General features: G+C 37.6%; 2 protein-coding genes across 6 annotated transcripts in view; both read left to right on the top strand.

The window, feature by feature from the left end:
* Positions 1-18,490: 18,490 nt before the first annotated feature.
* Positions 18,491-29,904, top strand: LOC133824288 (uncharacterized). 5 transcript variants are annotated; one of them, XM_062257164.1, is made up of 16 exons: positions 18,492-18,678; positions 19,165-19,277; positions 22,632-22,702; positions 23,660-23,761; positions 23,854-23,964; positions 24,154-24,386; positions 24,503-24,762; positions 25,196-25,349; positions 25,711-25,820; positions 25,905-25,992; positions 26,529-26,864; positions 26,935-27,009; positions 27,250-27,860; positions 28,078-28,186; positions 28,295-28,474; positions 29,396-29,904. In XM_062257164.1, exons 6-16 carry the CDS (start codon positions 24,219-24,221, stop codon positions 29,570-29,572), a joined length of 2,268 nt encoding a protein of 755 aa, XP_062113148.1. In that variant the 5' UTR covers positions 18,492-18,678; positions 19,165-19,277; positions 22,632-22,702; positions 23,660-23,761; positions 23,854-23,964; positions 24,154-24,218; the 3' UTR covers positions 29,573-29,904. The 5 variants fall into 5 exon arrangements, with proteins under 5 accessions (XP_062113149.1, XP_062113148.1, XP_062113151.1 ...); XM_062257165.1 differs by lacking the exon at positions 23,854-23,964 and having other exon boundaries at positions 18,491-18,678; XM_062257166.1 differs by lacking the exons at positions 18,492-18,678; positions 19,165-19,277 and adding an exon at positions 20,078-20,209.
* Positions 29,905-66,237: 36,333 nt separating this feature from the next.
* LOC133824286 (protein NRT1/ PTR FAMILY 8.3-like) overlaps positions 66,238-67,194 on the top strand; it is a 4,224-nt gene continuing 3,267 nt past the window's right edge. Inside the window, exon 1 of the mRNA XM_062257162.1 lies at positions 66,238-66,482. Coding sequence (XP_062113146.1) covers positions 66,432-66,482 — 51 coding nt within the window. The 5' untranslated portion in view covers positions 66,238-66,431. The remainder of the gene's footprint in view (positions 66,483-67,194) is intronic.

Genomic DNA, 67,194 nt, shown 5'->3' with positions numbered 1-67,194 from the left:
CGCTCTTGTCTCCAATATCCCGGCTTTTGGTAAGAAAAATTAGGTAGTTTAGTTTATGATCTAGTTTGTGTTTTGTATGACCTAACATTTTAGGTACAATAAAGGAGTAAGTGTGTCTGGACCTAAGGTGTCCAATGATGTATGATGGACTTATGTCCGGTAGGCTTGGTTGCCAAAATTTTATGACGGACCTAAGTTGATGTCCGGTGTATGATAGACTATTGTCCGGGGCTTAATTGCCACCCTTGTATAAACACTTATCTTTTTATTATATCTGACTTGTTATTACGACCTATAGTTATGATTATGATCTATGACTTATGACTTGTGATTTATGACTTAGATTATGATTATGACTTAGGCTATGATATGATCTATGGTTATGTGATGTGATATGATTAGTATAAATAAGTTTTTGTTTATGACTCTTGTGTAATTTATGATATGTTGATTAAATGATTATATGACTAACTATTGTTTGTATTTTCCTTACTGGGCTTAGAAGATCACCCCTTATGATGTTGTTGTACAGAAAATTGATGATAGAAAGGCCGGTGGCGAGTGAGACCTAGGAGCTTCGTGATGTACTCGTGGGGACCATATAGTCGAGAAGGATCAAGCGGGCCTATTTATTTATTTTTATTAAAGAATGTTTTCTTTTAAAGTTTTATTTAAATGTTGCTCATTTTAAAGACAATTATTTTATTTTTTGTAAAACCATAGATCCATATATTTATTTTCAAGTTTTTATTCAATAAAAGAGTAATATTTATGATTATGACCCAACGCTATGTTCTCGATAAATTATGAGAAATTAGGGCATTACAATGTTATATTTGATTATATAATTATATGACTAACTCTTGTTTGTATTTTCCTTACTGGGCTTAGAAGCTCACCCTTTATGATGTCGTTATTTCAGGAAATTGATGATAGAAAGGCCGGTGGCGAGTAGGACCTAGGAGCTTCGTGATATACTCGTGGGGACCATATAGTCGAGGAAGATCAAGCGGGCCTATTTATTTATTGTTATTAAAGAATGATTTATTTTAAAGTTTTATTTAAATGTTGCTCATTTTTTTTATGTTAAAGACAGTTATTTTATTTTTGTAAAACCATGGATCCATATATTTATTTTTAAGTTTTCATTCAATAAAAGAGCAATATTTATGATTATGATCCAACGATGTGTTCTCGATAATTTATAAGAAAATAGGGCGTTACAGAGAGACCTTTGTATAATCTTTTGATCAATATTGTGTGTGTGTGTGTATTTTTAAAGGTGTGCGTTCATGTTTCATGAGATTAATGTTGATTATAATTAACTATTTTGCTCTTCCGAAAAAATTCAACGATATTGGTTAGGGATCCAAGCAAGACCATTGAGTGACAATCTTGTAAAGCACATATGTAACGACCGGAATTTGCTAATAGGGCTTAGGGCCTTGATTAGTGTGCCAGGAGGGCAATAAATGATTTAATATGTTAATATGTGGATTTATGTGAATATATGATAATGATGCATGTTTAATTGAGTTAAATGTGCATGTGGGCCTGTCTGGATATTAGGGGTATAAATGTGATAAATGCTCTATATATGTGATATGTATGTGCAACACGATCGAGACAGTCCTGGGGAGCGGTTAGCCAGAAAGTCACAAATGGGTTGAGATTCCGACTCGGGGCGAGTCGAGGGGTAATTTGGGTATTAGATATATTATGGGGTTATCGGGTTATGAAAATAAATATTTGGAGATATATTTGAGGATAGAATGTCTAGGAGGGAATATTGGGGAAATTTACCATTTTGCCCTCGGGGACGTTTTGGTACCCCGAGCCTTGAGGTAACCACATAGACTAAGTTAAATAAAACAAAAAGGAAGAATCATTTAGAAGCTTAAGAAACCGACACTTATTTTTCCTTCCAGCTGATGATAGTTCTTATCTTTCTCTCTCTTTCACTCTCTAAGACAAACTCAAGGAAAATTCTGGTGGAATTAGTCAAGAATTGAGGATTTTGGGCTGTTAGAATTAAGGAGCTAAAGCTGGGCACTTGAGGAAGCAGTTATGAGATTCAAGCCAACAAAGGTAAGTGCCTATCATGTTAAATTGTGTCAATTTATTAGCTGGTTTAAGGTTGAATATCTGAGGTTGCATGTTGGCTGAGGTTGTAGTTTGTTCTTGATGGTTTGGCTAAATTTGGAGCTAGACTCTGTTGGGTTTTGAAGCTGATTCTGTGTTAGAAATTATTATGGTGATAAACTGGGACTGTTAGTTTAGTTTTGGGGAGGATTGGTTTGAAGAAAACACGGGAAAAAGGGTGAAGAAATCAGGGTTTGGAGGTGAGGGCCGCGGCCCTAGGAGGGGCACGCCGCGGCCCGTGTGCGCGCGCGGCCATGGGAGGCCGAGATGCTTGAGGCGTGCGGCGACGCTTGGTGATGCGAGCCACGGTCCGTGTGTGCTCCAGGGAGATGCTAGCCTCTGTTTCGAGGCTAGCCGCGATGCTTGAGGGTAGGGCTGCGGCTCTTAGTGCCAGTCTGAGTTTTTAAGTGTGTTTAGGCTTGGGAACTCAATGGTTAAGGCTCGGGATGGATTTTATCACCCGGATTGATAGAATTCAAGGACACGGAGGTTAGACATATGGCTCAAAGTTATTTAATGGATTGGAACTTGATTGATGGATATTGTTAATGTGTTGTGACTAGGGTTTCGACGAGGCTCAAGTTAGAGGACTGTGCTCGGGATAACGGTGCTCGGAGAGCTCGGGACTCAGGTAAGAAAACCCTTGTTCCCATAGAGCTTGTATGCAGGGCTGAGCCCAACGTGTTTGAATTGCAGGGCGTAGCCCTTTGATTGTATTTGCTAGTATTATGTACTTGTTTATTATGCTATGAGTGCAATTATGTGAATGATCGGCAAGAGCCGAGAACGGTGTAGGCCGAGGTCAGTAGGGGTCGGGAATGGCATCAGGCACGTTGAATGAAAGGCCGAGTATGGCAAGGGGCTGGGAGCAGCGTTGAGCACGTGGAGTGCAAGTTGCCAGGGTGAGTCCCTAAAAGGATACCTGGGATATCCTCACGGTGTGGACCGCAAACCCAGGGCCTGGTAAAGCGCCTGGGACGATTAGGCCGTATGTGTTTAGCCTATTGATGGCCAGTTTATATACTTGGTGTATGTTTTGCATATGTTATCTGTTTTGGGTTTTCTTGTTGGGCTTCGGCTCACAGATGCTCTGTGGTGCAGGTAAGGGCAAGGAGAAAGCCAACCAACCATGAGAGTAGCAGGCATGAGGCGGTGTGTACATGTTTGGCCAGCCTGGCTGCCACAGCCAGTGGATTTTGGGAGATGTGTGTAGATAAACTTAGATTTTGTCGTTTAGTCGACTTGGTTTAATTTATATGTTGTAAATGCTTCTAAATTGTATTTTGGGATCCCAGGTGTTAAACTTTTATGATTTTCAATGAAATTGAATTATTTCTAAAGTTTTTTCCTCTGTTTACGACTTAATTACACTATTTGACCTAAAACCTCGATTAGCGAGTTGAACGCACGTTTTTAAACTCACTTACTAATGGCTCTAAGGAAGTAAGGCGTTACAACTTGGTATCAGAGCGAGCCAAGGTTATTGGTTCTAGAGATTGACCGAACATGTACACTCGCTATCAGTGACAAGCTCGACTCAGGGTTGGTTGGTAAAATTGACTAATATGTTTGAATATGTGTTTGAATGCCCTGTTTGCCTACCTATCTTATATAGAGCATGATGAATGAGTTAACATATGCATGATGCTAGGTCATGGCCCGTTGTGTGTTATATGCTATATGAGTTATTGCTTGTGGATGGCTAATGTGTTTGGGAGGTGGTTTTTGGATGTTGTTATCATGCCTGATGAGCGGCGTCGTTGGTTGCAGGCATATTTGTTGAGATGCCTCGGCAATCAGCTAGTCTCCACAGTAGTAGGGCCGAGGATGAGAACCAGGGTCAGGACCCTCTACCTGCCCCACAGAATTGGCAAGATATGTTTGCCGAGATGGAGGCAAGACTGCAGCGAGCAAAGGAAGAGTTGCGACAGTTGAGGCAACAGGCCCCATCTCAGGTTACTGGGCTGCCAGTGCAGTAGGTTCCAGTGCCAGTGCAGTCTGCTATGGAGAATAAGTGGGACCCTTTGTATGAGAGGTTCAGGAAGCAGCATCCTCCCACCTTCGAGGGTGGATCAGACCCACTGCGGGCAGAGCAGTGGATGAATATGACTTCCTCAATTCTTGATTTTATGAGGGTTCAGGGGAATGAAAGAGTAGCTTGTGCTAGCTACATGTTTAGAGAGGATGCCTGCATTTGGTGGGACGTGGTGGTTCAAAGAAAGGATGTATCAGTTATGACTTGGGAAGAGTTCAGAAACCTATTTAATGAGAAGTATTACAGTGTGGCAGTTCGAGCTGCGAATGTTGATGAGTTTGTCAACCTGACTCAGAATCGATCGACAGTGACAGAGTATGCTATAAAGTTTGACAGATTGGCGAAGTTTGCGCCAGATTTAGTGCCGACTGATGCGGCAAGAAGGGACAGGTTGGTGCAGGGGTTAAATGTTATGATCGCCCGATGTGAATATTACCTTGGATCCAGAGACTACCACTTATGGCCAGGTAGTGGACAAGGCCCTTATTGCTGAGAGGGCCGAAGATCAGATTTGGAAGGAAAGCGCTGTTAGGCGCAATGCCAGGAGGACAGTGCCTTCTTTTGTTGGATTTAGTCGTGGTGGTGGTTCTAGTGAGCAGAAGAGGAAGGCCCCAGATTCCTCTGTTCCTCCCAGTTCAGATAGGAGGGCACGGGGTGCTTCCACTGGCCGTCAGGGTGGCAGTGACAACTGGAGGAGTTTTCTAGTGTGTCTGCGGTGCAGGCGACGACATCAGGGTGAGTGCAGGATCAGGGCCTGCTTTGTTTGTGGGAGTGCCAGTCATCTGAAGATGGATTGCCCTCAAGTCAAGAAGGAGGAGCAGAAGCAGAGTGACAGTCTTGCTCCTGCCAGGGTATTTACTTTGACACAGACCGAGGTGGAGGCTAGCCCCTTAGTTGTGACAGGTCAGATCTCTAGTGCTGGTTTTCTGTATACTGCATTGTTTGATTCAGGGGCTACCCATTCATTTGTATCTGATAGAGTGATAGACCAACTTTGTAGACCTAGTGGTGTGTATGTTAGGGGATTTCAGACTTTGTTGCCAACATGAGAACTGGTAGTCTCTAGGAAGTGGATTAGAGCATTGTCAGTAGAGGTAGATGGTAGGAAACTGTCTGTTGATTTGATTGAGTTAGAGATGGATGATTTTGATATGATTCTAGGGATAGATTGGTTATCAAGGTCTGGGACAACGATTGACTGCAAGCGTAGAATGGTGACTTTTTGTAACGACCCGAATTTGCTAATCGGGCTTAGGGCCTTGATTAGTGTGCCTGGAGGGCAATAAATGATTTCATATGCTAATATGTGGATTTATGTGAATATATGATTATGATGCATGCTTAGTTAAGTTAAATGTGCATGTGGACCCCGTCTGGATATTAGGGGTATAAATGTGATAGATGTGATAAATGTTATATATATGTGATATGTCTGTGCAGCACGATCCGAGACAGTCCTGGGGAGCGGTTAGCCAGAAGGTCACAACAGGGTTGAGATTCCGACTCGGGGCGAGTCAAGGGGTAGTTCGGGTTTTAGATGTGTTATGGGGTTATCGGGTTAAGGAAATAAATATCTGGAGATATATTCGAGGATAGAAAGTCTAGGAGGGGACGTAGTGGAAATTTACCATTTTGCCCTTGGGGACGTTTTGGTACCCCGAGCCTTGAGGTAACCACATAGACTAAGTTAAGTAAAACAAAAGGAGGAATTATTGAGAAGTTTTAGAAACCGACATTTACTTCCTCCCAGCTGAAGATAGTTCTTATCTCCTTCTCTCTTTCACTCCCTAAGACAAACTCAAGGAAATTCTGGTGTAAGCTAGCTAAAGCAAGGAATTGGCTGAGAAATCTTAGGAGCTAAAAGCTTGAGAATTAAGGATCAAACTCAGAGACTAAGCTCTGCAAAGGTAAGCTTTAATTATGAAGATTATGAGTAGAATTGCTGCTGGTTTGTTAGAGTTTTTATGTTAGTTAAGTTTGATATGTTCTTGAGTGTCTTAGTTGAGTTTTGGAGCAGATTCTGATGGGTTTTGATGTTGATACTGAGTTGGATGTTAGTGTTGATTACCAGGGATTGTTAGATAAATTTTAGGGTGAATTGGCTTGAGGAAAGTATAGAAACTTGGTGAAGAATTCTGGGTTTGGAGGAGAGGGTCGCGGCCCTAGGTGGGGTGCACCGCGGCCCGTGTGCGCGCGCGGCCATGGGAGGCCGAGGAGTTCATGCGCGCTGCGGCGCTTGGTGTGCGCGTCGCGGCCCGTGTGGGTGTCAGTGGGAAGCTAGCCTCTGTTTCGAGGCTAGCCGCAACGCTTGTGGGTAGGGTCGCGGCCCTTAGTGCCAGTTTGTGTTTGTAAGGGTGTTTAAGCTTGGGAACTCAATGGTTAAGGCTCGGGATGGATTTTATCACCCGGATTGATAGAATTCAAGGTCCTGGAGGTTAGGGTTATGGCTCAAAGTTATTTATTGGATTAGAACTTGATGGATGGATATTGTTAATGTGTTGTGACTAGGGTTTCGGCGAGGCTCAAGTTAGAGGACTGTGCTCGGGACATCGGTGCTCGGAAAGCTCGGGACTCAGGTAAGAAAACCCTTGTTCCCATAGAGCTTGTATGCAGGGCTGAGCCCAATGTGTTTGAACTGCAGGGCGTAGCCCTTTAACTGAATATGCTAGAATTCTGTACTTGCTTGTTATGATATGTATGCTATTATGTGAATGATCGGCAAGAGCTGGGAACGGTGTAGGCTGAGAACGGCTGGGGCCGGGAATGGTGCAGGGCCGGGAATGGCGTTAGGCACGTTGAGTGCAAGGCCGAGTACGGCAAGGGGCCGGGAGCAGCGTTGAGCACGTGGAGTGCGAGTTGCCAGGGCGAGTCCCTAAAAGGATACCTGGGATATCCTCACGGCGTGGTCCGCGAACCCAGGGCTTGGTAAATGCTTGGGATGGCTAGGCCGTATGTGTTTAGCCTATTGGTGGCCTGTTTATATGCTTGATATATGTGTTGCATATGTTATCTGTTTGTGGGTTTTCTTGCTGGGCTTCGGCTCACAAATGCTCTGTGGTGCAGGTAAGGATAAAGAGAAGGCCAACCAACCATGAGTGTAGCAGGCGTGAGGCGGCGTGTACATGTTGGGCCAGCCTGGCTGCCACAGCCAGAGGATTTTGGGAGATGGTTGTAAATAAACTTAGATTTTGTCGTTTAGTCGACCTGGTTCAATTTATATGTTGTAAATATTTCTAAACTGTATTTTGGGATCCCAGATGTCAAACTTTTAAGATTTTCAATGAAACGGATTTATTTCTAAAGTTTTCCTCTGTTTATGGCTTAATTACACTATTTATTCTAAAACCTCGATTAGCGGGTTGAATGCACGTTTTAAAACTCACTTAGTAACGACTCTAAGGAAGTAGGGAGTTACACTTTTGAACCAGAAGGGGAGGTACCCTTTGTATTTGTAGGGACAGTTAGTGGACCGCGAGTACCCATGATTTCAGCATTGAAGGCTAGAGACCTGATGCAGGAAGGTTGCATAGGATTCCTAGCGAACATTGTGGATATCTCTAGGGTGGTGTTGGTTGGACCGGGTGAGGCTAGATTGGTGTGTGAGTTTCCAGATTTGTTTCCAGCGGATTTGCCAGGGTTGCCGCCGCAGTGGGAGATTGACTTTGTTATAGAATTGGTACCAAGAGCGGAGCCAGTATCTAGGACACCTTATAGAATGGCTCCAACGGAGTTAAAGGAGTTGAAGATTCAGTTGCAGGAGTTACTTGATTTGGGATTCATCAGACCGAGTTTCTCGCCATGGGGTGCTCCAATGTTGTTTGTTAAGAAGAAGGATGGATCCCTTAGGATGTGTATTGATTATAGGGAGCTAAACAAGTTAACCATTAAGAACAAGTACCCGCTGCCTAGGATCGACGATTTATTTGACCAGTTACAGGGAAGAACAGTGTTCTCCAAGATAGATCTTCGATCAGGTTACCATCAGTTAAGGATTAAAGAGGAGGACATACCAAAGACTGCTTTCCGAACGAGGTATGGACATTATGAATTCCTGGTTATGTCCTTTGGATTAACCAATGCCCCAGCAGCCTTCATGGACATGATGAATAGGGTTTTCAAGGATTATCTGGACAAGTTTGCGATTGTATTCATCGACGACATCCTAGTGTACTCTCAGTCAGAGACAGAGCACGAGCAGCATCTACGGTTGGTTCTACAGCGGTTGAGAGAGCATAAGTTATATGCTAAGTTCAGTAAGTGTGAATTCTGGTTGCCACAAGTTACATTTCTGGGCCATATTGTTAGTAAGGAGGGGATTCTGGTTGACCCAAGTAAGATTTAGGCGGTCAGAGATTGGCCTAGACCGAGCAATGTTCCTGAAGTGAGAAGCTTTCTGGGTTTAGCAGGGTATTATCGGCGATTTGTTGAGGGGTTCTCTAGAATAGCTACACCATTGATAGAACTGACAAAGAAGAAGACAAGGTATGTCTGGACAGACAGATGTGAGAACAGTTTTAAGGAGTTGAAGCGGCGACTGATCACTGCGCCAGTGTTAAGCTTGCCGACAGAGAATGAAAAGTTTGTGGTTTACTGTGATGCATCCAGACAGGGTTTGGGGTGCGTGTTGATGCAAGCTGGTAAGATGATAGCCTATGCATCGAGACAGTTAAAGGAATATGAGCAGAGATATCCTACACATGATCTGGAGTTAGCAACGGTGGTGTTTGCACTTAAGATTTGGAGGCATTATCTTTATGGTGAGAAGTGCGAGATATACACCGACCATAAGAGCCTAAAGTATTTCTTTACTTAGAAGGACTTGAATATGCGCCAGAGGCGGTGGCTGGAGTTGGTTAAGGATTATGATTGTGATATCCTATACCATCCTGTGAAGGCTAATGTAGTGGCTGATGCATTGAGTCGAAGAGGCCCGGGATAGTTGTTTAGTTCGAGGCAGATATCCGACAAGTTAGTTGAGGAGATGACCAGAGTAGGTATAGAGTTGGTGGTTGGTCAATTGGCCAACATCACTCTTCAGTCTACACTCCTTGAGAGGATCAAGGAAGCGCAAGGGAAAGATTCCCAGTTGAGAGGTCATAGGGAGAGTGCCTTAGTCGGAGCGACTAAGGACTTTTCCATTTCAGAGATGGGGTTACTAAAGTACAAGGGTCGGATTTGCGTTCTGATGGATTCTGATATCCGGCGAGAGATCTTAGATGAATCGCATACCACTCCCTATTATTTGCACCTGGGTACGACGAAGATGTACCAGGACTTGAGAGCTCTGTATTGGTGGTCGGGCATGAAGAGGGCTGTGGTGGATTATGTGGCCAAGTGCTTAACTTGCTAGCAGGTTAAGGCTGAGCATCAGAGGTCAGCAGGGTTACTGCAGCCTCTGGGGATCCCAGAATGGAAGTGGGAATATATCACTATGGATTTTGTGGTTGGTTTGCCGAGGGCTGTGGGACAGCATGACTCGGTGTGGGTGATTGTGGATAGGTATACCAAGTCCACCCACTTTTTGCCTGTTAGGACAACTTATACTATGGAGTAGTATGTTGAGTTGTATGTGAAGGAGATTGTTCGACTCCATGGGACTTCGAGGTCGATAGTATCCGATAGAGACCCCACCTTCACTTCCAAGTTTTGGGAGAGTCTGCAGAAGGCTATGGGCATGCAGTTACGGCTTAGTACCGCTTATCATCCTTAGACGGATGGACAGTCTGAGAGGACGATTCAGATATTGGAGGACATGTTGCGAGCCTGTGTTCTAGATTTTGGGGGATTGTGGAGTAAGTATCTCCCTTTGATCGAGTTCTCGTACAACAACAGTTATCAGGCGACCATCGGAGTGGCTCTGTACGAGATGCTTTATGGAAGAAAGTGTAGATCACCTATTCATTGGGATGAGACAGGTGAGAGAAGATATTTGGGTCCAGAGATGGTTCAGAGGACCAATGAGGCGATTGAGAAGATTAGAGCGCGTATGCTCGCCTCCCAGAGTCGACAGAAAAGTTATTCAGACCTGAAACGCAGGAGCGTGGAATTTCAGGTTGGCGACCATGTGTTCCTTAGGGTTTCACCCATGAGGGGTGTGAAACGGTTTGGTGTTCGGGGCAAGTTGAGTCCTAGGTTTGTTGGCCCCTTCGAGATTCTGGAACGGGTTGGAGAGGTAGCTTACAGACTAGCGATGCCTCCAGCTTTATCAGGGGTTCATGATGTTTTCCATGTATCCATGCTCCGGAAGTATATGTCAGATTCGACGCATGTTCTAAATTTTGAGAATCTAGAGCTTGATCAGGATTTGTCCTATGAGGAGAAGCCGGTTCAGGTTCTTGATCGAAAAGATAAAGTCTTGCGGAGCAAGACCATCGCCTTGGTGAAAGTGCTGTGGAAAAACATCAAGGTTGAGGAGGCGACGTGGGAACTTGAGTCAGAGATGAGGGAGCGGTATCCCGAGTTGTTCAAGTAATTTCGAGGACGAAATTTCTGTAAGGAGGGGATAGTTGTAACGACCCGAATTTGCTAATAGGGCTTAGGGCCTTGATAAGTGTGCCGGGAGGGCAATACATGATTTAATATGTTAATATGTGGATTTATGTGAATATATGATAATGATACATGTTTAGTTGAGTTAAATGTGCATGTGGGCCCCGTCTGGATATTAGGGGTATAAATGTGATAAATGCTATATATATGTGATATGTCTGTGCAGCACGATCCGAGACAGTCCTGGGGAGCGATTAGCCAGAAAGTCACAACAGGGTTGAGATTCTGACTCGGGGCGAGTTGAGGGGTAATTTGGGTATTAGATATATTATGGGGTTATCGGGTTATGAAAATAAATATTTGGAGATATATTTGAGGATAGAATGTCTAGGAGGGAATATTGGGGAAATTTACCATTTTTCTCTCGGGGACGTTTTGGTACCCCGAGCCTTGAGGTAACCACAAAGACTAAGTTAAATAAAACAAAAAGGAAGAATCATTTAGAAGCTTAAGAAAGCGACACTTATTTTTCCTTCCAGCTGAAGATAGTTCTTATCTTTCTCTCTCTTTCACTCTCTAAGACAAACTCAAGAAAAATTCTGGTGGAATTAGTCAAGAATTGAGGATTTTGGGCTGTTAGAATTAAGGAGCTAAAGCTGGGCACTTGAGGAAGCAGTTCTGAGATTCAATCCAGCAAAGGTAAGTGCCTATCATGTTAAATTGTGTCAATTTATTAGCTGGTTTAAGGTTGAATATCTAAGGTTGCATGTTGGCTGAGGTTGTAGTTTGTTCTTGATGGTTTGGCTGAATTTGGAGCTAGACTCTGTTGGGTTTTGAAGTTGATTCTGTGTTAGAAATTATTATGGTGATAAACTGGGACTGTTAGTTTAGTTTTGGGGAGGATTGGTTTGAAGAAAACACATGAAAAAGGGTGAAGAAATCTGGGTTAGAAGGTGAGGGTCGCGGCCCTAGGAGGGGTACGCCGCGACCCGTGCGCGCGTGACCATGGGAGGCCGAGATGCTTGAGGCGCGCCGCGACGCTTGGTGATGCGCATCGCGGCTTGTGTGTGCTCCAGGGAGATGCTAGCCTCTGTTTCGAGGCTAGCCGCGGCGCTTGAGGGTAGGGCCGCGAGTCTTAGTGCCAGTCTGAGTTTTTAAGTGTGTTTAGGCTTGGGAACTCAATGGTTAAGGCTCGAGATGGATTTTATCACCCGAATTGATAGAATTCAAGGACCCGGAGGTTAGAGATATGGCTCAAATTTATTTAATGGATTAGAACTTGATGGATTGATGGATATTGTTAATGTGTTGTGACTAGGGTTTCGGCGAGGCTCAAGTTAGAGGACTGTGCTCGGGATAGCGGTGCTCGGAGAGCTCGGGACTTAGGTAAGAAAACCCTTGTTCCCATAGAGCTTGTATGCAGGGCTGAGCCCAACGTGTTTGAATTGCAGGGCGTAGCCCTTTGATTGTATTTGCTTGTATTCTGTACTTGTTTATTATGCTATGAGTGCAATTAGGTGAATGATCGGCAAGAGCCGGGAACAGTGTAGGCCGAGGTCGGCAGGGGCCGGGAATGACAAAGGGCCGAGAACGGCAGTAGGCACGTTGATTGCAAGGCCGAGTATGGCAAGGGGCCGGGAGCAGCGTTGAGCACGTGGAGTGCGAGTTGCCAGGGCGAGTCCTTAAAAGGATACCTGGGATATTCTCACAGCGTGGACTGCGAACCCAGGGCCTGGTAAAGCGCCTGAGACATTTAGGTCGTATGTGTTTAGCCTATTGATGGCCAATTTATATACTTGGTGTATGTTTTGCATATGTTATCTGTTTTGGGTTTTCTTGCTGGGCTTCGGCTCACAGATGCTCTATGGTGCAGGTAAGGGCAAGGAGAAAGCCAACCAACCATGAGAGCAACAGGCATGAGGCGGTGTGTACATGTTTGGCCAGTCTGGCTGCCACAGCCAGTGGATTTTGGGAGATGTGTGTAGATAAACTTAGATTTTTTCGTTTAGTCGACTTGGTTTAATTTATATGTTGTAAATGCTTCTAAACTGTATTTTGGGATCCCAGGTGTTAAACTTTTATGATTTTCAATGAAATGGAATTATTTCTAAAGTTTTTTCCTCTGTTTACGGCTTAATTATACTATTTGACTTAAAATCTCGATTAGCAAGTTGAACGCACTTTTTTAAACTCACTTAGTAACGACTCTAAGGAAGTAGGGCGTTACAACATACACCTTTATCTTCATATTATTATAAAGAGCTAAAACTATATCTACACTACTAGAAGTTCCAACTGACCTGTTGATGTACCGAACAACCTCTCCAACACAATTATTTCCAATATCACTCATTAAAAATGTAAAAGATAAAGAAATAAAATAAAAAAGAAAATTAAATGAGAAAAGAAAAGAAAATAATAGAAGATAAAAAGATAAAAAAAAAGCCAGACCGGAAAAGAAAAAGGAAAAAAGTACATTACAAAAAGTAAAACAAAAATCCAAAAAATTTACATAACTAAATTATTTTTTTTTAAAAATAATGGGTATAGTAAAAAAAAAAAGAAGAAAGAAAAGTGAAAAAAGTGATTCTAGATTTTTTAAAGTATGTATAGTAAAAAAATGAATATAAATTGTAAACAAAGTAAGACCAAAATTAAAATTATAAAATTAAAATAAAATAAAACAATTATATTATATAAAAATTATTATATATTGTGTTGACTGTGATTTTAGCCAACGACGTGAGAACGTCAAATACGACAAGCCTTCAAGAGAATATAAACGACAACAGACAGTTTTAATCAACGAAAATAAATAACACGAGATTTTTATAGTGGTTTAGCCCCGATAGTTGGTAATAGCCTAATCCACTTAGAGATTTTATTACTGTATTCACACTCAAGATCAGATGAACCAGTGTCAACTGAGTTTCTTCAATGCAAATATTCCAGAATACAAAAAAGGGTTTCTCTCAGGAAGCACACACTTTCTCTCTCTAGAACACAGATTCACTCTCAATTTGCCAAAAAGTCCCGTTACGATCCTCCCAACCCTCTATTTATAGGCTGGGATCTCAACTGATATCCCTTTTAGATAGGGATATTTTATTATTCATCTTATATTTATATTACAAGAAATATTAAAAATACAACTGATTCCTCAATTTGAGTGAGGAGTGAGAGATTCCCGGGTGTTTAGACCAATTCTTGCCAAAGTCGTTCCGGGGATTTTGACGCAGTCTCACATGCATGTTGATTACTCCTTCAAGCTTTCCGTGGACCAAAGGTGGTATATGCATGGCTCTCCTCGGACCAAAGGTCATGCAAGCTTGGCTCTCCTCGGACCAAGGTGGTCCGAGCCAACTCCCTTGGCACCTCACCTTGGGTAGGTCCGAGGCAATTCTCTTGGCTTCTTTCCTCGGACAACCTTGAGGCAACCTCCTCCATGACATGTCCGATCGGGCACGATGACCTTCTCCTCGGACCAAGGTGGTTCGAGGCATCCTTCTCATGCTTTCTCCTCGGACCAAGGTGGTCTGAGCCAACCTTCCCCCTTGTTTCTCACCTCGGACAAGCCCGAGCATACCTCCTCCATGACATGTCCGATCGGACATGATGTTCTTCTCCTCGGACCAAGGTGGTCCGAGCCACCCTAACTGGCACTTCACCTCGGACAAGTCCGAGGCATCTCTCCCTTTGGCATCTTCAACTATGTCCGATCGGACACTACGTGGCCTTCCCTTGACTGAAATCTAAGTCCCAATCCTTGCATGGGACCTCTTTCCCTTAGCCTTCTTACCTCGGACACATCCGAGCCAAACGCTTAAGAGGCTCCCAAGCTAAGGTTCGATCGGACCTCCTGCCTTTAAGCTCCTTGGACTTGGATTCAAACCAATCACTTGGTCTTCAAACTGGGGTCTGAGTCAAGCCCTCCTTAGACCAAATATTCTCCTTGGTCGGGTGTATTTGACTTGACTATGCATCTCTCAAGCAGTCCAACTTCTTAACTGATGTATTGGGCCACTGCTAAGCCAGATCATCCAACTAACTCATGCCATGTGTTAATTTTATTGCCAAATCATTTTTTTCAAATTTTTGGGATAACATATTGTAAAAAAAGTAATTCTAAAAAAATTAAATAAATAAATAAAAACAAGAAGGAAATTACAAAACTAACCTTATAATTTTTAAAACCTTAATTAAGAATAAATATATAACATAAACACAAATTTATACAAAAACTAGTTGCTGGTTACATGCAATGCACGTTTGTTTAGTTTTATTTAGAAAATTATTAATTATTATTACCATATAATTTTTAAAGAAATAAATGATATTATATATAAATAATGACATAAATATTTTAAAGAAAAATTAAACCAAAACATTGTCTATGTTTTTTTTTTTAAATAATAATAATAATAATAATATGATAAAATTTAAATCACAAACCACCTTATTCAAGTTATAGAATATTAATGATATTATTTAAATCACACTTGAATGATTAGAGAATAAACTTGTTTATTCTTGATAGAAGAGAAATATTATTCTAATTATTTCTTATGTAGTTACACAACCATATCATTTGTATACACACGTTACTAATATAGAATGTATTTATAATATTTGTAGTTATTTAATATATATATATTTATATAATTTAGAATAAGCAATAAAAAAATAATATGTTTTCTTTTTAAATATAAATTATAAAATTTTAATAAAAATTAATATTACGTATTATATATATTATTATAATAATAATATGTTATATCATTTGAATTTATATTAATATAATTATTAAATACGTAGTCTTGCATCAAATGTTATAATAATAATATTTTATAATATTAGAATTTATATTAATATAATTACTAAATATTTATTATACAAAATTATTTTTATAAAACTTAAAATTATGTATTATATATTATTATAAATAATAAGATTTTATAACATTTGAATTTATATTAATATAATTATTAAATATTTAATTTTCTATTATATATTATTATAATAATTATATTTTATAACATTAGAATTTATATTAATATAATTATTAAATATCTAATTATATTAAATATTATTATAATAATGATATTTTATAATATATAAATTTATATTAATATAACTATTAAATATTAAATATGTAGTTTGTATTAAATATTATTATAATAATAAAATTTTATAACATTATAATTTTTAAATATTTATTCTATCAAATTAATTTTATAAAACTTAAAATTATGTATTATATATTATTATAAATAATATTATCTTATAAAATTTGAATTTATATTAATATAATTATTAAATATATAGCATTGTTATATATTTTATTATAATAATGATATTTTATAATATTTGAATTTATATTAATATAATTACTAAATATTTAATCTACTAGATTTTTTAATTAATTTTAAAGGTATATTCCATTAAATGTTTGTAATATTTTCTTAAAGTTAACAAAAAAATAAAACTGTTAAAATTAAGAAAAATCATTAAATACACACTTTTTGTATAGAAAATAGAAGAGAAAAAGTGATATAAAAAAATAAAATCCATACACATAAGATTTTAGAATTTTAGAAAGAAAAAAAAGACAAAAACTCCAATATTTGTTTTTGTAGACATTTGTAAAAAAAAAACTATACATATTATATAATTTAGGGCTGCACATCGTGCAGATTTGTGGGTTTTCGGATTCGAGTTTGACCGGTTTTGGACGTGTAAAACTTGTACCAAACCCGTCTAAAAGTTTTTTTTTCGGATTTTGGTCATTTTTTGCTTTCGTGTTTTGGGTTTTGTCGAATCGGGTTTGTGCGGATTCGAGTGTAATGGCCCTAAATTTTGGGTTTGGGCTAGGTGGGTTTGTGCTAGTTTTTTCTAAAAAAAAAAAAAATCATTTTTTACCACTCGCCATTCATTTGAAGGCTTGAAGCACAGATGGCGCTGCCATGTCTTGACAAGGAAGCGTCACTGCCGTTGTTGGCTCAATGTCTCAGAGAAGAAGCACCATCAAGCATCGTCGTCGGTGGGCTGACAGAGAGTAGATTGGGGAGGTGCTGAGGTGAGGCTGCTGAGTGAAAGGCAAGGAGAGGCCATTGTTGCTGGGCTGGCGGAGAGCAGATCATGGTGGGGTTGGGCTGGTAGGCGGAGAGCAGATCAAGAAGGTGGTGGTGAGGTGAGGTCGCCGAGTGCGAGAGAGAGAGAATGCCTAAATGAAAAAATAAAAACAAAAAAGGTTAATGATGGTTAGGTTTAGGGTTTCAGATTTTGAAACTGAGTGTTTTTTTTTAAGGATTTAGATTCAGATTTAGGATACACCCGAATCGAATCTGAGTATGTATACTTTCAAAACTCGACCCTGACCCGACTATACATGGGTTTGGGTGTAATCCGGTTCGAAAATGCAGATTTTTCAAAGAAAAAAAAATGGATTTTTTTGAGTGCGGGTCGGAGGGATTATGGATTTAGTGGGCCAAATGTTCACCAATGATCTATATTTCTTTAAGAGTTAATTACATCTTCCACCGTAATCTAAAAAAAAATTCGTTTTATACAGTACAGTTAACAAATTACAAAAATACGGCATTCATTACATACCACCCGTATATATATATATTAACCCTTTGTTTTACTTTGTTATTTTAATTTTAAATAAGAATTAGGCATATCAAATAATATAATAATTATTACCTTCAATAAAATAAAATAAAATAGAGTAATTTATTTTATTTAAAATAAATATATTTATTAATATTTATACAATTACTCAAAAAATAAATAAATATTTATACAAATTACAAAATACTGTTAATTAAAATTAAACTATATGTTACAATATATAGTTAAAGATAATCACAATATTATTATTCTTTATAAAAATATTATATATATTTTTTAAATCATAGCTAGTCAAGTCTCAACACTCCATGTTAAACCAAAATCATAATCTAATCCAAGTTTCAAGTTTTGTTACAAAAATATATTTAAAGTTAAAAAATTAGTTTTGTAAATCTTTGTAATAATCATGTTAAATAAATTTATAAATATTTATGTAAATGTGAGTTACAAAAATAAATTCTTTAGTTGTGAAATTAGTTTTGTAAATTGTTGTTACAAAAATGTAAAACTTGTTTAAAGAAAAATATTGTATTTCACCACTATATTCAATAAAGTGTTTTATAAATAATGAATATCTTAAATTTATATTTTTTAAGTTGTATAGCATAAATATGATGGTTCATGTAATTTTTTGGTACAATATTGTAACAATATGAAAAAGTATAATAATTTTATGTATATTTTGTTTATGATTTCTTAACTATAAAATATTTTCGTAAATATTAGTTACAAAAATATCTTTCTTAGTTGTAAAACTAGATTTGTAAATTACTGTTACAAAAATAAAAAATTTAGTTACGAATTTGTTTGTAAGTTTTATCTACAAAAAAAAAATCTACAATTCTATAACTGATTTTGTAAATATTATTTACAAACACGTAACAGATATTTATAAGTTCGTAACATATATTTACTAGTTTGTAAACGTTGATCACAAGAAATTGTATTTTACAGCTTTTATTTATGATTTTGTCACTCTGTATTTACAATTTTGCCATTCCATGTTTTTATCCAAAAATTCCGTATATTTTGTAATATACTGTATTTTTCAGATTTTTTTTAACTTTTAGTGTATTTTTGTAAATTTCCCTTTCTTTAATTATATTTTAAACAGATATTCCCAAGGCAGGAGTAACATGACGTGGCAGTTTACAAAGCTCCACGTGTAAAAATAAGATGTGAGCCGTGACCGAATAATTAAAAAAAAAACGCAGAGAGAGAGAGCAACTGGAAGTCTGGAAGAGACGACTGTTAGGTAGGCACGAAACTAATTTCCCCAATTTCCCTCTGCTATCTCTCTCCTTCGCCGCTCCAACTCTCAGTCTCATTCTTTCACTCATCGTCGGTGGCTTGCATTACTGCATCGATCTCGGTCGCCGGTAAGTGCATTGCTTTTTCTGTTTTAAAAACAAATTCTTAATTTGATGTTTTAGTTTGTTTTATCGTTGAGCATCAATCAAATCTGGAACTTTTATTTCCTTTGATTTTCTGATTTTAGATATTTTTCTTAAGAATATTGATTATCAGACGAGTTTTAATTTTCTAACCTCTGTTACTGATTTGAGATTTTTAATAGCTATAAGATTATTTAGGTCTTTTTACCTTTGTTGGATGTGTTGAAGGGCATGAGATTTTTTAATTTTAGTTGTCATGTTAATGTAAATTTATATGTATATATTTGTGAGTGTATACATTCAGATACGAGAATAAGTTATCTGGAGCTCGGGATAAGGGTTTTAACTTTTCAGCTACCCTTTCCCATCTCCCATCTCCCTATCTCCACCGACCTCTCAAAGTTTAACTCAAATCATAAAAAAATGGGTAAGCCATCGTTTACATTATATTTCCTCTTTTCTCTTTGACAGGCGGTGGTTCTTGGTGATTCACGGAGACCCCCTCGCCGCTCTATATCGTCGGCCACCCATTTCGGTCCTCCTGAGACAGCTAGCTAACCAACCCTTCAACTGTCCCCACTCGTGTAAGTATCTATTTTCTATAACTTATGCCATAAAACTCAAAGAATTATCGATGAAAACAGTGGATATGTTTGAAATTGCAGAATGATTGATTAAGAAATCGATATGTTTGAACTTGATTATTTTATTTATATGCTTTTGCTTCTTAGTTTGTTTGGAATTGCAAAAATATTGATACACATGTTTGGCTATTTGTATATTTATGGTCCAAATTGATTGCATGCTCTCCCATTTAGGATTTTTATTGTCAGATCATGTTAGAGAGCAAAAATCATAAGACATTTTAAGGGAAAAAATAAACTCTACTTAAATAAAAGACACAAATGAGAGTACAAAACAGACAACGAATGAAGTAGAAGCATAAGGATTATGGCATCAAAAGATTTATTTTTCTAAATTTAGAAATTAATCACTCTTTTTTTTTTTGCTATAGTTTTCATTCTTACCCCTCTCTCTTTCAGCTCAACGTCTCTCCGACTGATGACTTCTCTAACACTCTCAGATTGATCTGATCTGAAATATAGAGTGATAGAGTTAGATATATATTTATATATATGCTTAGTGGTGTACTAATATAGTAATATGGACTTTACTATCTAAAATATAGATATATACCATATCTAAATCTAAACTGACATTTTTACCTTTTGTGTTATTTTTAGTTCTGGAATATTATTATGTGATTTATATATACTTACTAATGACACTACCTTTTCAGCTTTTTTTTGGTGTATATTTCCTTTGTTCTGTTAAAAGAGAATATTCACTTATTACATAAGATTAATGAAGATGTATGCTGCAGAAGAAAGGAAAAATTCTGTAAGGAGTCATCACTTGGTCTTTCATGTTGTGCCCAGTCCTCATCTTCTTGTCTCTCTCCAGCTGAGATAGAATTCCAACCAATACTCACCTGAAATGGCAAAATATATGTAATGTGAGTTTGATTCTACAAATATCAAAATAAATAAATGACACCCATCAACATTGCTCTTCCATCATTTAAAAAATAAACTTGGCTCTTCCACCCTCCATCATTCCACTAATTGCTATTGGGTTTTCTTTCAAGCTTTCACTCACGACATCACCAACAATCAACAATGCTCTTTCACCATTTAAAAAATGAACATTGATCTCCAGCCTTCCACCAAGTCCATTTGTTTGTTTTTATTAGATATTTTATTTTGTTTGGTACAATTGTGTTTTCTTTGAAAATTCCACTAATTAAACTTTTAATTTTTTTATTAATTATTTACTGTTATGTGGTCACTTATATTTTAGCAGACCATTATTTTTTGTCTCCCAAGTAATTGATTTTATTAGTTTTTTTATTATTAAAAAAAATAGAACTTGAGAATTAATAAGCAAACAGAACCATATTACACCAACTAAACGGAAATCAATAAAATAACTTTGACATCTGTTAAGTTTGACAGAAAAAAAAATTGGAAGGAGAAATTCTGTTACATAGGCTCATTATAAGTTTGAAAGATATTTTTTGTGAGGGAGAGAGGGAGGGGGCTAGAACATTGGCTTATAAAGTACCAGTACAAAATTGGTTAAGGCCAGCTTGGAAGAAAATTTAAAGACGAAAAGGTAATTATCTTAATGAATTATGAATTGAAAGTACTCGAACTGTTTTTTTAATCTGTGGAACTAGGGAGAAGATTCGTGAGAGTAAATATTAGAATGAAGGGGATTAAATTTAAGCACAATAAGCACATGAAAAATAGGGATTTAAAGTAGTCATTTGATTTGGTGATTTGGTTCTGTCATGTGTTCTATGATGTTAATGTGTGATATTGATATTGTTAACGTGGGATTTAAAGTAGTCATTTGATTTTGTTGTAGTGTGATATTGACTTGGTTTGTGTTTTGTTTTTTACAAGTGGGAAAGGGAAAATGCTTGGTTTGTTTTGGTATTTGTTGCTGTATTATTAGTTAGTTTATTAATGGTTTTAAAGTTTCTATCATTTTTATCCAAATTTAAACTTTAGGAACCAAAAGAAAGTGATAATGCTTTTATTAGAAGTGAAGAAAATGAAATAAAAGGTGAGAAAGAGGTCCACAATTAAAAATTTAACAAATATATATATTTTAGTAATTTTAAGGGTGTGTTTGGAAGTAACTATGTAATAACTGTGAAGAAAATGAAATAAAAGGTGAGAAAGAGGTCCACAATTAAAAATTTAACAAATATATATATTTTAGTAATTTTAAGGGTGTGTTTGGAAGTAATTGTGTAATAACTAGGGTAGTAATTACAATGTGTGTTTGGATGTTAAATGATAATTACTTGTTAATTCCTGTTGTTATGTTTGGCAAACTGTTAGTAATTACATAGAAAAATAATATTATGTAATAAATACTATTTAAAATTGATAGTATTTAGTAATTACACCAATTACATGGTTATCGTGTAATTACATGGTCAAACAAACACGTCAAATCGAGTAATTATTCCGAATTACACTGAATTCCAATTACAAAGGGCTTTCCAAACTCAGCCTAAGTGTAAATTAAGAAAGCCAAAATGTCCACAACTTATCTTCTAATTAAAAAGAATTGTGAAAATGAATTTTTTCAAGTACAATGATATGTGGGTTAAAAATTAAAATCTGTTTTTCAAAAGTCCATTAAGAAGTTTAATTTCAACTAGGCACATATTTGGGCCTGTAAAAAAAACGGGCTGGCCCGTTTAGAGCTCGGAATGGCACGAAAATATCGTGCCTATGGGTCGTGCTAGGCCTGACCTATCAAAATATGGACCGGCACGACATGACTTGAATTTTTACATTGGCCAGCACGCTGGCACGACATGGTCCATATTTTCTTGTGCTTCTACAAATACGTGCCAGGCTGTGCTGCCCTTATTTACAGCTCTACTGTTAGGTTGGGTGGTTTGTTTCCACTCTATTCGCGTAAATTAATCTTCATTTATCCCCCGAGCTCTGCAGCATCCAAGGGTGAATGTATAAATTTTTTCAAAGTCGTTTTCTCTCACTTTCTTTGTTCGTTTACGTTGAATTGATCTTTTTTTTTTGTTATTCGTGTCCTCATTGTTGACAATTTAATTTTCCATAATTTCTATGGTGGTTATCATTTTTGGGAGCATTTCCGGATCTTGAATTCATAAAATGGTGAATTGGAGTCAATAAATTAAGAGAATTTTTCATGTTGTTATTGATTCTCCTGCTTGATTATGTTATGCATATGTATTTTATTTTAATATAATTTTTGCTGTGTATTATTTTTAAGTTCAAATTAATAGGTATGATTTGATTCGTACTACTGTAAGGGTGTAAAAGAATCTATTGCTTTGAGGGTTAAATGCAGTGGATTTTGAACAATTGTTTCAGGTATAGTGGACATGAAGGAAAGGAAAACTACTTCGACACTTAAGCGCATTTTGGTTAACTGTGGAGCTCAGGTTTGTTTGTTAATTGTCTATTAAACTAATGATTAAACCAATATCTTATTTTTTTTATCTTAATTAGTTGTAATGTGATATTCAATTTGTTATTCTAGGTTGTATTGTAGCCTAGTTGTTTGGCTACAATACATGCATTAATGCCACAGACCCTAATGTCTGTTTGAAAAGTGTACACTAATTGTTATGACATTATTTTGAATGATTTGTTATAGCTGTTAACATCATGCGCACAATTTTGGTACAACAAAAGTCGTTATATATAATTTGGGTTCCTTCTACATGTTGTTATGCATTTATGGCTCAAGATTTCGTCATGATGAATAACAAGAAGAGAAACATAATTTGGAAGTGCAGTGTGTTAGTAGTTATGGTGGTGATTTGGCTGTAAAGTAATAATAGAAATTTTCAAGACACGGGGAACTTCTTAGATCATATGTGCGATAAAAGATAAAATTTTAGGGTGCAGTTTGGCTTAAAAGCATGAAAGAATTTAAAACTTTTTATTTTTATGATTTTTTGAGAGATTGGGAGGTCTTGATGCAACTTATATCTGTTTGAAGTTTTTCATTGCCATGTTTTCAGATTTTAGATACTTCAATTCTAGTTGAGTTTGTGATGGTGTTTGTATTGATCATCACAATTCCTTTCTGTAATATTAATTTTAATATATAATAATAATATAATAGTATCACTTCTTATATAGAAAAAGAAGTTGGTGTAGTGAGTACCTAGTTACTTCAGTCTTTAAATGCTAAATATTTGGGAAAAGTTTTGTTTAACTATTGATACTTGGAATTGGATGTCTACCCAAAAGCAGCTCAAGATCCGGATATGGGTTTTCTTGTTATGTAAAAATCATGTACTCATTTTGTTTAAGATAGTGTCAAATGCGCTTAGAGATTTTGTTGTACCAATTATTTGCTAGCATTGAATCAGCAGAGTTTTTTTCTTTAGGCAAAAGAATATGGGAGTTGTGTTGCAGCAAAAGTTCCAGAGGTTGAACGGGATATGTGTTTGAAAGAATTTCTTGCTTTGAAGAGTTGCATGCAGAATGTGGTACTGTATTTTCATAATTGAGAAGAGATATTTTGTACCTTCTAACATCTTAATTCCCAACATTCATTCAAATTCTTTTTCTTTCTGAGTAGCTGCGGGGAAAGGCTTGAAGTGCACTAATTCATTGCTGTGTGGAGAGTGTAAATGCAGCAAGTGTCATTTCAAGTATCTAGTTGCAGTAGTTAGAAGAGCAAAATTAAAAGGTCTTATATTCAAACGGGGGGCATGATTCATCAAAATACATATATGTATTTTTTTGTGAAAGAATTTTACTTTACCTCCCTGTCTATAAATATGTGTGTGTGTGGATGTATATGTATATGTATAAATTTATATATGATATTTAAAAGCAAACTCACATCATCTGATTTCTTCTAACTGTACTTTTACAGTGTATGTAAATAAGTAGTGTTGCTATACTCCTCAACTTCTCAAATTAAAAGGTTAACTTCAAGAGATGTCTGGGAAAGCATCGAGTTCTCATTCCAATGTTGGTTTAAATGGATCTGGTGCTTTGTCACATGTTTATATACAATATCCACCCCTAAGAAGCAGCATTTCAGGAGCAAAGGGCTTATTCTATGATGATGGAAGTAAACTTCTTATATCACCGACATCAGATCAGGTAGATATGATATTTTGGAGAACATTTTCTTTTAATAATCATTATGTATTTTAGTTTCTAAGTTTCTTGATTTTATCAAAACTAATTCTGTTTCCTTATTTCTTTTGTACATGTAGGTTTTCTCATGGAAAACTGTTCCCTTTGTTCCTAGTGTTTCTCCAGCATGTGATTCAATTAGTGAAGGGCCCATTTTATCTATCCGGTATTCATTAGATGGAAAATTTATAGCAATCCTACGGTCTTCTCGTGAGATACAGTTTTGGCATAGAGAAAGTAAAGAAACTTTTAGTCAGAGGTGCCGGCCAGAGTCTGAGAGTATTTTGGGATTCTTTTGGACAGATTGCCCATTGTGTGATATTGTACTTGTAAAGACAAGGTAAGAGAACAAATACTCGTGATCTTCATAAAACTAGATGTCTGAATTTTATCACTCGGAATCTGTGTGCTTTTCTAACTAAATCCGTATATAAATGTCTTCAACGGAAGAGTGAAAAAAAATAGTAGCAAGTTTCTTTAGGTAATAACTTACTGTTGGAGTTGGACCATGCAGTTTTATGTTTCGTGAATTTCTAGAGTTTGGCAAGGGTTGCATACAATGTTCCAAAAGGAAATTTTTGAGTGGTTTGCTTCTATTGATAAGTGAGATGTATTTTAATGCACATAAGTCATATGGTCATCTGTTTTAAACTGCTGCGAAAAGGTTTGATTTTAAATGGAAAAGTAATCCATGCCTATGGGATGATTGTGTTTGACTTTATTGTACCAAAAATATTTCACTATTTATCTTTTGCTAATGAGCTTAATAACAGTGGGCTGGACTTGCTTACTTATAATTCTGAGTCAAAATCACTCCAGTTGGTGGAAACAAGGAAACTGAATGTGAGTTGGTATGTTTATACTCATGAAAGTCGCTTGCTTCTTCTTGCTTCTGGAATGCAGTGCAAGACCTTCAATGGATTTCAGGTATGCCATTTGTGTATTACTGCCATTTTTTTCTTTTGATCTTGCTGTAGTCTAGGCTGTTTCTGTAAGGAGCATTAATGTATCAGAATAATGTCAGGAATCATTTCCGAAGTATTGTTATTATGTGTTGCTGTGAACAATAGTGTACACAAATTTGATGGCGGCATATAACTTAAATTAGATAGCATATGTCAATATAACAAATCCCATTCTCCTTGATCTTCACCTTTATTATTATATTTTGGACTTTTATTGTTTTATTTTAAAAACACTGAATTATTTACATTGTTATCTTTTAACAGATGATTGAACTTTTTGTTTTTTTTATTCATCTGATGCAGCTTTTATTTTTTCTCTTAAGCTTTCATCTGCAGGGATTATTCGCTTGCCAAAGTTTGAGATGGTAATGGCTAAGTCTGATGCTAACAACAAGCCAGTTCTTGCTGCTGAAGATATATTCATCGTCACTGTGTAGGTTTACATTGTTTAGTTTGTGTTACTAAATTTAGGATGCCTGCCAATGTCAAGGCTTACTCAACTTTTTCATTCTTGCAGGTATGGAAGAATATACTGTCTTCAAGTTGATAGGGTTGCAATGCTTCTCCACTCCTATAGGTTTTATCGTGATGCTGTTGTGCAACAGGTTTTTTTTTTTTTTTTGGGTGTGCGAGTGGAGAGGAAATTTATTAGTAAAAGTATTAGAAGTTTTTATAGCATACAATTATACTAATTTATGAATGTTTTTGTATCTTATAATTTTTTTTAATACAAAGTTTTGCCAAATAATTATGTGCATTATTCAGTTTATACTTCTTTTGTGATATCATTTATTTAAGTGGTTAGGTGGGCGAATGTGTTAGTAGTGTAGGGTTTAATTCCCAATAATTGTCTTATATATTTTTTTTTAAATGTATTTTGCCCCTTAAATGTCCAAGTAAGAAGAAAGTGAACGAAGATTTATTTATTCTTCTTCTAGAAATATTTTTCTATTGTTTGTCATTGATGTTTTTTTTTGTTTGAATTAGTGTTGCTAGGATGACCTTAACTCTCTTTTTATTTAGCATGTCAGTTCAATGCATTTATATTCGGTTACATGTGATTCTTAGATCTTAGTGAGAAATTTAATATAGTCATAGTGTGGACTTTATTCTACAAATAATGTTTGTTTATGCTTTGCAGGGTTCTTTGCCAATTTATTCAAGCAGGGTCGCTGTGAGTGCGGTTGATAATGTGCTGCTTGTTCATCAAATTGATGCAAAGGTTGTTATATTGTATGATGTATTTACAGATTCTCGAGCACCCATATCAGCCCCACTACCCCTGTTATTGAGGGGTCTCCACAGGTCTAATAGTTATTCCCTGCGATCACATAGAGAAGATAATGAAAGTTCTGAGGATAGTGCTATAAATGGTCATGAAGTAGTTATCTATGGAGATGACTGGACCTTTCTTGTTCCCGATCTCATTTGTGATGTTGCAAATCAGTTTCTGTGGAAGATTCATATTGATTTGGAGGCAAGTTTCTTTCGTATGATCTACATAACTTCTTCCAGTACCAGTACTTGATGTCTCCTTTCTTTTCCAGGCAATTTCTGCCAGTAGCTCAGATGTGCCAGCAGTAATAGAATTCTTGCAGAGACGGAAATTAGATGCTAGTAAGGTAGACTATTTCTTTATTCTAAATGTGCTGTATGCTTATTATTACTTGGTTGTTTAGTGGAAGCTTGCTGACTACATAAAATTGACTAATTTGTTTCTAAGCTTTTGTGGCATAACTTTTACAAAGGAAGCCAGCTCCTAGCTAATTACACTAATTATTGGCTTGTTGACTGATAATCATTGAAATTGCAACAACTAATGTTTGTGCAACTGGTTGGCCGTAATTTCACATCTCTTACAGGGAAAACAGTTATGCTTGTCAATAGCTTGCACGGCCATTTTAGAACACAGACCCGTCTCTATGGTTGCCAAAGCAATAAATGTTTTGGTAACCTCTTACTCCCACTCAATTAAGACAGGGTGCTGTGTTAAGACAACAAAATCTGAGAAGACATCTGCTTCTGGTGTGCCTCATGTTACTAGCCCTAGACCCAATGTAGATGAGTCGATCAGTAGAGTAGATGCCCTTGGAAAATCTGTCAAACATGATTCTACAGCAGGAGACAACGAACCATCTAATAGGTCTGCAGCTTTCTCAAATTCAGATTCTGATGATAGTGTGAACTCTGAATCAGCAAGGACTAATTCAAACGGTCTTCAGACCATTGATAGTAAAGTGGACAAAAGAAGGTTGATGGGTGGTGAAACTTCTTCTGTTGCAGTCATGCCATCGGCTGTTGGATTTGCTAACAACTCATTGATTGCCAATACTGATGACCATCAAGAATCTCAAATTACTTCGCCTGCAATTTCACCTGATGAGATATATAGATTTGTGTTTGCGCCTGTTGAGGAAGAGATGGTGGGAGATCCGTCTTACTTGATTGCCATCATTGTTGAGTTTCTTCACAGGTTAGAAGTTTCAAATCTAGATACAAGTATTGAGTCAGGGTTTGCAAGAAAATATTAGCTAAATCGTTACATAATGTGACGTGAATCTATATCACATGATTCATATAGATGTTTCTTCTCACTTATTAATGTTTATGGAATGTTCCTAGTTTTCTTTCATGTTACAAGCCACATTCTTTTCCTTTATTGTTTCGCGAATGTTTTGTTGCTTTTGTAGTGCTATTTTGGAAAAGGTGAAAGTTCATCCCAATCTGTATGTTTTGATGATACAACTGTTAGCACGCGGCGAGCGATATGCAGAGCTTAGTTTGTTTGTTGTAAACAAGGTCACCAATTATTTTTCTTCTGTACTATATGCTTTTGTAGTAATTTGAGCTCTCTATATGCTTCTTATGCTGAGCTGAAGTTAACAACATAGATCTTTATCGTAACAGATTCTTGAACCTTCTAAAGAGGTTGCAATGCAACTACTAGAGTCTGGTCGTCAAAATCCCCAGACGAGGAAGTTAGGTTTGGGCATGCTAAGGCAGCTTGCTTTGCATCATGACTATGTACTGTCGCTAGTTCAAGATGGATATTACCTCGAAGCATTACGGTATGCTAGGAAGCATAAGGTAATTTCTACTTTATCCAAATACTGGAGAAACTATTTCCTGTTCTTAATTCAATTTGTCCATCTAAATTCAACCTTTTACAAAATTGAGTTCTGACCTCCAACATTGTTGTGAAGTCATCTAAATTTAACTGAAATGATCCTGTATTTTACTAGGGAAAATATTTGCGAGAGAAAGTAAAGAAAAAATAGGGAAAAATAATTTCCTAAAATTTTATAAGATACTTTTGTGAATATTTTCACTTTTTGAATATATTTATAACTGTTCTAAATTTTATAAAATTATATTATATTTAAGTATTATTTTTATTTCTTTAAAAGTTTCTACATTTTTTGTTTGAATAAAAACAAGAAAAAATGAAATCTTTTTAGAATTCATTTTTTTTCCTTAAAAAAAATCCCAGTTCCAAACATGGGGTTAGTAAAGGAAAGCTGTCATGATAGTCTTTTGGATATTCTCTACTCTATTCTTAAAAATATACTACCAAAACACTATTTTTTTTATTTTACATTATATCATATATCAACTTCCCTATACTTTCTTTATATCATTTAAATATTATATTTTTTATTCATTTCAAATATTTTCATTAAAAATATTTACTTATCATTTCATATTTTAGAATTAAAAAAAAAATTGAAACTTGAATAGTACTCTCTATATGTGGAGAAGTTACTGTAGATAGAGGTAAGAAATAACTAAAATAGAGCTTCTGATGGAGTTGTATTCTATGATTTTTTTTAAGAGATGTAGGTATTTTAGATCATCTTGGGAGTGCTCTTTCTTGGTCAATCCTCAAAATCATTTTCTTTATTTCATTCTCTTTTTAATAGAAAGCATTGCTTTCTTTCTTACATTTCAGTTAAATGTTTTCATTAGATGTTAGTTTGGTAGACTTAATAAAATGAATGAATTGTACAGGTCGATACAGTGCGTCCCTCTCTTTTTCTTGAGACAGCATTAGCTTCGAACGACTCGCAAAATGTAGCTGCAGTTCTAAGATTCTTCTCAGATTTTATACCAGGCTTTAGAACCACATCAGATCACAGTACATACTACCGGATTCTCAAGGAGATGAACTCTACAGTCGCTGCCTGAAATGCGTATGTGTTTTGGTAAAACCGAACAAGTCTAAATAACTAGTAAAGAACCACACGTCCGGTTCTAGCTCATGTTCTAGATACAACAGATCTGCAAACCGGGTAATGTGAAAAGTGACAGAATTTCATGGTCAGGTTTTGGGTTTCTATTTTTTCTTAAAGCCTAATAAGTTATTTTAGTTATTTTTAGTACATCGTTTTGCACTCAATTCCGACATTAGAGTATAACTATCGGGCAATCTTTAATTCATGTACTCCATATACACCTATGGTTGGAGAAATGAATGAGTAAAATATGAAATAATCAGTCATTATTTGTTGTTTACTAAATTATTGGAAAAGGGATTCGGAATCTCTTGTTATGTTGTTTGAATAATTAAGAAATGTAATTGGAATGCTTAAAATAATTAAATTATTCTAAAAATATATATATAAAGTACTTATTTTTTGAAATATATCTTTTAAGGAAAAAATTGTCTTTTAATTTTTTATCACCCTTAAACTATCTTCGGTAGGAAGTAAAGAAATTAGGATGGAAAAAATAAATAAAAGGGAAAGAAAAATTTTAAGATGGAAAGGAAAGTGGGTTTTTATCAAGTTGTTTAGTACGGAGGAAGAAAAGAAAGTTAAGTTATTTTACAATTACAATTATACCCTTTTGATCAGGAGTAAATGGTATATTAGTAAGAGTAATGATTGATGGACATTCAAATTATGCACTATGATTTCCCGAAATTGGAGAGAAATTTTTGTGTAGGACCTACTTTTTTTCCACTCATTTTTTCTTTCTAGGAAAATTATTCTCATTTTTTCTCTCTTATTCAAGTTCTTTCATTCTTTATTTTAGTAAAAATGTGAATAAAAATTATTACGTAAATGATTCTCATTCACCTTAAATAAACTTACCATTACTTATTTGTTCTCATAATAAATGAGTAGTTTTTTCTTTCCCTCTCTCGATAAGGATTATAACCCCTTCAACAAAAAAAAAAAAATTCCCCACACACACGCCTAGCTCAAGTGGCTTATAAACAACTAGTGGTTACACAAATTATTATGTGATGTTTGCTTTCTTCAAAACGACATGTGGTTCATTCTTTGTATTTCTTATCAAAGATTAAGAAAACAAAATAAGCTGAGAATAACATCCATTTAGAAATGACAGAAAGAAAATTGTTTAGTACATAAGTCAAATATGTTGTCGATTCACACTCACTCCTGTTTCTATTTTTGATATCGAGCGTACCATTTCATATGACATTGCTTCGCATACATTAATTATTATGTGTTTTTCAATTACCTTAGGTTACATGGACTTTAACCAGAGTAGTCGTTGATTTTAGTATGACCATCTTACATTTTAATCAAATGACTATGATTTAAAAAATAAATGGTCAATGTTTTCTCAACTAAAATCACAAATAATTTACCAAACTAACAATCCAGAATAAAAATAAAATCATTCTGCTTAAAAACGGTGTTGTTATATTCAATTTTTTCTTCATCAAAATTGAGTTTAGGGTTCTATTTTAACTATTTTACAAAACATAGGGTCCAAAAAGTAATTTGTCAAAATACATAGTCCAAATAGATAATGGGACAAAACACATGATCCAAAAAGATATAAACACAAAAATAAATTTAATTAACATGTGATAAGGTGTAGTGGTAGTGAGAGTGAGTTTTTTTACTTGTAGTAAATGGTTGTTGATGGCTTTTATTTTAATTTAACAAGTATTGAAGTAACTCATTCACGTAGAGAAACTCCACAAAATAATCTCTATTTATCCTATTATTATAAATAAGCATTATATTTGTATCCTAAATATATATATAGGTATCCCATTAATTAAAACAATTTAATTTTTAAAATTATTTTTAGCATTTTTTCTCAATATTTTTTTGACATTCTTAAAATTTTTTTTTGTTAATTTCAATAATTTTATTTTATCTTGTTTTCATAATTTTTTTTAAAATAATGTATAATTTTTAGAAAAAAAAACTAATTTGACAAGTTTTTATTTTATTTCTGTTTAAATTTTTATTTATTTAAATATTTAATATATATTATTTATATGTATTTTTCAGAATAAGAAAAAGAAAAAAAATCAGAAAAAATGTGAGCACAAGTTAATAAAAATATATATTATATATTATTTTTTAATAAAAATGGTTGTCTTAATCAAATTTTGGAGTACAAATATAATCACCATTTTTATAACTGTATACTCTCTTTCAAGTTTTTTACTAAAATAACCCTATGCCCATTGGAAAAATCCTAAATACCCTTAGCTAAAATTAGGTCTCTTCTTTCTTTCTCTTCACCTTACTCATGAAATTATAGCCACCATCTCCATGTATTTCAAATTTTTGCTCTCTCTCTCTTCCAAAGTCATTTTCTCACTATTTTTTTTCTCATATCATCATGTTCCGATCTAAATCACAAATAAATCTGAAGAAATAGTTTGAATGACATTCGTAATCTCACGTTCATTTATTTTCAGAAGTTTCTGAAGTTGAAAGAAGAGAGAGTTTTTGAAGTATTTGAGTGATTTTATTGTTTATAAGTTATGGGTGTGTTATATAATAGTTTATATGTTTTTGAACTGTTCTAGCCTAAAAATGTTGCCAACAAATGAATTTTATGTTGAGATGACTTTATGTGATTTCTGTGATTTAGAGTTTTTATGTTCGGACCTGTTCACAGCTGTTCGGACTTGTTCACACATTTAGACCTTTTCGAACCAAGTTCAGACTTCATTTTATTTATTTTTAGTCATCCCTGTACATATTTTTAATTATGTATCCTTATCATTCGAAAATGAACCATTTTCAGACATGACCCATTTTCACACTTGGTTCGGACCTTGCTCCATTCTCATGGAGATGTTGGCATGAATATTTCAACCACTAATTCAAAGGCTATACTAACATTCTTCTTTTTTTGGACAAAATAGACAATTTTTTTTCTTTTCCGCACCAATGAAGAAATTGTCTCTCCCGTGGCCATTCTTAAGTCGCTACTCATTCTTTTATCCATAACTATTAGTTATGACTATGAGCTATGACAAATGTGTTGGGGTTTTATGCCCTAATTAAAACTCAATTTCTTTGTAATCTCATTTTATTATCAATAAAATAATAGAAATTATGTTTTGACTTGGTCAATCACTTTGCTCACATGTTTTATTTTCATGATTATTTGTTTAATATAAACTTCTATTAAATTACGAGCATATAGCTAATCATATTTATAGTGACGTAATCACAGTGGAATATAAATATGATTATATGTTGAAATATAAGTTAGTCCTAAGATTAGTCAGTGCACATAATTTACACTGACTTGCCAATCTACGATGTGAATAACTTACACATCACAGTGTTATGTTCTTTTCAGAACATTAGCAAAGTAGATAAGATCGAATGTATTTGTTACATCGGACTGGACCGATATTGACAGTTGATAGGATAAGTAAACATACTGTTATTATCTATTATAGTCATATCATATAGTTGACCATAGGTCAATTCAATCTCAATTCTTAGTGGTTAATATTCTAACTGATTGTATTATTTGAGTTCTTTGACTTCTTCATTACCAACTTTGTAATGTCCCGAAATCTCTAATGTGGTTTAATGGCTGGATTAGAAGGCCAGGAGGGCTATAATAGTTTAACTATGCCATTAATTGATAATATGCATGTATATATGAATTATATTATAATGTGATGTTAAATGCATGCATGTGGGTCAACATTTTATTACAGGGGTGTTTTGGTAATTTGGCCTGTTGAGGGCGTAATTGTATATTTGTATGCATGTCGGTGACCTATTGTTGATACCACATTATAATGTGGGTTTGTTCGAGCTATTCGGCATGAGACGATCTTGGAATATTAATTAGCGGTCTAGTCATAACAGGTTTAAGTTCGGGGCTCGGGATGAGTCTCGGGGTGATTTTAATGATTAGAGCGTTGTCGGGAATTAAATGGTAACTGGATATGAATTATTGGTGTTTGAGTATTTCGAGAATAGCAGGAATTGGAAAGCGTTAATTATGATTAACGAAATAGGTGAGAAATGCCAATTGTGCCCTTGGGAGACTTTAGAAACCCTTATTAGACTTAGGGGTATTTTGGTCTTTTCACCCCTAGGATAGATATAAGCCATTGAAGGCTGTAGAAAGAAGAGAAAATAGAGTAACTTCAAAAGCTTCTCCTGTACCTGTTTTTGGCCATTTTCTCTTTGGATTTTTTAGCCTAATTTGAGGATTCAAGCTTGGGAAATAAGTCTTGAGAGTCTGGGAGTGTGTTCCACCATTGAAGAGCATCATAATCTGAGCTTGAGGTAAGTTTCTAGCCATTAAATTCCCTGGTTTGCTCTGTTTTATCTTTGGTTTTCAACTGAGATTTCTAGGTTGGATGCTTGGTTTTGTTGGGAGTTTTGGCTAGGGTTCTTGTGGTTGTGATGCTTGAGGTATGTGAGGATGGTTTTTGGGTTCATTTGGCACCAAAAATGGGGTTTGGTAGCATTGGAATCGAGTTGGAATTGAAGGAGTCGAAGAAGGAGGTTTCAGGGGAGAATCTGTCTGGGGGTAGAGCTACAGTGCCCATCAGAGGGCGCTGTAGCGCTACACAGGATGTTGCTGGGCGGTTTGGGGTTCTGAGTATAGCGCTGGGGCGCTATTGAGCAGCGTTGTAGCGCTACTCTGTTCCTCCATAATCCCATTTTGAGTGTTTTTAAGGGTTTTTGGCTCAAGGTTTCAATCCTTAAGGCCCGGGATCGAATTTACTCACTGTGTGGGCATGTTTCGAGGTCCCGAGAGTGGGGTTTAGGTCAAGACCCTTTCATTGTTGATTTTCATTAATGGAGGTTATAATTGGTTATGATTATGTAACCTCTAAGGAATCAAAAGGTCGATCGTTCTTAGGAGTCGTTCTTGTTCTATTTCTCGCTCGAACCAGAGGTAAGAAAACTGCACCATATGTATATGACATGCATGATTGTTGATGAGGCATGTTGGTTGATAAATGTGGACGTTGATTGCATATTAAATGCTAGCAGAGTTTTTTTACTTATGTATGGCACTGATTAGTCAAGGACGGCACTGGTCGCATATTACTGACCTGAGAGTCAGAAACGGCATGAGCGTCTTGAACGCACGACCGATTGAAGATTAGATCTAATCGATATCAGCGTTGAATGACTCTAAAGCATTAATGCTTGACCGACCCTAAGGTCGATGAAACTTATAAGCGCTTGACTAGTCTAAGCTAGTTACTCAGAGCCAGGGCCAAAGGCCTAGGTGACAGCTAGTCATATGGCTAGGGAGCAGTATCCCATGGTTATGACTCTATGGTCATGAGGAAGGTTATGTTGGTGATTAGTCATCATGCACCTATCCTGTTTAAGCTAGTGAAATGTTCACTTATTTGTTAAGCCCTAGTGACCCTATCGTCACATGGCTAAAGGGAGCTGAACCCACCTTAGTGTCTTTTCAATTGTCACTTATCTGTTTTGGACTGAAAGTCCTGAATGATTATTATGATCATTGTTGATATTATATTCATGCGTTATTATGTTTTCTTGCTGGACTTTGGCTCATGGGTGCTATATGGTGCAGGTAAAGGGAAAGAAAAGCTCACCCAGCCTTGAGTGGAGAGCTTAGGTGGTGTTGTGTACATATGCGGCCGCTTGATCACCCCGACCAAGGAGTTCTCAGAGGAACTAGGGGGTTTACCCAATTTTTGCCGCTTAGGTCAGCGGGTTGTAAATTTGAAACAGTAATGACCATTTTGGGTTGTAAATAACTTGTAAATATTTTTATGGGCCCATGAACAGTTTTATGTATTAATTAAAATATATCATTTCCTTTTGATTGGTTTTCCACCTTAGCCTGTTAATAACACTTAGAAGCACGTTTTTAACCAAAAGACTCGGGTAGCGAGTCAAATTTCCAGTTCACCGTAACTGTTCTGGGGTAACCAGGGCGTTACAAGCTTACCCTACGGACTAGCCCATACTGACATCTTGGGAACTCGGTAGTGTAATTGAGTGGGAGTGTTAATCAAAGATATGAACATCTATAGCCTTTGATGAAGAAGTGAAACGATGATTTTCTTTTAGTTCGGTTCAATGTGCTAAATGATAGAGATCTCATTTCAATAATTAATATCAGTTTATTGAAATATCATTTACAAGGAACTAAGTGTTTTAAGGATAAAATACAATGAGGGGTAAAATAGTATTTTAGTCTCATCTCATTGTAGACGGTCTATAGAGGATTGAGTGACAATTATGGTTGTAACAATGGATAATTAATAACGTATTTATATTGCTTATAGAGCATTCTATGAATTCAAGAGTGCAATTTCGAGTCTTTAGTGGAGTCACGAGGAATTAATAAGTTAGATAATTTATTTGTTAGATTTGTGATAACTTATTGGAGCTTGATTTCATAGGCCCATGGTCCCCACTGTAGATTGGATAAAATCATCTAGATACTCTCAATTAATTGATTTAATTATCAATTAGAAATATCAAATTTGACCAGGTCAATTTTGGATAGTTTCACAAAGTTATATAATTTAGAGAAGAAAAGAGAAAAATTATGGCAGATTTATTAATTAAGATAAATTTGTATCTAAATTAATAAATAAGTTTAAATCAATGTTCAAATTATAAATAATTAATTTGATAAATGATTTGAATAATTATTTAATTAATTAATTAATAGAAAATACTACAGGTATTGTGTAAAATTGATACGCAAGTATACATAATCGACACAAGTAATACAATGATAAATAAAGATTGTTCCCACGGAGATTGATTTACTAATTAGCAACCAATTAATTTTCTATTTCTAGTTGGTCAACAATAAATTGGTTCCAAAAATATTAAAATAACAAAAGCAATAAACATAAAATAACACTATGAAAGAAAGCAAATAATTAGAAAAGCTTAAAAAATAAAGAAGTAGGAATTTTAATTTCATCAACTTTTCACTTGATTATTTTGCTAATTATACTTCACAATTCTTCTTCCTAAACTAATAGCGGATTAACAAAAATGATTCTTACTCTTTTTCAAGAAACAAAGAACTCAATTTACATGTGAATTTTCTACATTCTTGTGATAAATTCCAACACATAAAAGGCATTGAACACAATAATCATAAAACTACACAATTCATATAGGTATTTTCATCCAATATGAAAATTGTGATTATTCAAGCATAGCATAATCAATTCTCACTTTTCAGATTTCGAATCAAAATCATAAATCATGCAAATGGTGATCAAGCATTTACAAGCATTAAGAACATATCAAATAATTTAGAATAGAAGTGAAGAAAGAATCATGAAATCCTCATAGAAAATAATAAAGATCCAAGTGATTACATTAAAAACCCTAGAAAATAAAATTAGTTCATGTTCATCATTAAGAAATCCATAAACAAGAAATTAACATAAAGTAAAGATAAAAAGAAAAGAAAAGAACTCTATGCCGATCCAAGCTCTTCTCCAAAGTGATCCCAATCCTCTTCTCCAGTCTAGGTCTGTAAAAAGTCATCTTTTCCTCTCCAAAATCGTGATTTAAACCTGATTAGCGTTTCTCCTAAACATGAAATGACCAAAACACCCTTCATTAAAAATCTGCGTTTTCACATTTCTAGACATATCATATGGTCGCAGGAATGCCCTGGAAATGCCCAACTTTTCTGGAATTGCGGCCGCGGAATCCCATTCCTGCGGTCGCAGAAAGTGCTCTGAAACACTGTTTTCCACCAATTTTTGTCCTTTTGTCAGTTTTTCCACCATGTTTCCACACCTAACTCACCTAAGCCCTTATACACCTGAAAACATACAAAACACAAGCGTAAAATAGAACAAAACTAAACTAAAAACCTAATACTCTACCTAAAAACACATAGATAAACGAGTCTAAAACTCATTTATCAACAGGCCTTGATTTTAAGTCAAACTGGCTTATAATTAAATGAGAAATTTCATGGGCCTAAAGCCCATGATAATTTCGACCTAGAGATGATATTATCTATTATTTTATTGATTTTCTAATTAAATTAAATAACCTAATTTAGTCTATAAAAGGAATGCTTAGCGACAGTTGAAAACATATGACAAAAGACAAGTTTCTGAGAAGATCAGAAGATTTATTAGGTTTTAGATTTTCACTATTGCATAAGTTATTTTCTAAGCCTCAATTTTTATCTTCTATTCTTCTTCTCTCTGTATCTATCTCATGTGTTGAGAATTGCCCACCCTAGTCTAGGTGATTCTAAGGATACTTTGGAAGACTGAAGAAAATTGAAGAACGGTTCAGTTTCTTGGCAATACTCTACGACGGAAAGGATACAAGGGTTAAAGAAACTGAAGGAATGAATCTATCATTCTGCTGTGTATAATGTAAGTGTTCTTATCATTATTTCTGTTTGAATTCAATTTTAGAAACATGTTTTAGGTTTTCTTATATTAATTTGTTTAATATAAGATCTACATGAAAATAAACAAGATCTTTTATAAGTTTTCCCAATAAAATAGATGTAAAAAAACTTTCTTAAATGACTATACCTTGACGAAAGCATCTATATGGTGCAACTAAAAGGTTTTGTGGCAAAAGGCCAAGAGCAAAAGGTTTGCAATATGTTAAAATACATTCATAGATTAAAACAAACATTAAGATCTTGGAATATCAGATTTGATAAAACTATTAAAATATATGGATTCGAACAAAATGTTGACGAACTATGCGTTTATAAATACATCAATGACAAGAAGGTGGTCTTCTTAGTTTTTTTATGTTGATGATACTTTACTCAATGTGAATAATGTATAAATATTATTGAATGTAAAGAAATAGTTAGTCAAGCAATTCTAAATAAAAAGATTTCAAATAAGCATATTATGTTCTTGGTAAACATATCTTAAAAACAAAGTTTTGACACTGTGTCAAGCACCTTATATAACTAAGGTGTTAGTTCAATTTTTGATGCAAAACTCCAAGAGATGTGAGTTACCCACTTTACATGGAGTTGTCATTTTCAAAGAGCAATGTACTAAGGCACATCAAGAAGAAGATGACATGAGATGGATTCCCTATGCCTCAAATATAGGTTGTCTTAAGTATTCAATATTGTGTACACGACCTAATTTATGTTATGCAATAAGGATTGTTAGTCATTATCAATAAAATTATGATTTAAAACATTGGATAATAGTAAATCATATTTTAGCTATCTTCAGAAAATGAGAAACTATATGCTTGTATATTCAAGTGGAGACCTGGACCCCAATGATCACATTGATTTTAATTTCCAATGAGATAAAGACAATTGAAAGTTGACATATGGACTAGTGTTTACACTTGGTGGAGGAGTTGTACTCTAGAGAAGTATTAAACAATCCATTATTTGCAGATTCTACCGTGGAAGCCGAATATATAACGACTTATGAAGCTGCGAAAGAAGTGTTGTGGTTTAAAAAGTTAAATACTGATCTATAAATTGTTCCAGACATGGATAAGCCACTAATCCTATACTGTGACAACAACATAACTGTACGCCCTAAATATCCACGGGCTATTATCGAGCTGAGAAAGAGCATAATTATATCAGCCACGTGGATGCCACGTACCCGGAGCTGCTGTTACCAAGTCCTACCTCTCTAGCTCGAGGTAACCAAAGGTTTAATGAGATTACTAAGGAGTCGGGTCAGAAGTATGGACACCACGGGCTAAGAGTACATCAAGCTCGAGGTACGAGCTTGAGTTGGCACCTCTAACCCCTTTTATAAAGTCAACCACCTAATGTAAACGTGCATATATCAGACATCAAGTGTCTGATCCATCCCTGAATTCTCGGACACGCAGCATAAACGTGCGTGTTCAGGCACCCACGACTGGGTTGGGCCATGCGGCCCATTATCCCCCTTACCTATTGATTAGACCACACTTCAGTGTCAGGTTTTATGAATTAATCATGAATGTCACAGAAGTGACATGATAGGTAAGAAGGTCACGGGATGACCCCCCTTGCCAACTCCCAGGTGCCCTCTCCCTATAAATATGGAGACCCTGGGAGTTGCAAATGGTTGGATTCTATTGTCTAAAGAAATACCCTGTAAATAATATCAGAAAGATAGCAATAATATTGGCTGGTGGACTAGAAGGATTTTAACCTTTGAACCACCTAAAAAAGTATTCGTGTCACCATTTTACTTTGAGATCATACATTTATTACGGTTCATTATTTAGCACTAATCCTACTCTTTATTCTATAATTATCTGTTGCCGAAGAACCGCGTCAACAGTTTGGTGCTTTCGTTGAGAGCTGTTAGATTGGTGCTATCGCAAATACCCAACCATGGTAGTCACTCGCTTAAGACATGGTAACGAGGCGAACCAACGTAATGGGCAGGAGGCCCATCATGCCACCATTTCCGATGATCAGAACCCTGAGGTTCAGCAGCGGCCGGGCAAGCAGCCAATAGGCCAAGATGACACTGGAAGTTTGGCTCCCCGGCCGCCCAATCCAAACCCAGATTTCTACACGACGGTGGAAATGGAAAATGCACAGTTGAGGAGTCAGTTGGCGAAGGCGAACTAGCAGATTCAAGAGGTTTTGACTAGACTACCCCCTCTTACAACCGACGCAAACGTCAGAAAGAGGCAAGGCGAGACTCATAAGTCCCGCCGGGGTAATCAGTCCAGGCCCAATCGGTCGGTCAGACCCCCGACATCAAACTCTAATCCCACATCGCACCACCAGGAAACCACTTTTGAGGAACTACCTAGGGCCGAGCAACAGTACAGTCGATCAGTCCGGACCTCAACTCCCAGCTCACTTCTGCCCTCGAGCACGTCCAGGAGGGCTCGAGGGAGCTCGCGAAGGAGATCTGGGGAGGGCTCACAGCAACAGCCCGCCCCGGCCAGCCGTCCTGCACCCCGCTCAGACCGCCGAGCACAGGACCCGGAGGATGGTAGAGCGGAGCGGTCGCGACCTAACCTGATCCGCCCTGACGAGACTAGGATCACATCTCCGGTCAGGCATCCTCCTTCACCAATAAGATACCCGTCTCCTCCCCGGCCAGTTTGAGACATTTCTGCTCATGGGAGCAGTAGGGGAAATCCACCTTCCGCCGGACCTTCCCTTCGTAGCCGGGCGCCCAGAGAAGTCCCAGATCCTCACCCCCAGAGGCGGGCTCCAAGCTTCTCAAATGGGAGCTATTGGACTAGAAGCCGTCGAAGTGACCTCTCCGACGGAGACCTGCGCCAACGCTTGAGTTCGGTGCAAAGTCCTCAGGCCGCCCTGAGGGGCGACCTCCGAGATTGTCTAAACTCTTAAAGGGGAGACCCAGTGGGAAATGGCAGCCGTGCTCGCCAAAGGGAAGACCTGTATGAATTACGCGACAGCGGGAACGTCCCATATAACCTATCTCAAGATAGGAGGGACAATAACCCGCCAAACGTGTGCAATGGATCCGGAGCTGTTGAACAGTCCCGGAACAACCAAGGAAATCAGGACAAAACCCTTGAGCGTCTGGCTTAGATGGTGGAGCTGATGAGGAAACTCTTATCAGAAAAAGAAAAAGATGAATATGATTCAGGGGACGAACTTGAGCTCTTCGCCCCAGCATAGCGGAAATGGCGTATCCACCTGGTTTCCGTATGCCGCACATGTCCAAATTCAACGGAGACGGGGACCCGTCAAATCACCTGGGCATGTTCAATACCCTAATGATGGCCCACAACATTGGTCCCGAGCTGAGGTGTCTAATATTCCCTTCCACCTTGACTGGGTCGGCCAGACAATGGTTCAAACAGAGTAAGAAGCATTCAATCGGCTCGTGGAAAAATTTCTCTGCTGACTTCAAGAGAGCATTCCGAGCTTCCCAGGCTGCCCGCGTCAAGGCCGACACCCTGGCGAACGTAAGGCAACAACTCGATGAGCCTCTGAAGGCTTACCTGAATAGATTCGCGAACGTCGTTGCTCGAGCCAGAGACGCAGATGACAGCTCCAAGCTCATGGCTTTGAGAATGGGAATCCTCGTCGGGGAGGACTCTAGAAAGAGATACAAAGTAAGGGAGTCAGCACCGTAAATGAATTCCTAAATAGGGCCCAGGGGTGGATCAACCTGGAGGAGGCACAAGCCTCAGCTCCGGGAACCAGCCAGGCCCCTCAACAGCCCGCTGGAGTGGGAACAGAAGTTGTGACAGCGACCCAGACCGTTACACAGAATAACCAGTTTGGTGGAGGCAAGAGAAAGGGGAGCAGCGAGGGAAACCAGCACGGCCCAAAGAAGAACAAGTCCGTAGAAAAATTTAAATCAGTCTACGCGACTTATACTGAGCTCACCCACTCTAGGGAGAACATCTTCCTAGCAAATTCTGCTTGCCTCCCCTGGAAGAAGCCGGAACCGTTAAAGCACTAGAAGGGTAAGCGAGACCCTTCCAAGTTTTGCCGGTTCCACAACGACATTGGCCACAATACCGATGATTGTAGACACCTGAAGGATGAGATCGAAACTCTCATCAGAGCCAGACCCTTGGCTCAGTATGCGCGGAATAGAGTTCCTGCAGGCCATCCAACTCCGGAAGTCCCGGTCAGTCAGCACGGGTCTCGGGTAAATCAGGACGTCCCTCCTCCCATGATAGGAGGAGAGATCTCCACGATCTCTGGAGGTCCCCATCTGGCTGGCACAAGCAGAGGTGACCAAAAGCGATACGTCAACGAACTTAAGGCTCATAATGGAGTGGAGTTCGTCCCTGAGCAGCAACGATTTGAGAGGCAACCAATCATATTTACTGAAGAAGATGCCAGGCACGTCCAGTTCCCTCATAACGACCCTCTGGTCGTAGCCGTACAGCTCGCTAATCAGAAGGTTAGGAGAGTGCTGGTCGATAATGGGAGCTCGGTAAACATACTATTCCGATCCACGCTGGAAAAGATGGGTTTGTCTGTCACCGAGCTGAAAGCCACCTCCATGATGCTTTACGGATTCTCTGGAGAAGGATTGGCGGCAATAGGAACGATCGAGCTGGTGATCACCTTGGGATAGGGACCTCAGACAGTCTCGAAACTCCTCGAGTTTGTGGTCATCGATTGTCCCGCCACGTACAATGCCATTTTGGGTCGACCTACACTAATAGCATTTGAAGCCGTTACCTCCATCCGCCACCTTGCGCTAAAATTCCCCTCTTCCACGGGAATATGCACGGTCCGTGGCGATCAACTTGCTTCCAGGGAAGGCTACAACATTTCTATGAAGGGAAAATTAAAACCCGGGCAGTTAACGATGACCGTCCAAGGTGGAAATGAGGAATCTCAGGAACTCGTGCCTAATCATGAGATTGAAAAACCTCAGAATGCCGAAGGGGAAATATCATCTTAAGTGATGATATTGACCCCAGAATAGGTGAGGATAAATCTGAGCTCCAAGCTATCGAAGAGCTCGAGGAGGTAAATATCGATCCACAGAATTCCTCCCGGATGGTAAACCTCGGGAAAAATCTATGTGGCGAGAGGAAGGCAGAGCTGATTAAGTTCCTGCAGGAGAACCTGGACATGTTCGCATGATCTCATGAGGACATGGTGAGGATTAGTCCAAGCATCATCATGCACACCCTCCATTTGGATAAAAGCGTGCCTGCGAAATCCCAAAAACAGAGGCGCCTAGGAACAACTCGAGCTGAAGCCCTAGAAAAGGAGGTAGCCCGGCTATTAAAGTGCAGCTTTATCCGTGAGGCTAAGTTCCCAGTCTGGGTCGCCAATCCTGTGTTGGTCCCGAAGCCCAACGGGAAATGGCGGACCTGCATCGACTTCTCCGATCTGAACAAAGCTTGCCCCAAAGACTGTTTCCCCTTGCCAAGGATCAACCAATTGGTAGACGCCACGGCGGAGCACGAGCTCATGTCCTTTATGGATGCATATTCTGTTGGGTTTTATGCCCTTATAAAACCATGTCGGACATGTAACACGATTTCATATTATCAATAAAAGTAGTATAAATCATTTAGTTTGACAACCGTGTTGCTTGCTTGTTTTATTACATGATTATTGAAATAATACAAACATTTATAAAATCCCGAACATATGGATAGTTACAATTATAGTGACTAGGTCACAGTGGATTATAGTTGTAATTATATGTTCAAAAGAACGAGTCCTAAGATTAGATCAGTGCATTGGATTTTCACTGATTAGGCAATCTACGATATGATCTACTTACACATTTAGGGTGTGATGTCTTGTCCAAGGCATCGACCAAGTAGATAAGATCAGATGTATTTAGTTACATCGGACTAGGACCGATATTGATTATTGATTGATAAATAAGTATCGTTGTTATCAAATCTAATCAATGTCACAACGTTGACCATATGTTAAGTCGATCTTAATTCTGAGTGATAATATTCTGCTAATTATATTATTTAAATCTTTTGACTTGTTCGTTACCAGCTTACCCTACGGTCTAGCTCATACTTACATCTTGGATATTTATTAGTGTAATTGAGTGGGAGTATTATTCATAGATACGAAATCTACAACTTCTGTATGAGAAGTGAAAAGATGATTTCCTTAATTGCTTTGTTCAAAAGGTTAAATGATTGAGATCTCATTTCTGTGATTAAGTTCACGGAAATATCATTTATAAGGAACTTAGTGGGAGTTAAGGATAAAATACTGATGAGGGGTAATGTAACGACCCAAATTCGCTAATAAGGCTTAAGGACCTTGATTAGTGTGCCGGGAGGGCATAACTGGGATTAGAATGAATGTTATTGATTTAAATGCGTAAATATATGATTAATTGTGTGTTTATGATAATTGCTGATATTATATGATGATGTGATATAAATGTTTGAGATATATGCGAGAACCACATTATGATGTGGATAATTCTGCAGCCGGCGACTCGAGGCGATCCTAGGGCTAGATAGCGGGAAAAGTCACAACGGGGTATTATAATTGACTTTGGACAAGTCAGGGGTATTTTAGGAATCAGGTAGTGATTTAGACTACCAGGTGATGAAAATAAATAATTGGAGATATATTCGAGGTTAGGATGTCTAGGCGAGATTATTGGGGGATTTTATCGTTTTGGCCTCGGGGACGTTTCCGGCACCCCGAGCTTTGGGATTAGTCTAATAATCTAAGGATATACTTGGAAGACTTAGAAAATACTAGACATAAAAGTATAAACCGACCCTATCTCTCCTTCTCTCTCTCTTCTCTCTTAGCAAAGGAAAAAACTACTGAAATTTGAGAGGGAACTGCTGGAATTGAGCTGTGTCTTTGGGAATTGAAGGGAATAATCTGGAGGATTAGCTCAGGAACTGATCAAGGTATGAGCTAGTGCTAAGGTAAGTTTTGAATTTTCTTTTTTTGGGGTTAGGAACTTAAAGAAATGGCTGAGTTTTAAATGGTTATGGTTTTGACATTCAAGGTGGAAATTGAGGCTTGGGACTTTAAGGATAGGTCAGGGGACTCTTGGAGAAACGATTCTACAGCTGAGGTACGGTTAAATTTAAAGTTTGATGGTTGAATTTGAGAGTTTTCATGGCTGGTTTTGAATTCGGTGGGTTTGAAATTTCAGAAATTAGAATTGGGATTTTAGTGAGTCTTAGGCTGGATTTCTGGTTGGATTGCGTTGTTTTAATCATTCTAATGTTGTTATTATTAATTGGTTTTGAGTTGGGGGCTTTGGGATAGCTTAAGGTGAGGTTTAGAGATTGAAAATGGTGGTTTTTTCTGGGTTTGAAGGGTCGGGCCGCGGCATGGTTCTTGGTGAGCCGCGGCCCTTCGAGGTTGTTGCATGCTGAGGAAGGAGGGCGGGCCGCGGCATGGTCCAAGCAATGCCGCGGCCCTTACCTGTTTTTGTGCCTTGGATGGCTCTGTTTGGGGGCCATGCCGCGGCATGGGTGGCCTATGCCGCGGCGCTTAAGAGATTTTGGGATTTTAAGATTTTAGGCTTGGGAATTTAACCTAGGGTGCTCGGGGTTGAGTCTTTTACCATATTTGGTGAAGTTCAATGTTCCGAGTACTAGAAATTGGCTTGGAAACTCATTTAAGGTTGTTAATGGTGTCTTTCCTCATGGTTGTGACTAGGTGTTTAACTAGGGCTCGAGGATCGGATCGCGCTCAAGGAGTATCGCCCGTAACTAATTCATCTGAAAGCTAAAGGTAAGAAAACTGCACCTGGTTGAATATATGTCACGGGACTAAGGGCTCCCTATTGTAAAAGCTTGAAAAGATGGTATTATGCCATGCGAGCCATTTAGTGAACCAACGGCCTAAGGGTGCCAAGGGTCTCACTAGCGCACAGGGCGTGGCTCGGCCACTGGTAGCCGAGGACAGCTTATTATGCACTGATCTTGGTTTAAGCGGGCCAGAGTCAGTGGGTTAAACAGAGGGTGTGGCCTAAGTCGTCGGCCCTGAATATTATGTGATATGAACAGTATGTGTGATTGAATATATCTTGCATTGGATTGTACATGCTGATTATCTGTTATGAATTGTCTGATGGGTATACATGCTTACTGAGCTATTCGTCTGTTATTATTGTTTGAGTTATCTGTGATGTTTTCTTGCTGGGCCTTGGCTCACGGGTGCTACATGGTGCAGGTAAAGGCAAGGGCAAGTTAGATCAGCCCTGACTGGAGAGCTCGGCGAGCGGAATGTACATAGCCATGTGCTCGGCCGCCACGGTTGAGGTCTAGGCAAGGACATGGAATCTAAAGACTGTCTGTTTTGCCTTAGTGTGGCTAGTGGATACTCATGTACTTTTGGGAGTCTGTAAACTCATTTTAACTTTGTTTTGTATGGGATCCCTTGTTTACTACAGTTTAAATATATGAAATGAGTCTTTTGAGACCAAAACCTTTTTAACCATAGATCTTACATGTTTAGTGACACGTTTTCAAATTAATGACTTGATTAGCGAGTCCTGCACCTTTATAAGTACACAGTGTAATGGTCTTGGCTATCCAGGGCGTTACAGGTAAAACGGTAATTTGCACCCAGCTCGTTAGTAAGTCATCGATAGAGGATTGACTGATTGTAATGTTTATAACAATGGATAACGTATTTATGGTTTTGAAAATACGTTCTATGAATTCAAGAGTTCAATTCCGAATCTATAGTGGAGTCACGAGGAATTAATAAGGTAGTAAAATTATTCGTAAATAAATTCACGGTAACTTGTTGGAGCTTGATTTCATGGATCCATGGTCCCCGCATCACCTTTGATAATCAATTAGGATTTTTAAAGTTGACTAGGTCAATTTTGGAAAATTTACAGAGATATGAGATTTAGAGAATAAAAGAGAATCTTTGGGTAAATTTATTAATATTGATAAATTGATATCAATATAAATAAATAATATTAAATCAAGTTTCAAATTATAATTAGTTAATTTGAATAATGATTTAATTAATTAATTAAAAATAATTAAATAAATAAAAGGTTTTGAATTTAGGCCCAGTTGGGATTTAAATTCAAAACAAAGAGATTGGGCCCAAGTCCATTTATGGCAGCCCAAGGCATTTATTTTTGTTTATTATTTTTAATTGATTTAAATTTAAATAAATCTCATTAAGTTGCCTATATAAGGAATATAATATCTAGGGTTTTCATAAGAAAGGAAGTCAGTCTCAGTTGATTTGGGTAAGTGAAAACCTAGACACTCTAATCCTTTCTTAGCCACAATCTCTTCTTCTTTTCTAGATCTCTATCTCATGTGTTGAGAACCAGCCCACACTAGTTCTAGGTTGATCAAAGGCTTGGTGAGGAAGACTGTGTTGCTGATCTTGTTCAATCTCTTGATAATACTCTGCTACAGAAAGGAATCAAGGGTTAGAGAGATTGAAGGATGGAGTTGTTCTAATTCCGCTGCGTAATGTAAGTTTTACTTTACTCTGTATTTGTATCAATTTCATAGGAGCATGTTCTAGGAATTTGCATGTTTGTTTGATAATATGTAAATTGCATGAAAATAAATAAAGATCCTGCAGTGAGTTTTTCCTATATATTCGGGCTATAATCAGATCTCCATGAATCCAGCGGACCAGGAGCACACTAGTTTCATGACCCCAACTAACGTTTATTGTAACAAGTGTTAGGAAAAAATGTTTTGCCTTAATGGAAATTGATAATAATATTACAACTCTATGCAAAATATTACAGTAGACAAGGATTGATTAAATAAAGTGTTACAACTCTATAACTGAAAATACAAATAGAACAAAGGAAATGAAGAAGATGATGAAGAAGAAGAGAATAGTAAAATACAACTCTAAGCAAAAGGTTACAAATAAAGTAAAGTGTTTGAAAAGAAAAGATTACAACTCTTGAATAAGAAATACAAGTAAAAAGAACAAGAGAATAAGAAGAAAACAAAACAATAGAAAGGAGAACTAAAATACAAGAAACTCTCACTTACACAACCTAAGTGAAGAGGGTTGGGGATCACCAACTTGAACAAGGTTTAAAACCTTTGTCCAAAAGCTTATTTCCCCTTAACTCAAGCACTAAGGGATCTCTCTCAGATATTGGAAAAGCTTTCTAGAATAATCAAGCCTTAAGGTGTTTTTAGCCAAGTGCTTTAATGGATAGAAATGTTGTGTCTTACAAGTGAGCTATAGGCTCCTATTTATAGACTTTCGAGACACCCTTTGAATTTCAAATTCCACCAACCCCCATGGCTGTTACCAATGTTTAATTTGATTAATATGGAATTAAAAAAGAGATTTGGGAGTTATTTGGGTTTTTTGAGCCGCTCAACAAAGATTGAAAAAGCTGAAAATTGGTCAGTTTTTGGCCTGTGGCCGCAGCCACTAGTCTTTGTCCCACAGGCCGCGGCCACCGACCAATTTCAGCACTTAAAAATGTGTTGTTTTTCCAAACGGTTCCAAACCCTCCCAAATGATTTTGTAACTCCCAAAACATATTATTGGGGTTAAAATCATATCTCTAATAGCCATATCACATATGGCTTTATGAAATTCATCTCAATATTGTGTAACAACAATTTTACACAATAAAGGGTAATATTTGGAAGTTACAAATTTGTAACACCAAATATGTTATATTATTTGGATATATCTCATATATCTAAATATTGTAACTCTCTATTATATGTTACAATATGTGACACACTTTGTCACATTTATTTAATCTAAACATTATATTATAATATAAATTAATATTACATTATATTATAAAATAATATAACAACAAGGTCATGCCATTCGGGCTGAAGAACGCCGGAGCTACATACCAGAGGTTGGTCAACAGGATGTTCGCCAACCACATCGGGAAGAACATGGAAGTGTACGTTGACGACATGCTGGTCAAGTAAAAAACTGCCAATAACCATGTTTCCGATCTGGAGGAATGCTTTAAGATACTGAGAGAATACGGCATGAGGCTTAACCCGCAGAAGTGCACTTTCGGGGTCGCATCAGGGAAATTCCTTGGTTTCATTGTCAATACCAGAAGAATCGAGGCAAACCCCGATAAGATCAGGTCGTTGCTCGAGCTGCCCTCACCTCGGTCGCGAAAGGACGTTCAAGGCCTGACAGGAAGGGTGGCGGTCCTTAATCGGTTTATCTCTAAATTTACCGACAAGTGTCTGCCATTCTACAACCTGCTTCGTGGTAATAAAAAGTTCGAATGGACCGAGCAGTGCGAACGTGCCTTCCTCGACCTGAAAGCACATTTAGCCGAGCCACCCGTATTATCCAAACCAACGGCAGGAGAGCCTCTTTTCCTTTACCTAGCTGTCACAGAAGATGCAACTAGTGCCGTATTGGTCCAAGAAGAAGACCGGTTTCAGAAGCTAGTCTATTACATCAGCAAGAGGCTTCTCAGAGCTGAGTCCCGGTATCCGTTGATGGAAAAGATGGCTTTCTGTCTCATTACAGCCTCCCGAAAGCTCAGGCCGTATTTCTAGTCCCACTCAATACATGTCATAACCGATCAACCTTTAAGGCAGGTTTTGCAAAAACCTGAAGCATTGGGACGTCTGTTGAAGTGGGCTATTGAGCTCAGCCAGTTCGAGATTTTGTACACTCCGCGAACTGCAATAAAAAGCCAAGACCTGGCTAATTTTGTGGCCGAGTGCACAGGATTCCGAGAAGATCGTGTGGAAGATTCATCCCAGGCCTCCTTAGTCCAGGCCTCATGGGAGGTCTTCGTAGATGGCTCATCTAACGAGAATGGCACCGGGGCTGGAATCATTTTGATATCCCTAGAAGGACATAGATTCCACTCGGCATTGAGATTCAGATTCAAGGCATCCAACAACGAGGCTGAATACGAACCTTTACTGGCCGGGCTAAGGGTGGCCCAGGAGCTGAAGGCCAGCTCCGTTCAGTGTTACAGCGATTCCCAGCTCATGGTAAACCAGGTGCTAGGTGAATACCAAGCACGAGGAACCAAGATGGCTGCTTACCTGGTGAAGGTAAAGAGCGAGCTGCCTGCATTCGAGCGGGGCTCAATCGAGCAGATACCTCGGGAGCAGAATGACAATGCGGATGCCTGGCAAATCTCACTACCTCCGGGGAGATGGAGACTTTGGGGTTAGTACCGGTAGAGTTCTTGGAGAAACCAAGTATAGAAGTCAGGGCGGAGGTCGAGATGATCGACGCCAGACCGACCTGGATGACCCCCATCCTCGAATATCTCACAGGAGGAAAGTTACCTGAAGAGCATAATGACGCAAGGCAGGTACTTTACCAGGCTCCAAGGTATACAGTGGTAGATGGGATATTATACCGGCATGGACACTCTCTACCTCTCCTACGATGTGTTCTGCCAGGCGAAGCGAAGACCATTTTGCAGGAAGTGCGCGAAGGTTTTTACGGAGATCACACTGGGGGGCAAAGCTTGGCCCTGAAGATCTTAAGGCAAGGATATTACTGGTCCACTCTGTCAAAGGACTCAATCTCCTACGTTAAAAAATGTCACAAGTGCCAGCGATTCGCCACAGTTACCCGAGCTCCCCCAGTCGAGCTGAAGATGATCTCGTCCCCGTGGCCATTCGCGGTCTGGGGAATCAACTTGGTTGGCGCCCTCCCTACTGGAAAGGGAGGAGTCCGTTATGCGGTAGTGGCTATCAACTACTTCACCAAGTGGGCAGAAGCAGAGCCCCTGGCAACAATCACTTCCAAAAGAGTCATCGACTTCGTGGTCAAAAGCATTATCTGTTGATTCGGACTGCCAAAGAAGATCGTATCAGACAATGGAACGCAGTTCGATAGCGACCTCTTCACCGAATTCTGTGAAAGGCACGACATTGTAAAAAGTTTCTCCTCTGTGGCCTATCCCCAGGAAAATGGGCAGGTCGAGGCCGTCAATAAGACGCTAAAGGCTAGCCTTAAGAAAAGACTTGACGAAGCCAAGGGAATCTGGCCAGAACAGCTCCCCCAGGTACTGTGGGCATACCGGACCTCACATCGAATGCCGACGGGTCATACTCCTTTCTCCCTGGCTTTCGGGGGTGAGGCAGTCCTTCCTGTCGAAGTAAAGGTAGCCTCGCATAGAGTTCAGGCATTTAACCAGGATCGCAATCACGAATTGCTCTGTGTGTCCCTCGACCTGATTGATGAAAGACGAGAAGATTCACAGCTACAGCTCGCGCATTATCAGCAAAAGATCACTCGTTATTTCAACTCAAAGATCAGAAAACGTGCCTTTAGCATTGGCGACCTGGTCCTCAGAAAAGTCTTCTTAGCCAGTAAAGATCCCAAAGACGGAGTATTGGGACCGAACTGGGAAGGGCCATATCAAATAACCGAGGTCATAAAGGAAGGAACCTACAAGTTAGCTCGGCTTAATGGAGAAGCAGTCCCCCGAACTTGGAACGCCATCCATTTGAAGAAATATTATCAGTGATACCTTTGTAAGGCTTAGTCAGAGGCCATCTTTTGTTTATTAAGTAATGAGAATTAAATCTTTCTTCATTATTGTGTATATTTGTGGATGTAATGTCAAGTAACCACGAAAGACCCTTTCCTAATTACTTGGGGGGTATATGTCCTGGATATAACCAGATCATCCAAAAAACTTAGAAGTTAATTCAAATTGATTGATCGATGTTTTTCTTAAAAAGCATGAGATATCGATAAAGGATTAACACGAACTAAGTTGTATCCTGGATTTAACCAGGTCGTCCTAAAAACTTAGAAGTTAATTCAAATTGATTGATCGATGTTTTTCTTAAAAAACACGAGATACTAATAAAGGATTAATGCGAACTAAGTTTTCAAATTAACGTCCTAGATTTAACCAGGTCCTAAAACTTAGAAGTTAATTCAAATTGATTGATCGATGTTTTTCTTAAAAAGCACGAGATATCGATAAAGGATTAACACGAACTAAGTTGTATCCTGGATTTAACCAGGTCGTCCTAAAAAACTTAGAAGTTAATTCAAATTGATTGATCGATGTTTTTCTTAAATAACACGAGATATTAATAAAGGATTAACGAGAACTAAGTTTTCAAATTAACATCCTGAATTTAACCAGGTCCTAAAACTTAGAAGTTAATTCAAATTTATTGATCGATGTTTTTCTTAAAAAACACGAGATATTAATAAAGGATTAATGCGAACTAAGTTTTCAAATTAACGTCCTGGATGTAACCAGGTCCTAAAACTTAGAAGTTAATTCAAATTGATTGATCGATATTTTTCTTAAAAAACACGAGATATTAATAAAGGATTAACGCGAACTAAGTTTTTAAATTAACGTCCTGGATGTAACCAGGTCCTAAAACTTAGAAGTTAATTCAAAATGATTGATCGATGTTTTTCTTAAAAAATACGAGATATTAATAAAGGATTAACGCGAACTAAGTTTTCAAATTAATGTACTGGATACAACCAGGACTTAACTCTTAGAATTTGGTTCAAGTTGGTTAACAGATATTTTTTCCCAGAAGAACGTAAAATGTCAATCACAACACCAACAGAAACTAAGATTATTACCAAATGCATAAAAGAGAAATGAGATCGAGGCAAAAATATGTAAATCAATTTAAATAAGGTTGAAGAAATCAATTGTCTCGAGGTTAGAAAACCTCATAATATAAAGTTACAAAAAAAATGTAAATGATAAAAAGAAAAGGAGAGAAGTCCTATGCCCCGCCAGGCCGCTCTGATGAGGTCACCCCCTCGCCATCCTGCTCGGCGGCAATGGAAGTCTCCCTGGTCTCGGAGGGCACCTCTTGCTGAAGGAGAGCTTTGAACTTCTCCAGGAAGGACTCCCACGCGTCCGGCCCCAGAAAGGAGAAGTCACCATCTGGGTTGAAGACCCAGCAGTGGTACAGCATAGCCTCCATGGAGGAGCTGGAAGCTGCCCTCTCTGTCGCCAGGGCAGCCTTGGCCTCCTCGGCCTCAACCTTCGCGGCGTCCAGTGCGGCCCGAGCAGCCCTGGCCTCCTCGAGCTCAGTCTTCGTAGCGGCTAGGGCGGCCTTGGTGGCCTCGACTTCCTACAGCTTGGTCCGGAATGCCTCCAGCTTGGTTCGCGCAGTTGCCAGGGCTGCCTTGGCATCCCTTTCCTGTTGTTGAGCCATCGCGAGGGCAAGCTGAGCAGCCTGGTGCTCGCCCTTGATCTCTTCGATCCTGGCCTTAGACCGAGATATGCTCCGGTGGAGGGCCAAAGCACCCTGCAAGACCAAAAGATAATAAGGCAACTGCCTTAGAAAAAAAAAATATGATGCATACAAACAAGGAGTACCAATGGCAGAGCCAACTTACCGTGAGAGTCATCCCCAACGAAGACTCCATCACATTCTCAGGGCTCCTTGTCTCGATCTCCCGCAGATCCCTCGAGAAGGCATTGTAACAATGGTCCACCATGTAGGTCGCAGTCTTGAAGACCGTCCCCCTGAAGACATCGGGGATTTTCTCTAAGGCCCGGGGGTTGACTGGAATGCGCACCTCGGGGGTTGTAGTCGACAAGGTCCCAGTGGGCACCTCCGGTTCTCTAATAGAGATGGGAGCTCGCGGAGGAGGCGGGGGCATCTTCTCCATTGCAGGAGGGGGTGGAGGCACTTTCTCCTGAGCAGCCAGGGCTTGGTTTTTCCCCTTTGCAGGAGACTTGGAGATAGTCTCGATGGCTTTATTCGCCATCCAAAGCTTTTTCACCATGGGTCCGGAAGCCCCGGAGGAAGGGTTCACTCCAGGGAACATGGCTCGCAAATCATTGTTCCCGGGCTGAGACATCTCCTCTATTGAAGCAAAGACAGCAAAACATTAATATACATGTAAAAATATTTGTGCAAAACAACAAAAGAAAAGAAAGCAGATCTTAAGTGTGTATTGAAAAGGGTCCTACCCTCCGAGCTAGAGGAGGAATCTATGGTCACGACCTTCGGCCCTGGAGCTTTGGCGGGGGAGTCTAAGATAACGACTTCACGGGCTAGAAGAGGCTCTGGGTCCGAATCTGCCTTGGGACTAGACTCTTCTACGTACTGCCTAAGGCCCGGAGCTACTACACCCTCCCGAAGGGAGGGCCACGACCGAAGATTGGTCCCGTACTCCTCGAAAAAGGCCGACCTAAAGGCTAGGGTATTATCTACAACTATAGTACCCCTAGGGCGGCTCATCTCATAACACAGCACGAGCTAGTCGACTCATTGGAGTAGGGTTATGTCGCGGTCTGGGTCATTTCGATGGTGATGAACGGGCTGGCTGGGATTGAACCTAGCAAGCCGAAGGTCTGCGGTGGCCCTATCTAAATCCCTAAACAGATAACGATTACCTTGGCCGGAGGGGCCGGCTGCTGCCCCAGACTGGGCCCTCTCCACGTTTACTTCTTGGGCGACCTCCAGAGCCCGCTTCCACCGCACGAGGGGCACCTCGTCCTCATCCTCGCCTGCGGCCTCCTCCTCGGGGATGGGCGCCATCTCGCAAGCAGAAGGGAGGCTCCGCGGTCTCCTCAAGGCCAGAGTCTGACCCGGAGAGATTAGCTTACACGCCAGCATCGTCTCGTCGGACACGAGCTGGTGATAATCCTTTTCACTTGGGGGGAGCCCCGCCAAGGTCTCATATTGACCCCCAAGGGTCACTGACTTGGCCGTCCTCGCGAAAATGGCTGCATGATAGTTTCTAAGTCAGGAATGAATAAAAGAGGCTAATCAGCAATTAACTTACGAGTGGAGAGTAGAAGGTACTTACGAGGACGGTTGAAATAATGGTGTTCACAGTTGCGAAACCCCTTGGACATAAAGAACTGGTCCTTAAAGTTGTTGGGGTGGCTGGGCAGCTCGATGACCGCAGTCGAATTTGGAAAACGGGTCAGGTAGTAGAACCCGTCGCCTCGCCTCCGCTGCTCCGAGCTGGCCTTGAGGCAGAAGAAGTAGAGGATGTCCGCCGGTGTGGGGACCTCCCATTCCTACTTTAGGAATAGATACTTCAACCTCACAAACAGACGATATGAGTTAGGGGGGAGCTGGAAGGGAGCCAGCTTCACGTAATTTAAAAAATCCGCGAAGTTCTGGTCCAGCGGAAGGAAGGCCCTAGCCTTGAGGTGCTCCTCGCTCCAAGCGGCGTACTCCTCATCGAGCGGCGCGCAGCTCCGCTCACCTTCAAGGGGAGGTCGGGCATCTAGGGCGCCCATCCCTATCTCAACGTTATGGGAAAGAAAATTTTATTCACTTTCCCCTGGGTGGTAACCTTCGAGGCGATCCTCTCGGCCTCGAAGAAAGCGTCGGGCCCCACCTCGACCTCCTTCTCCACAGCTGGACCGAAGGTGGGGATCAGGGAGTCCGTGGCCACCTCCTTTCCCTTGTTGGCTTGCTGGGAAGACGAGCTGCCAGCACTCTTCTTGGGTGCGCTCTTCTTTGGTCCCATTTGGTCGCCTAACGAACAAAAGAAGAAAATTTAGAAAGGGTGACCTAAGCATAAGAAAGAATCTAGCGCGAAGTGTTTCCTTTACACGGGCTGAGGTAATCTCAGCCCATGGAGAGTGAGACCACGCGGTTCTATGAACACGCGCCTGTGCTCCCAACGGGTCCCCGATTACTCGGAATCCGTGTGTCAGGAGGGTCAGAGTAAAAGTTTGCCTTGGAAGGAAAGTTTCAATAGGAAAACAGTGCAAAACCACCTGTGAAGCGTGTCCCCTACGCTACCCAGTTTTTTCACCCTAAGAACTGGTTATTCCAAACAGGCATACAAAAATTTTACCCAGAAAATCTCCCCAGAAAGTGTATCCTATGAGTCATGCTCCTAAATGGTTTTTTGTCGATGCCCATAGGATAAAAACCTACGCATAACCTACCAACAAAAAACCAGCGACATACTGCATGCTATTACAGAGACAATTTACCTAAGCAACAGTGAAGGAAAACATTTAAAACATGCACAAATGGAGGACTTACATAAATGTTTTGCTGTGATGAGGCTGAAAGGGTCGTCTGGGTTGGAGTCCTGCTGGGATTGCTAGTACCAAAGTCTCGAAGGAGCTCTCGTGCCTGAATTTTTGGAACGCTGGGAACAGTGACCGGAAGAAAGAGAGGGTTTTGAGACTGAGAAGAAAGAAGAAGATGAGAAAATGAGAAAATTTTCAAATGAACGGGTAGCCCATGTGAAAGGTGGCCAGCTCTTTTATATACGTAAAAGGCCAAAGGAGGAGGGCCGTTGGATCGCCTTGATGTAGGATACGAGGATCACTACTCGAAAGACGAAACGACGGCCGAATATAGGCTAGGTCATTTAATGCGGTTCTCGGAAGACGTACCATCACCAACCACGATGCTCCACGTATTCGATGCCAGTGTAATGGGCGGAATGTGAAGAGTCCACACAGAAGCCTAAAAGCCCCCACTGTGGCCCCAGGTGACGTCATATGCCACGAGCAGGGGCTTGGGGGTAAATGTACACCCTAAATATCCACGGGCTATTAGCAAGCTGAGAAATGGCATAATTATATCAGCCACGTGGATGCCACGTACCCGGAGCTGCTGTTACCAGGTCCTACCTCTCTAGCTCGAGGTAACCAAAGGTTTAATGAGATTACTAAGGAGTCGGGTCAGAAGTATGGACACCACGGGCTAAGAGTACATCAAGCTCGAGGTACGAGCTTGAGTTGGCACCTCTAACCCTTTTTATAAAGTCAACCACACAATGTAAACGTGCATATATCAGCATCATGTGTCTGATCCATCCCTGAATTCTCAGACATACAGCATAAACGTGCGTGTTCAGGCACCCACGACTGGGTTGGGCCGTGTGACCCATTATGCCCCTTACCTATTTATTAGACCACACTTCAGTGTCAGGTTTTAGAAATTAATTATGAATGTCACAGAAGTGACATGATAGGTAAGAAGGTCACGGGATGACCCCCCTTGCCAACTCCCAGGTGCCCTCTCCCTATAAATATGGAGACCCTGAGAGTTGCAAAGGGTTGGATTCTATTGTCTAAAGAAATACCCTGTAAAGAATATCAGAAAGATAGCAATAATATTGGCTGGTAGACTAGAAGGACTTTAACCTTTGAACCACCTAAAAAAGTATTCGTGTCACCATTTTACTTTGAGATCATTCATCTATTACGGTTCATTATTTAGCACTAATCTCACTCTTTATTCTATTAATTATCTGTTGTTGAAGAACCGCGTCAACAATAACAATAACTAATTCAAAAGAACATTGAAGTCTTAAAAAGGGCAAGCACATAGAAAGTAAATATCATCTAATCAAGAAGATCATTCGCAGGGGTGATGTGAAAGTTATGAGGATAACATCAGAACAAAACCTTGTAGATCTATTCACAAAGACACTTTTGTCATGTTGGCACAACATTTCATCAACAAAAATCTTGGAAGAGCTCTAAGCTATTAAGGTAAAGTAAACAAAACAAGGGAAACATGAGCTCATGAGTCACTGTTATTTAGTGCTTTTGAGTTACAACTATGAAACTATTTCTTCATAGTTTCACTAGAGATCATTATTCCGTCCAAAATAGTGACAAAGTCAATCCTATTTATAGAAGACTTGGTTGAGATTCTTCTCCCCTTAAAAAAAGAAGCTACATATTCGAAAGCGGTCTAAAAGTAGAATGTGATGCATGTTAAAGTGTAGCTTACGTGTTGATCATTTGAGCTATTGTTTGTTTTTGATGAGTCATGTAGTTTGTTTTATTTGTGCTGAGTCATTGATTTATTTATGCTGAATCATTGAGTCAATATTTTGTCCTATTCTTTGGGTATTAATGTGTAGTGGATTGTTTGCAAGTAAGAACGTTAGTCATGTCCTATTTTTTAGGCATTTTCAATGTTTAGCTTTTGTTATTTAGTAAGTTGTATTGCCTATATGTAGGCCAATGAAGTATCAATAAAGTTGAAGTATTTTTGGGTCTCTATATATACATATATATCTAATATTGTATTAGAGCAAATTTAAGAGAGAGAGAGAGAGAGAGAGAATGATACAATAAGTTAAGAGTAAATGTGAGTGTGAGATAGAAAGTGATATAGAGAGAGTGATACATCAGTAGTCATATTTCTATTTCACTTATTTTTTCTGTTTTGCAGTAACATTCAACAATGGCTATCTATAACTTTGTTGGACCAGCAATTTCCAAGTTTGATGGTCATTATGATCATTGGAGCATGTTAATGGAGAATTTTTTAAGATCCAAAGAGTATTGGCAAGTAGTCTCTGAAGGAATTACTGAACCAGTAGATGGCACAGCAGTGTCAAGTGGACAAAGAGCGGAACTAGAAGCTCAACGACTGAAAGATTTGATGGCAAAGAATTATCTCTTCCAAGCTATTGATCGCTCAATCTTGGAGACCATTTTTTGCAAAGATACTTCCAAGAATATTTGGGATTCTATGAAGAAGAAGTAGTACCAAGGCTCTACTAAGGCAAAGAGGCAGCAACTTCAAACACTTCATACGGAGTTCGAAACACTTCAAATGAAGACAAGTGAATCAGTGTCAGATTATCTCGCTCAGACAATGGCCATCGTGAATAAGATGCGGATCCATGGTGACACGATGAAGGACACCACTGTTGTTGAGAAAATTCTCTGAACAATGACACCAAAATTTAACTATGTTGTTTGTTGTATGGAAGAGGCTCATGATATTGATGAACTTTCAGTTGATGACTTACAGGGTTCTTTGTTAGTTCATGAGCATAAACTAAATCAGTAGGAGAAGGAGAAAGAGGAGCAAGCCTTGAAGGCCTCAATAGACAATCACTCAAAACCAATAGCAGACAGAGGACGAGGTGGAGGAAGAGGTCGAGGCAGAGGCAGAGGCAGAGGTAGTAATGATCGTGGAACTCAGCAACAAATCCTCCACCAAAACAATCGTGGAACTCAACAGCAATTCCAACACCAAGGCAATTACTCTCATGACTATCATGGAAGAGGACAAGGCTCATATAGACCAAAGTCAGCAGACAAGTCTAATGTGGAATGCTACAGATGTCATAGACTTGGCCATTATAAATCTGAATGTTATACAAGGCTGCCGCAAAACTAAGAAGTGGAGAAATCGAATTTCGTAGATAAGAAGGAAGAAAAAACTCTATTGATGACAACTCATGACAACAAGCTCAAGCTAGAAGAAAATATATGGTATTTAGACAAGCTGTAGCAACCATATGTGTGGAAGTAAGTCATTTTTTTCCCATTTAAATGAGGATCATCATACTACTGCTAGTTTTGGTGATAATTCTAAAATAAATGTTATGGGAAAAGGAGATATCCAAATCAAGACTAATGATAGTTGTGTTGAAATTATGTCTAATGTGTTTTATGTTCCCGATCTTAAAATTAATTTGCTAAGCCTTGGACAGCTACAAGAAAAAGGATATGAAGTTACCATCAAGAATGGTGCTTGTGAGATATTTGATCCCCAAAGGGGTCTTGTTGCTCAAACTGAAATGGCCCATAATAGATTATTTCCTTTGAAAATCAACATTGTCCAAGCTTGTCACATGGCCAAAGTAAGCAATCCAACATGGCTTTGGCATTTTCGGTATGGTCATTTAAACTTTAATGGTTTAAAAACTCTATATCAAAAAGGCATGGTGATTGGTCTTCCTCAAATTGTTCCTACTAACAATGTGTGTGAAGAGTGCATTATTGGCAAGCAACATTGGGAGCCATTTCCAAAAGGGAAGTCATGGAGAGCGAAAAAAGTCTTGGAGTTGGTTCACTCAGACATTTGTGGACCAATAAATCCAACTTCTAATGGAGGTAAACGATACTTTATTACCTTCACTGATGACTATACTAGAAAAAACTTGGGTGTATTTTTTACAGGAAAAATCAGAAGCTTTTAGTACATTTAAAAGCTTCAAGGCACACGTTGAAAAAGAAGTGGAAAACACCATCAAAACTCTTCGCACCGATCGTGGCGAAGAATATTGCTCAAAAGAGTTTGAAAGCTACTGTGATAATCAAGGAATACGAAGAGAATTAACCGCTGCCTATACACCTCAGCAAAACGGTGTATTAGAAAGGAAGAATCAAACAATTCTTAACATGGTGAAAAGCATGCTAGCAAATGGAAGAGTTCCAAAGAGTTTTTGGCCAGAAGCGGTAAATTGGAGCGTTCATGTGTTGAATAAAATTCCCACCATCTCTGGTCAAAACTCAACACCAGAGGAAGCTTGGAGTGGGCGGAAACCAACTGTAGACCATTTTAGAATTTTTAGTTGCATATCTTACGCACATGTTCCAGATGAGAAAAGGAAGAAGCTTGATGATAAGGGTAAAAAATGTGTCTTTCTTGGAATAAGTGAAACTTCCAAGGCTTATAAATTGTTCAATCCACTCACAAAGAAGATTGTGATCAGCAGAGATGTCATTTTTGATGAAGAAAGAACCTGGAATTGGGATGAGCAACAATCTACTCAACTTATTCTTGATATCGATGCTGAAGAAGAAAAGCAACAACCTCTGCAAAGACAAAATCTGACAGCTAATACACCTGAATGTCCACCAAATGGAGCTTCTGCAGCTTTTGAAATTTCACCAACAACAGCAGAAAACACTTACGACGGGGCTGTTTTAAGTGCTTGTCGTGTTCGGAGGAGGCCTGCATGGATGGAAGACTTTGAGGTAACATGTATTCCATCTGATAATAATGATTCAATTGCCCATTATGCTCTTTTATCAGATTGTGATCCCATTACATTCGAAGAAGCTGTCAAAGACTCAAAGTGGAAAAAGGCTATGAATGAAGAGATTGAGTCAATAGAGAAAAACAATACGTGGGAGCTGGTCAAACTTCCTAAAGGACAGAAATCCTTTGGTGTTAAATGGGTTTATAAAACAAAGTTAAACAAAGATGGCAGAGTTGATAAGCATAAGGCGCGACTTGTTGCAAAGGGATACAAGCAAGAATTTGGTGTGGATTACAAAGAAGTGTTTGCTCCAGTAGCAAAGCTAGACACTATTAGATTGGTGTTATCGATTACTGCTCAAAACTCATGGCACATCTATTAATTGGATGTGAAGTCAGCCTTTTTACATGGAAAGTTGGAAGAAGAAGTTTACATTGACCAACCTTCTGGATATGTGAAGCAAAGTTGTGAAGGTCAGGTATATAAATTAAAGAAAGCACTATATGGACTGAAACAAGCACCACGAGCTTGGTACAGTCGTATAGATGCTTATTTTATGAAGTATAGTTTTATTAAATGTCCATATGAACACACTCTTTACATTAAATATGGTGTTGAAGAGGAAATTTTAATTGTGTGTTTATATGTTGATGATCTTATTTATACTAGTAATGATAAAACCATGCTTAATGATTTTAAGATGTCTATGATGAAGGAATTTGATATGACAGATTTGGGGTTGATGAACTATTTTCTTGGTATAGAGATTGTACAGTCACATACTGGTATTTTCATTTCTCAAAAGAAATATGCTTAGAAATACTGGACAGATTTATGATGAAGAATTGTAATCCAGTCACCACCCCAAGTGAAGTTGGTATAAAACTCTCAAAGAATGGAGCAGGAAAAAGGGTGGACTCAACAATGTACAAGCAAATAATTGGAAGTCTTATGTATCTAACATCTACAAGACCAGATATCATGCACGCAGTCAATTTAATCAGCAGATACACGGAGAATCCAACTGAAATTCACATCTTGGCTGCAAAAAGAATCTTACGGTATCTAAAAGGTACAACCGATTTTGGAATTTTATACAAAAAAGGTAAAAAATCAAGTTTAATTGGTTTTTTAGATAGTGATTATGCTGGGGATCTTGATGATAGAAAGAGCACCTCAGGAGCAGTGTTTATATTGAATTCAAGAGCTATTTCATGGTAATCTAAGAAGCAACAAATAGTCACACCATCAACTACAGAAGCTGAGTTTGTTGCTGCAGCATCAAGTTCATGTCAAGCTATTTGGTTAAGAAGATTGCTTGAAGTACTACACAATCAACAAGATGATCCCACAGTGATTCATTGTGATAATATATCTGCAATAAAGCTCTCAAAGAATCTTGTTTTACATGGAAGAAGCAAACATATTGATATAAGGTATCATTTCCTGCGTGATTTATGTAAGGATGGAGTTATTGATTTGGTATTTTGCAAAAGTAAAGATCAAATTGCAAATATATTGACCAAGCCTCTTAAGCCTATTACGTTTCTGAAGCTTAGAAATATGCTTGGAGTTTGCTCTCTAAATGAAGTTCAGGACGTGGGAAAAATAAATTAATTTTAAACTGATTTCTGCATATATCAGTTTAAGGGAGGGTGTTAAAGTGTAGCTTACGTGTTGATCATTTGAGCTATTGTTTGTTTTTGATGAGTCATGTAGTTTGTTTTATTTGTGCTGAGTCATTGATTTATTTATGATGAATCATTGAGTCAATATTTTGTCATATTCTTTGGGTATTAATGTGTAGTGGGTTGTTTGCAAGTAAGAACGTTTAGTCATATCCTATTTTTTAGGCATTTTCAATGTTTAGTTTTTGTTATTCAGTAAGTTGTATTGCCTATATATAGGCCAATGAAGTATCAATAAAGTTGAAGTATTTTTGGGTCTCTCTATATATCCATATATGGACAATTTCTGAATGGTTACTACCTATGAATGGTTACCAACAATCATAATGACATGACAAAATAGTGACTTAGTATAACAAGTTACTAACAAATAATTTTTTTTGTCAAGATTCTCTTGTCTTTTTTTTTGTTTCTCATTAAATTCACATTTGTTTGTCTATAAGGAATAGTGATTCTAACCAATGAGAGATAAGTTATTTTTGGAAATTAACCTGCTTTTTTAAAATGACAAGTTTAGAAAATTAGAGTTTCATAAACTATACATATTTTACTTAACTACTCCATTGTTGAAATTGTTCTTCTTTATTCAATTTAGAAATAGAAAAAGGAAAAAAAAACAAATTGGACCAAAATCATAATCACTATCCAAGATTAAATATTAGATTGTTTATCACTAATACTTTCGTGAAATTTAATTATATAATTTTCTTTTGTTGCCATTGATTTTATTGTGTCCATTTAAATTTTGTATGAATATTATCGGGTTCCTGAGATTAGGTGTATATCTCGTTCTTGAGAAGCTAGAACTCCAAGTTTATCAATGATTTATAAAGAAAATGTAAATTTCCAAGTGACTTCCCAAATTTTCTAATTTGATTGAGAATTTTGTTGGAAGACTTATTCTAGATTAATTTCTCTTATGCTTACGAAACAATTACTTACTCAAAAGGACCCAATTAAAGCACACCAACTGAAGTTGGAAATAATTGTAAAGCATTAAAATAGCTTAAGCCAGACATGAACCTGGATGAGGTACTTTTGTCTTTTATATTTTGCTAATGAAAACTCTCTAAAACATTTCTCTGTCAATACATTACCTATAGCTGATGGCTAATCCGGTAGGCTATTTTATCATCATATTCATATGCATGCTTTTGTGTGCATTGTGGCTATATTGATACACAATAATCTTGTAAAAGAGTAGTTCGCTCACAACAACAAAGTTGTGGTTTTTAGGCAAGTAAGATCCTTTCCCAAAACTAAATGGGAAGCATGTTAACTCATACTACTAATTAATCAAACATATAAATATAGCTATAGAAATGCTACTCACTCGAATGGTCTAGATTGAGTAGACTAAGTGCCTTAGCACCCCTCTATAAGTTTATGGTAATCTATAGATTCTACTCTAGTTGATAGATGTCAACTGGCTTCACTCCATTTTTGTGTGGTAATTTCGAAGGGATAGTTACTTGTATATTCTAACACCAGTGTCGGTGTCATTTGAATTTTGAAATATATATTTTCTTCTTTTTTGGTATCATTTTCTTTCTACATTCTGTATTTGAGAATCAAGAAAAATAAGTATTGATTGGTTACATTGTAAATGTTTTGTCACCTAATAAGATTCTATATTGTATTGTGCTTTCTCAGTAAATTTTAATTCATTGCATCTCACTATTTTCATAGCATTTGTTGTAAAAATTCTTAATATTTTTTAGTCTGTGGTATTTAACTTATAAATTCTTTAATATTTTTTTCACAGCAAAAGTTTATTTTGGTAACACTTAATATTTTTTTTAATTAATAAGAAGAGAAATTACCCAACATACTGTTTTTTTTACCATTTATTTTCCATTTTTACCCTAAGAACCCTATTTTCGAATTTTTAAATTAGTGTGTTATTATAAATTGTAATTTTAAATTCTCAACCACACCATCTATGTGCTCTATTAACATTTAAAATTACCTTTTAAAATTTTCTCTAAAATAAAATTTTAAGTTCAAATTTCCAAATAAAAATTGAAAAGAATAAATTTATTGAAATTTTCCCATAATTTTGAAATTAATTAGTAATATTTATATTCATTAGTAGTAATTTAATATTGAAAACCTTCTTATTTGGAAATGATAATTAAATAATAACTTATTCTCTACCCTAATATAATATTGACTTAATGACTATTGTCAATGTATTGATTATATTAAATAATAGATATTATTTTGGTTGTCTTTAAAAAAATATATTCTATTCCTTAATGAGATATTTGACCAATAAAAAATTATTTTTATTATTACTTTTTTAATGCACAGGTCCCAAAATATCTCAAATTCATACAATTTCAAAATTTATAATGGAAAACAAAAAAGTAAAAATACCCAAAATAAACAATAATAACAATAACAATAATATTTTCATTAAATGTTTTTTTTCTTTCTCATTACAATATAAATTTATGTATACAAAACATCTACATAATACACATAACAAATAAAACGTATGTAATTATATTTAGAAAAGTTGAGTAAAACAAAATACATAATTGTAGTATAGAGCTTTCATTCTTCTTCTTCGGTTTCTTTCAATTTCTTTAAAAAATCTTCTAAGTTCTTAATTTTCTTTTGCATTCTGCATAGTCAAAATACTTGCACTAGTAATTCAAATACCCCCAAATCTCACTAAATGATACCTAGATATGCTCCCTCCATCAAGTCATTTCTTGCTAACGATACTATCTCTGCATTACTAAATTGAAATAATGCCTACAAATTCAATGAAAATGAGGATGATAGTGAAGATTAAAATCGTACACTCAAAAAAAATTCATTATCAATATTCAATATCTTCGATATATCATAAGAAAATAACCCAGAAAAATAGATAAAATGAAATAATATATAGATAGTAGATCAAGAAAACTATATCACGAAACTTGCTAAACAAAATCAAATTCAAACTGGGAGTCCAAGATAACAAACACAAACACATATATATATATATAGATAAAAAAAATCAAATATCCCAAAAATATTTGAGAGCATTACCGCACAATGACAAGTATGGGAGGTGTGCGAAACTAGGCTTTGAAGTCTTGATCCTAAGGTGTCCTATGGTGGTGGCAGCGACTTCCATATCTGTCTATAGAGCGAGATTGGAGCTGAGAATTCTAGAAACGCCAGCGACATTCAAAACTGATATTTTTGAAAACCCAAAAAGTAACCACTTTTTCTTTTTGAAAACTAGAATATAGAACTTATAACATACTTGAGTTATTTTTTTTATTAATATATAATACAAATTTCCTATATAATGTTTAGATAATATTTTTTTTAATTCTTTAATTTAATAATTATGTGACCGACATGTCATTAGGTCACTCTTCTAAAAATATGAAAAAATCACAATTTATTTTTAAAAATTTTAATTAAAAATTATAAATATAAATCATTCATCTTAATTCAATAATTAGTATCAAAATAATTATTTATGAGTATTAATCATTAAGAGTGCATATATACATATATCTAATAATATTGTATCAATGCATAATAATAAACATGAGAGTACATTTACTTTTATGTATGGTTGAATATATCCGTACATTTTTCACGAGTAATATTTTTCTCTAACCTGAACTCCCGTCACAGCCTTCAAAAAATAATTCTTATTCATTTTCTAATCGTAAACAACATAATTAAATATTTTTTTCTAATTTATTTATTCCTATTGCCAATTTGATGTAATGTGGGTAGATGATGCGTGTACACGATTGAGTACATTTTTGCGACTCCCAAAACACATATCTTTTTCCAACTTCCAATGTTTTGTCTTCAGCTCATGACGTCACCGATCTTAGCTTTCTTACCCCTAACTAACCTCATTTCAAAGTAAGCATCTTCAACTCAGATAAGGAATCTATTAAAACCAAATAAAAAAATAAGTTCAGATCACCAATAAATAAAGAAATAACTTATAAGGAAAGAAAAGTATCCAACTATCCGTAGACCGAAAATTTGTTTACCCAAAAACAAAAAAGTTCAGAAGAAGAGAAATGGGTTCCCTGGAGGAGGATAGATCGCTCTTGGAAGATGGTCTTCTTCAGGTTCCACTCCTTTATCTTCTTTTAATCTTCTGTTTCTTCCATTGATATTGATATCGCTTTTTTCTTTGGATGTGAATTGTCTCCAAATACAATTTCTCTTTAGGTTGGATTAGTATGGCCACGGCCCATATCAGTTTTCTTGAGAATTTTGGAATTTTTGAATCTGGGTTTTTTATTCGTGGCAAAATTATCCAATACAGGTTATGATGGTAGTGAATTTGAAGATTATTGGAAGAGATTTTCTTTTTCCTAATTATTACTATTATAAATTTGAGTTAGTGGGGGGAATAAATGCCATGGTTGGTTTTCAAGTCTTCCTTTATCCTGTTTCAACATTGGATTTGATGTTATCAGAATCTTAATGATCAACTTTCTACTTGTATAAATCTTTAACAAAGAATCATTTTACATCAGTCACTGATCAAGAGAGAGTTTTCTGAACACTGTCTTCGCTTGCATTCGCGCAAGCCTCGGCTGAAAATGGCATCCTTAAACTTTTGGTTTTTTTTTTTTGCTTGCTTTTGAGGGAAAGTAAGCTGAAAATGGTGTCCTTTAGTTTTCGATACTCATTTCTGTATCAGCCACTCATGAGTGTTGCTTGTTTTAGAGGGAGTATGAGCAGAATCACATCCTTTGCTTTTTTGACACTTGTTTCTGCGTTAGCCACATGGTGTTTTTGCTTGCTTAGACTGAGCTGAAAAGTAGTGTCTGT

This window comes from Humulus lupulus, chromosome 3, assembly GCF_963169125.1.
Source record: "Humulus lupulus chromosome 3, drHumLupu1.1, whole genome shotgun sequence".
Taxonomy (NCBI): domain Eukaryota; kingdom Viridiplantae; phylum Streptophyta; class Magnoliopsida; order Rosales; family Cannabaceae; genus Humulus; species Humulus lupulus.
This window is presented reverse-complemented; position numbering and strand designations above follow the sequence as displayed.

What these genes read in the sequence shown, in the direction of transcription:
- LOC133824288 (XM_062257165.1), top strand. Translation starts at nt 24,219, where the DNA reads ATGTCTGGGAAAGCATCGAGTTCTCATTCCAATGTTGGTTTAAATGGA. An exon ending in ATTGTTGAGTTTCTTCACAG is followed by an intron (nt 27,861 to 28,077) that starts GTTAGAAGTTTC and finishes TTGCTTTTGTAG; the next exon opens with TGCTATTTTGGAAAAGGTGA. An exon ending in GGTATGCTAGGAAGCATAAG is followed by an intron (nt 28,475 to 29,395) that starts GTAATTTCTACT and finishes TGAATTGTACAG; the next exon opens with GTCGATACAGTGCGTCCCTC.